Raw genomic sequence first — 70,667 nt, forward strand, 5'->3', positions numbered from 1 at the left:
TTTTACAAGGTTCGGCTAAGCTATACCAGCCTACGTTCTCACCTTAGGCAACACCACCTAAGGATTCTGCTATAACACTCTTTTCCGGGTAGGAGCAACTTTACAATCCCTCCTTCAATAGGCTAGAGTACACATTTCCAAACGATATCTCCACTCTTGGTACAACAATTCAACAACCCTGAATCGTCAAGAAAACAAGAAAATAAGAAAGAATTCTTGTTTACAAGAAATACTCTCAGATAGAGCAGATTAGTACAAATATAGCACAGCTAATCAATACTTTAAAGTAAAAATCAAAGAAGAATGAATTTAAGCTCAAAAAGTATGTCATCGGGATTCTTCCTTTGATTTGAATCAAAACTCAGAAGTTGTGCTCAGAGATCAGTGATCAATGACTAAGTATTTCTTAAAAAATCTCAGCAAGTAGATGTGTGCAAGAGGGCTTTTGAGAGAGTAGGAGCAATATAGATTGAAATTAGATTTTCAATTCTTGGTGTATAATTTGATTTGAGAAACCATGTATTTATAGGCTCAAAAAGTAATAAATTCGTGTTGCTCAAGTTACTTGGAGTGTTTCCTAAATTTTTATAAAGTTTGGGGCACAAACAACTCAATTTGGAAACTTTAAAAACTATTTTAAAAACTAGTTATTACGAAGGTCAGTCGCTTGATCTTCAAATACAGTGTATTTTTCAATTCAAAACAAGGTCAGTCTCCTGAGGTCCCAGGGGTCAATCACCTGGTCCTTCATTGTCTGTCAAAATTTAATTCAGCAAACATGTCAATCACTTGACAAGACATGACTTAGTCGCTTGAACAATTAAAAATATTATTTTTAAAGTTTGTTTCCAAAAACCTGAACCAACTTGCTTTGATGCTTTTAAAGAGTATTTTTCGGGGTTTTCAAAATAAGGTCTCTAAGTTCATAATAAACCCTAATGAGCCTCAAAGCATTCAATTTGATATTCAAATGAAGTACTTAAATAAGACTTCCTAAAGACTTTAAAAACTCTCTAAACTTGAAGTCTTCATGTATTTCTTTATTTTGAGTCCTCTTTGTCTTGAGCTTTAATATTCTTTAAGCTTCCATATATTTTGACCATCTTGGACCTCTTAAGCCTTCTTTTGATCACCTTGTTGTTGAAGTATAAGCTTTTATGGCACTTGTGATCTTGGACTTTTAATTCTTGAATCTTTTGAACTTGTCATACTAGGTTTCCTAAAATATCATCACTTAAACCATAATTTGTTAAATTAACCTTTATTTATCATCAAAACAAGATTCAAAAGTTATGTTAGGCCAACAATATCCCCCTTTTTGATAATGACAAATAAGAAGCAAAGATGAGAGAACCTTGATAAGGCTCCCACTTACAATAAGCATACTTTTAACAATATGAATCAAAATGAGGATTTCAAATATAAGTTCAAAAATCAATATGTCATAGTCAAGTATTAGTGCATTATAGCTCATTTCAGCATACTAGCATTAGGATTATGTCTCAAGTCATTATTTAAAGCATTATCTCATATAGTTGGCATTATAGCTCATCATTGATTTGCTTATTGTGCTTTCTCCCCTATGCTATGAAATATTATCAAAGTTATGTGTTCTTATTGTTGCCATGCTCTCATTTGTGCTCTCTAAGATATCTCTCCCCCCTTTGACATCAATCAAAAAGAGATAAATAGCATAGTCACAAGGATTCTTAGAATAGAACACAACAATAAGCATAGTCATGTAGTGCATCAAGGTGTACAAAAAGTCATGACCATAGGGAGTTACAAGCCAAAAGAAAAACAAAAAAAAAACAACAAAAGTGCAAAGCCAATACATAGATATAATTGCAATACAACACAAAAAGTAACAAATAGATCAATTATCATTTTCATCATCAGCTGCAGCATCTTCTTCAGTACCCTTGTCACTTCCTTCTTTAGATTCTTCATCAGATGTATCATCACTAGGAGGGGCAGAGCTGATATCCATGGGATCAACACTCTAAGAAGAACTAGCCCTGCACTACTCAATGTGAGTAAGGCGCTGGTCAAGTGAGGAGCAAGTAGTCTGGAGTGAAGTTATGTTCTCTTGAAGTGACTGAAGTCCTGAACGCATGTCATTACTAAATGTGGCAAACTCATGGTGGAAGGGTACAAACCAATAAGCAATATCAAATGCAAGCCCTTTTTGCTAATCTGGAAGTGGTGGTACAGCTGCTGGCTTTTGTGGTCGTCATCGTTTCTTTTCATATCTCATTTGCTTCAGGGTTGTAGAATTGAAAAAATCATACCGAGTTCTTTTTATGAATAGTTTGGTAGGAGTAGTGACACTAAGATGTGCAAAAAGGAGGTAGAACATCACCATATGGAAGAGTGACTCAACGAGCTTCTAATTTAGCCCACATCCATTTCAGAATTAAGCTAGACAGATCTAGTTTCTTCCCTTTTAGCAAACACCATAACCGGTAGGGCCGTTGCAACCATTGAGTATTCTGGAGTGGAAATGAGAGCATGTTTCCATGGACTTTGTCACTGGGTTACCACCAGCACTACACAGGTAGAATGTCATCTAGGTAATCGTGGACAGGTTGATTAAATCTGCTTACTTTGTACCGATGAAGGTTACCTACTCTTTGAGTAGGTTAGCAGATTTGTATGTGTAGGAGATAGTCAGAATGGACGGGGTACCATTGTCCATTGTTTCAGATCGAGACCGAAGATTTACTTATCGATTCTAGAAGAACTTGCAGGAAGCATTGGGGACGATGCTTACTTTCTGTACAGCGTTCCACCCCCAAACTGATGGACAGTTAGAGAGGATGATACAGCTCTTGGAGGATATGTTACGAGCTTGTGTATTAGACTTCGGTGGTAGTTGGATTCAGTTTCTACCATTAGTGGAGTTTTCCTATAACAACAGCTTCCAGGCTAGTATCGAGATGGCACCGTTCAAGTCATTGTATGGTTGAAGGTGTTGGTCTCCTCTGTATTGGGATGAGGTCAGTGAACGGCAGATATTGGGGCCCAAACTCGTACAACAGGCTTCTCAGAAGGTTAGGTTGATCAGGAATAGGATTAAATCAGCTCAGAGTCGATAGAAGAGTTACGCAGATGTTCGCCGTCGTGAGTTAGAATTCGAGGTTGGGGGTAAGATATTCCTAAGAATCACTTTGATAAAAGGAGTGATGAGATTCATGAAGAAGGGCAAGCTGACCCCGAGGTATATCGAACCATTTAAGGTACTGGAATGAGTGGGTCCAGTGGCCTATAGGATTGCATTACCCCCAGCACTCTCGAGGATCCATGATGTGTTTCACATATCCATGTTGAGGAGGTATGTGTCGGCCGTCGCATGTGATTAGTTACGAATCTTTAGAGATTGTGGATGCTTTGGCGTATGAGGAGATACCCATTCAGATTCTAGACCGTAAAGTTTAGAAGTTGCGTACCAAGAAGATACTGTTAGTGAAGGTATTGTGACGGAATCACGCGGTTGAGGAGGCTTCTTAGGAGTTAGAGACAGAAATACGCCGGAAACATCCACAATTGTTTTGAGTAGTAGTTTAGTAGCAAGATTGGTATGGGGATGTAAGTATGTATGTAATATCCTGTTATTGTAGTGACGTTGTGTGGTTAGTCTCTGGGAGAGTTTTGTAATATTGTGAGCTCTGAGATAGTGTATGTATGTAACCATGGTATTCCTCCGCCATAAGTGAGGGTATGTATGTATTTAGGATGGGGCTGCTATGTGGGTAGCCGTCGGCTCTTTCTAGAGTCGGGTATGCAGTTGGTATGTAGTTGAGTTGGTAAATGAGAGATTACAAATTTCAAGGACAAAATTTTGGTATGGAAGGGAGGTTGTAAGAACCCGACCCGAGATAAGTGCATTAAATAAATAAGGAAAAGAGAAGGGGAGTTTGAAAGGCAAAAGCTATAGGGCTCGTCGACGAGGAGTCTTTGCTCGTCGACGAAGCCTCTTGTTTAACTCGGTGACGAGATTCAGTAGCTCGTCGACGAGGAGATGCCGAGAGATTTGGGGAAATCTTGAAATCTCAGGCCACTGAGGCGTCAATGAACTTCCTTCTGCGGCTCGTCAATGAAGACGTGTCTTGTCGACGAGGCTAGCTGGGTCAAAGGCTTATAAATATCTTTTTCACTTTCTTAAAGGCTAAAAAAGCTAAAACCTCTCTCTCTCTCTCTCTCTCTCTAGGATTTTAGGCTGTCAGTTGTCGGAATCTACGATCCAATGTTACCACGTGGATCAAGAGGAAAATCTCTACGTTTATAGTGAATTAGAAATTCGTTTCGAGGATTTTCGAGTTTTGACCCAAAATCGAGGTAAGGGTTTGATTTAAGTTTCGTTTTGGTATATATGTAGTAGTAAGAATTGTAATGAGGTATAGTTATTGGATGTTTTGGTTTTAGGAACTCGGTTCATAGTTTTGGAGCCATAGAGTTCGTATTTTGGTATTCGGGAAAAGGTAAGGGGATTCTGTTTATATTAGTTATTTTTGAAATCGGGATCGGTAAACCTGTAGTTTACGATCGTATGTATATTTTGACTACTTATTTGAGAAAATCTATCAAATGAAAAAGCGAAATTTTTGGGTTATAATTTTTTAAAAAATTGGGGGTTTCGGGTATCATCTCTATGTCTGTTGGAAAGACTGTATGTTGTATAAAACTGTAGTATTAAGATGATCGTACTTGTATTTATATTAAACTGTATTTCTCGAATTGAAAACGATATGATTTTTTGTATGCTCAAATAAGTGTGGAATGAAATGTTGTGTGTAAAATGTACTGGGGTTTTGTAAAACAGTTAGGGACAACTAATTACAGTACGCTAATGAGCATAGGGACATGAGTTCCAAAATTGTTCTAGGTTTTGTAAATAAGCTAGGGGCGGCTAATTATCGTACGCTGAATCAGCTAGGGGTAGCTAATTACCGTACGCTGACGCCATGTCTCGGCTAATTACCGTGGGTGAGAGTGTCCGGCTCTATATCTGAGGGTGTGAAATATCGTCTGTTTGTTCCGGCTGGTCACTGATGGGTGTGAGTGGACATCGTACTAGCAATGGTATCGCTGTGAGGCTTCGGTTATCGCAGGGTATCGTGTGCTTGAGTATGACGACACTGACTGTATATTTGGTATCGTATGTACTGGAACTGAATTATGAAAATACTAAAATTGAATCATGTTATGTTTTATGTTGAAATAACACTTGTATGTCACACATTGATATAACCTGCTTTATTCTTTACTAATAGGTGTCTCACCCCGAATATACAAATATTTTTCAGGTCCTTCGGGTAGCCGAAACTAGCATCCTAGCGTCCGGAAGCATGGGTGTTAGTTAGCTACGTTTAGTACCTGTGTAGGTACGGGTTTTGTAACCTAGTTGTCAATATTGGGTTTTTGTAGACACTCGGAGTATGTATTATATTTTGGGATGTATATTTCCAATTATGTATAGACTCTGGTATGGCATGATGTATGTATAGAAAGAACATTTCTGCTGCATATTTGATATGTATGACCATGTATGTAATTGTGTATAGGGTTTACGTGTACCCCACGGGGTTAGACCCTCATTCAGTATAGTATTATGTATGTTTTAAATGATATAAAGACAGGTTAGGTTACTAAAATCACACCTGGGATCCATCTGCGGGTTCAGGGCGTGACAATCCCAATTATAATTTTATTAATAGTTATAGTATTTGTGTATAAACTCATCTGTCACACACTGGTAAAAACTTATCTCGTCTTACTGAGAGGTGTCTCACCCCAAGAATCTTAAACATTTTAGGTAATCTAGGGAGTCATACGGAGGGAGACCCGAGATAGTGGAGGTGTAGCTTCAGGAGTATAGGGAATGTGTTTATTTTGGGCGACTAGGGTTATGTTTGTATAATCCTTGAGATTTCTGATGGATTTTTTGGGGGGTTTGTATGTATATTTTGGAGACTATAATACTCTGGTATTGTATATAAAGTTTAGGTGTGTTATATTGTCCACTACATGGATAGAATGTGAATATGGACAGGAGTATCCCCGGTACCCCACCTTGGGTCTTGGTTGACTTTATTATTATTAATACTATTAGCCTTAGGTTCCCAAATCAATGGAAGTCCTCTAAAGATTTTTCGAATCATTTCATAAGTGGTATATGTTTTTCCTAATGCGTTGAGGGAGTTTATTATGTGAGTGAACCTAGAATACATATTTGTTATAGTTTCATCCAGGTTCATCTTGAAAGCCTCATGCTCGCTTGTAAGCATGTCCATTCTACTATCTCTAACATCAATGGTTCCTTCATAGGTAACTTCTAGTTTGTCCCATATTTCCTTGGCTGATTTGCAAGCCATGACTCTATTAAATTCGTTTATGTCAAGAGCACAATATAATGCATTCATAGCACTTGAATTTACTTGCAGCATCTTATGGTCATTGTCGATCATCTCTTTTTCTTCTTTGGGTATTTCTTTTCCATCTACACGTTTGGTAGGAATTAAGTCACCATGTGTGACAACCTTCCATGCTTTCCAATCCATAGTTTAAAGGTAGATTCTCATCCTTTGTTTCCAAAATGTATAATTTAAACCACAAAATATGGGAAGCCTAATAAAGGATTGACCCTCTCCAAAGGGAGCTACTCCTATGTGCGTCATCTAGATCTTTATATAACTACTTGTTAGGATTTTTTATACCCCGCTCTAATACCAATTGAAAACCAAGGTGTAGTTCCAAGAGGGGGGGGGGTGAATTGGGTTATTAAAATTTCTTTCAAATCTTTTAATGAATTCTTAAACTCTTGATGATTTATGAACAATACAACACAAGCTTAATTCTTTATTCAATCCACAACCACAAAAACTTAAATGAACAAGCAATCCTCAAAACCAATCAACCAAACCCATTGATTTACCAAGCACAAGTGATCAAAAACTTAAACATCCATATAACCAATCAACATCTAAGTAACAAAATACTCAAGCAAATATAATTTTCAGCACTTTGGTAATTTCAGCTTTTGTTAATAGCCTTGTGTGTATGATTCTTTCAAGCCCTATAGTGAATGTAATTTGATTCAATGCAATACACAACTCAAATCCCAAACAAATCAGAATTTAAATAAAATCTTAGTTAATTTGTCTTTGAGTGATAACCGATCAATGTACTCTTTTTGAGGTTTCCATAAAGTATTAATCAACCAACGTACTCTCTTTCGGTTTCCGCAATCCCAAAACCAAATTAAAGTTTAGTTTATTTAATTTCCAAATTACGTAGTATATATGATTAAGAAATTAAATCATCCACGCAGTTTATATGTTTGTTGGAATTTAAAGAGAGTAAGTGAAAGAGAAGGACACCACGATTTTTATAAGGTTCGGCTTATTCCCAGCCTACTTCCTCACCTTTGGCCAATACCACTACAGGATTCTACTATACGAGTTCCTTTTCAGGCGGAACAAAACCGTTACGCACTCCTTTAGTAGGCTAGAGCAACACCTCTCCAAGCGATACCCCACACTTGGGCACTCCTTCAATAGGCTAGAGTAGTCACCTCTCCAAGCGATACCCCACGCTTGGTCAACGATCCAACAATCTAGAATCATTCAAGAACTACAAGAAATACGAAATAAACGCTGCGTACAAGAATACTCTCAAACAGAGAAGATTAGTACAAATTCAACACTATATACTTCAGAATTTAAATATCAAGATAAAATAGAATTGAAGCTCAAGATAAGATATCATCGAAGGTTCTTTCTTAGGATTTGAAAAACTTAGTAGCAAGTAAGAATCATGGCTTTTGATCAACAACAATTCAGTAGAATTCTCCCAGCAAAAATGTGAGCAAGAGTGAGCTTTAGAGAAGATTGAAAGTAAGATGCTTGATTTCTGATTTTTGCTTGGTTATTTGATTCCTTGGGTTAAAGGAGTATTTATAGACCTTTTAGGATGAGTTTCCTTGTTTCCCAAGTTACTTGAAGTGTCCACCAAATTTTTATAACGTTTAGATTTGAAAAACTAATTTTTAGAATTTTTTTGTTAAAATTCAAATTTTAAATTCTCGTAGGGTCAGTCGGCTGAGTCACTTGACTGGGTCAATATTTGTATAAGTCAGTCGGCTGGACAGGCGGCTGACATCATTCTTTCTGTCCGAGAATTTTAAAAATAAATTGTTAGTCGGCTGACTGAACTTAGTTCAATATTGTCAGTTAGCAGGACAGATTAATTAATCGTTGTGATTTGTCATTCGGCTGAGCAAATAAAACTTGTTTAGATAAGTCAGCTGAGCAGTTCATCTTTTCAAAAACTTTCATTTTTTTTTTTAAAGATTTTAAACCCTTGTTATTTGAAAAACTCAATTTTGACTTTTCAAAATCATTTTCCAAAGTTTTCAAAAACTAGTCTCTAAGTATTAATTGTTTCCTAAAGAGCTTCAAAATATTTCATAAGATATTTAAACATGAAGTACTTACATAAAGAATTCATAAGACTTTGACATTCTAAACACTTAAGTCTTCATGCTTGCTTTGGCTCCATCTTGTCTTCAAGCTTTAATATACTTTGAGCTTTCTCTTTAATATTCATGCTCTAATATTCTTCATGTTTTAATAGATCCTCTTGGAATTCATGTGTTAAACTTCATTTGATCATCCTTCTTTGAAATATAAGTTTTCATGAATCCTTCTGAACACTTGGCCTTACTTTCTCATAATTAAGTCTTGAAATGCCATCATTTAACCAAATATGTTAAGTTCCACTTGTTTGTTAGCATCAAAACAGGATGTTAAGACTTGTAAGGCCACTGCAATAATCGAAGGAAGAAATTTGAAAAACACATCCCTAAATGAACTCATAGGATCCATTTTTACGTATGAAATGTCTATAAATGAAAGAAGTGGTAAAACTAAAGCTCAAGAATCAATTGTTTTTAAAACTTCAAACAAAAACTCTAGTGACGAAGATGAAGATGAAATTGATGAAGGTAAAGTAGCCTTTATAACCAAGAAACTTGCAAGAATACTAAGAAGGAAAAATAAATTCAAAAAAAGAATCCAAAACTCAAGTTCAGATGAGGAAGAAACTAAGAAGAAAGAAACAAAGAAAGAATTACCTACATGCTATAATTGCAAAAAGGTTGGACACCTAAAACCGGATTGTCCACTGTTCATGAAGGATTCTAAAAAGAAAAAGAAAAAGGCAATGAAGGCCACTACATGGGACAATCTAAGTACTAGTAATTCAGAGAATGAATCAAGTGACCAAAAGGTTGCTTATACTTGTTATATGGCACAAGATAATAATGATGAAGAACAAAGTTCTTCATCCAAATCGGTTAATGAATATAGTAGTGATTCTTCTAATGAATCCAATTATGAGAGCATGTCATCTTATGAAGAGTTACAAAATGAATTATTCAAAGTTCATAAGATCCTAGTCAAAGTAACTAAACAATATATTTCATTGAAAAATAAGAAAGAAGATACAATAAAGGAGTTGGAATCCCTTAAACTTGCTGAAAGAGAGAAGATTTGAAAATCAAGAGATTAGAAAGTAAGAATGAAAAAATGATGAAAGAAATAGAAGATCTAAGATTACAAACCTTTATGGAAATTGAAAAAGATATATATATTTCTGAATTAGAAATTAAAAGCAATAACTTGTCTCAAGAAATAATGAAATCACAAGTGAATGTTGATGGCAAGAAAGATATAGAGATAAATGATCTCAAAAGTCAAATTAAAGATAAAGAAAAGATCATTTACAATTTTACTAAAGGAAAAGAAAATTTTGACAAAATGATTGGCTCACAAAGAATGTCATTAAACAAAGAAGGCATAGGATTCAATGGAATTGAAAATAAAAGGAAAAAGAATCTTTACATGAGATATTTTACAAAAGCATCTAAAGATTACGCTAACACTTCTTCAAATACTTACGCTCACACTATATGCTTCCTATGTAAGAAGAAGGGACATATAAAATTTGAATGTCCATTAAAGAGAAAGGGTGTAAAAACTAAACAAATATGGAAAGTAAAAGAAACATCTCTTATTAAACCATCGGGTACCTAAGAAAGTATGGGTACTTAGATAAAAAGCCTTGTTCAAATCAAGAGAAAATCTCAAAGAAGAGATTAAGAGTTTATTGAAACAAATAAAAATAAAAATAACATTGTTGGCCAAAATCATAGGATGATTCATACAAGCCTTAAATTAAAAAGTATTAAGATATATGAAGCTTGGAAACTCATGAAATCAAAGAAGCAAATTGAGCTTATTGCAAGATATTTTGAATAAAGAAATACCTAAGCTTATTGCATGAATTTTTAATTAAGAAAAGATATTGAGCAATATTGTAGTACAATGCACATGATAATAATATGTTCCATGCTTACATATTATGCTAATATGCTAAATACTTACATACTGATATCTTGATAGTGCAAAAGACATGGTCATGACCTAACTTATATTGATGATTTATGGCTCATTATATGTTGAAAATTTGAGCATGAAGTTATTTAGCATGATTTAGAAGCATGAATTTTGATATGATTTGATATATGAGTATGAAATTAATTCTTGACTATGCATGCTAATGATGGATCACATAGATAAATTGAAAAATTGGCATCTAAATAATTTAGTATCCATGAGCACTGCATAATGTGACATTAGCATTAGTATCTATAAAGTATATTGGTTTCCATGAATATATTTTAATTGGTATTTGAGCATGACAGCATAATTATATCCATGAGCATGTTATGATGATAATGATATGATATTAGTATTTGATATTAGTATCCATGAGCACATACATAATATATTTGAAGTATGGGATGATAAACTTAAAAACATAATTGGTATCAAATCTGAATGTATTAAATTCAAGGGGAGTGAAATGACTTATTGCTTGTATTAATTTGTTTCCCTATTTTTCAATTGGTATCATGAATTAATGAAATTTTCAATTGGTATCATGAATTATGAATGACAAATATGACTTTTGAAGTATATTTAGCTAATATGAATTGTGTGCAACATATGTTTATTTGTAAATTTAAAAATATTACAATACATATGTAATATGAATTACAAATAAGAAATATGCATGACTATTAAAGAAGTTTTTGAGCAAATTTTGAGCTAATATGAACCTTCACTAAGATTTATACTTTTCCTTATGCTTGCTCATAACCCTAGTAATTATATGTTTTTCTTGTTTATCTTACACTTTTTGATTGATGTCAAAAGGTAGAAAAGTTTTGGACAAAAATTGAGCATGAAGCGTGATATTAAAAATTGAACATGATATATATATCAAAAGGGGTAGAAGTATTTGATATTGAATGATATTGATATTGAATGATGTAATTTTAATATATGAGCATGATATGTAAAAATAACTTATAATTTTTGAAATTGACCTTGATATTGCAAATATTCTTAAGATGATGCTTATTGTAAGGAGGAGTCTTTTTAAGGCTCACTCAAATTTTTACTCCTTGTTTGTCAACATCGAAAAAGGGGGAGATTGTTGGCATTACAAGGCTTAACATCCTCTTTTGACACTAACAAATAAGTGAAACTTTACATATTTGGTTAAGTGATGACATTTCATAACTCAACTATGAGAAAGTAAGGTCAAGTGTTCAGAAAGATTCATGAAAGCTTATATTTCAAAGAAGAATGATCAAATGAAACTTAAGGCATGAATTCCAAGAGGATCTATTAAAGCTTGAAGAATATGAGAGCATGGATATTAAAGAGAAAACTCAAAGTATATTAAAGCTTGAAGACAAGATAGAGTCAAAGCAAGCATGAAGACTTGAGTGTTTAGAATGTCAAAGTCTTATGAAGTCTTTATGTAAGTACTTCATGTTTAAATATCTTATGAAATATTTTGAAGCTCTTTAGGATGCAATTAAGACTTAGAGACCAGTTTTTGGAAACTCTGGAAAATGATTTTAAAAACTCAAAATTTTGTTTTTCAAATAACAAGGGTTTAAAATCTTAAAAAGAGAAAAAATGAAAGTTTTTGAAAAGATGAAATGCTCAGCCGACTTACCTAAATAAGCTTTATTTGCTTAGCCGACTGACAAATCACAACGATTAATTAATCTGTCCAACCGACTGACAATATTGAACTAAGTTCAGTTAGACGACTAACAATTTATTTCTAAAATTCTCGGATAGACAGAATGGTGTCAACCGCCTGTCCAGCCGACTAACCTATACAAATACTGACTTAGTCAAGTGACTTAGCCGACTGACCCTAAGGGAATTTAAATATTGAACTTTAATGTAAAAATTCTAAAAATTAGTTTTTCAAATCTAAACGTTATAAAAATTTGGTGAACACTCCAAGTAACTTGGGAAACAAGGAAACTCATCCTAAAAGGTCTATAAATACTCATTTAACCCAAGGAATCAAATAATCAAGCAAAAATCAGCAATCAAGCATCCTACTTTCAATCTTCTCTAAAGCTCACTCTTGCTCACATTCTTGTCGGGAGAATTCTACTGAATTGCTATTGATCAAAAGCCACGGTTCTAGCTTGCTACTAAGTTTTTCAAGTCCTAAGAAAGAACCTCTTGTAAGAACTCGATTCTTGATAATGGTTTTTTTAAAAATATTTACAGAGACGGGCATTTTGGTAAAAGAGCAGGCCTCGTCGACGAAGTGATTTTCCTTCTTATTGATGAAATTCAGAGACTCGTCGATGAGGAGAAGCTGAGGAGTTTCGAAAACCGGGAATATCAGGATTCATCGAGAAGACTATAGGGCCTCGTCGACGAGGGCACCATTTCGTCGACGAGTTTGCCTAGGTCAAAGGGCCTATAAATAGAATATTCTTTACTTCTCAACTAAGAAATTTCAAATATCTCTCTCCCTCTCTCTCTAGAACTCTCCCTACTCTCTCTCTCTCTCTCTCTCTCTCTCTCTCTAGATTTCTTCGCGGTTCGTCGCTGGAATCATGAATCTGAAGTTACCACGAGGATCGTGGAAGGATTCTCTACAAGTTCTACAGATTGGAATCCCGTTTCAGAGATTTTCAGGTTTTGGCGAAAAATCGAGGTAAGGCTTGGTTTTCAATTCTGATCCGGTAGTTTTGTAGGAAACTATGTTATGAGTATATTCTGTACTGTGATTTTGTAGGTTTTGGAACTCGGTTCGCTATTTAGGGACCTTGGAGTTCGGGATTGGCTATTCGAGGAAAAGGTAAGGAGAACTATGTTTATATTGGTTATTTTTGAAATCGGACTCGGTGAAACTGTGGGTCACAGTCTTGTGTGTGTTTTAACTACTCATTTGGGGGGATCTAATGGGGAAAATTATGAGTTTTTCATTATTATAGTTTTGGGGAAAAGGGGGCGATGAGTTGCATCCCTGGTTTTGTTGAAAACCAAGCGTATATGTTAATTTATACTGTGTTATTGGGATGGTCGTGCCTTGACTTGTTTAAACTGTATTTGTTTGGAAAATCATGATTTAGATTACCAAATAGGTGTGGTTTGTTTGGTTATATAAGTATGCATGTGTGTTTGATATGTTGAAATGCTAGTAGGAATGCGGTTTCAAAATTGTTCTAAGTACTGAGAGTGTCCGACTCTATATCCGAGGGCGTGTGTTATAGCCTGCAACGTAGGCAAGAGTGTTCGGCTCTATATCCAAGGGCGTGAGCCTATTTCGGCAGATCAAGCCGAAGGGTGTGGATCCACTAGTTAGCACCAGTACGATGCCATGGGAGTCAGGGACTAACCATGTGTTGGTGGCGCCGTGCTTCGCGAGTTGGCTACGGGCCAACGCTAGATTGTCGCGGACCGGCTTCGGGTCGAAGGGTGTGACGACACCGAGATTGCTGATCATGTGTGTGTGTGCATGTATGCACTGTGTAAACTAGTACTGGATTGCATTTAACTGCGTGTATGTTACATCATGATAACACTCAAATGCAACACATCGATATAACATATGTTCTTCCTTACTGAGAGGTGTCTCACCCCTACTGTACGTACATTTTTGCAAGTCCTTCGAGTAACCGAAACTAACGTCCTGGTGTAGGGAGCGTAGTGGCTGGTGTAATGCGATTAGCGCTTGGGTAAGTGTTAGGACTGTATTTTGGTGGGTTTCCATTTTGAGATGTATTTGGGCACCCGTTTTTACATTTTGATAGAGCCATGTTCTGCTCTTATTTAGACTCTAGTATGGTACTCCTTTCCCCAAAAAGACTCACCCTACTGACATGGCAACATTGTAACCCCTCTACCTACGAGCCTGATCTGCTCGCCCAACTGGATCACCTGAAAAATGTCAATTTATTTGGGATGAGATGACGCTCAGTAAAACGAAATATGTTATTACTAGTGTGTGGCAAGTGAGCTACATGCTTGTAAAATCTGATTTAGGAAAATACCATAAATAACACAACTGAATAAAACCTATATACCTGCTGCAAAATAAATCATACTTAGGTTACTTAACATAAACTGATTTTTCTGAATATTTTATTCATAATACTGTTAATATCTATAGGTATTGTAACGCCCCAACCTAGGTTTGTCAGGGAGCACTACATCTCTCCTCCTCCACCTGGACCACACAGCAGAGGGCGGGCCTTATCGGACTAATGACTGGCCCCACAGATCAACACGTGTCATTTTCAGTGTGTTTTGTCCTCACTCACACACTTCCTGAGAAAATTTCCTAGGTGGTCACCCATCCCAATATTGCTCCAAGGCAAGCACACTTAACTATGGAGTTTTTATGGGAAAGCTCCCAAAAAGAAAGGTGCACCTTGTTAATATGGGTAGTAACATCTAATATTTTTAAGCCTTTTCATCCATGGGGTATCACAGGTATGACTATTTTTTGAAATTCAGATCATACACATATATAATAACTGATAAAATTCCCTGGATTGATAACTGAAAGTCATGATTTAACCCCTTATGACAGGGTTGTGTGACTCGAAGGCAAGACCTAACCTGGCTGGCCGACCAGGGTAAGTCAACTAAACTCCGACAGTCAGATCAGCCCCCTCAACCCATATCTGATGGGGAGTCTGTCCACAACATAGGCACGATTGACTTCTGAATACCACATACTATCTGAGTAGTGGTTGCACTCTGAACTGAATATAGCTACGGTACCATGCTCTGCTGGCTGAATATGGTCCATCGAGGTCTGATACTATATATAAATAACTGATATTTCTAAAATACTGCTTTCATCATGATTTTGTAACAACTGAAATAACCATAACATTATATAAACTGATCTGAATAAACTATAATAACTGAATATCTAAGGTATCTGGACAACTGAATAACTGAAATATCTACTGTGATAACTGAATGTTATGGTTCTAAAATTGGTATATCATAATATTCTGAGAATGCTGTAAAATACAGGTTTTTGTATGTTTACTGTAAATCATGGTTTTCTGAAAACTGTATAAATTCTGTGTTGATCTAATATTAAACTCATGTCACACAACTAAATATCCATGTTATCGGGTTATGAAAACTATATTTATGATCTGAATAATAATTTGATGAAAACATATAATTTGTACTGTAATCATAATAAGGTTTCCTAACATAGCATATTTCTCTTACCTGATTCCTACTAAAATCCCCTACTTTGATGGGTCCAACAACCGTAGGGTTCCCTACTCAACACCCTAAAAACAACATTTGTCAGAAAAAAATATCACTATTTCTTCAAATACTGCACTTTCTACAACTGCTAGAAAGCCAAATATTAAATAAAAGGCCTTACCCTGAATTTGGGATGAAATTCAACTCTCTCCCACCAACGATCCGCTCCGGCAGACTTGGAGAGAACTTTCCCAGGAGCTTCGTGGTAGCCTCAGATAGTCGATCCGACGAATAATGGAGCCAGAATCGAAGAGAGAAGAGGGAGGAACCGTAGAGGAGAGCGAGAGAGAGAGAGAGAGAGAGAGAGAGAGAGAGAGAGAGAGAGAGAGAGAGAGAGATAGGGGAATTTTTGCTGATTTTCTATCTAAAAATCCAAGTTTTAGGCTATTTATACTATGGGCTTTGTTGACGAGCCACGTCACCTCGTCGACGAGGTCAAGAAGGCTTCTCATCAATGAACTCTCCCCCTTGTCGACGAAATTCAGATTTGTCAAAAATATCCTCTCAGTATTTTCTCGTCGATGAAGCGTACCCTCGTCGACAAGCCTAAAACACCACGTCGCCTTTTTATTGTTTCCATTTTTCCTCTCTCTTAATTATTTAAATACAATTATTCTTCGGGTCATTATATTCTCCCCTCCTTATAAAATTTTGTCTTCGAAATTTACTATTCATATAACTCATCATCCCTTAAAGGCTAAACGGTCTACTTATTTTATTACTTACCCTCACTTATAGCGAAGGAATACCTTGGTTACATTCCAAGTTCTGGGAGATTACATAAGTAAAATAAAATTTCCCCCAAAACTAAAATAATACTTGCTAACTAAATTATTACATGTACCTGCAAAAGAAACATTATACAATCACTTACATTTTCTTGATCAAGATTGAATCTCTTGGAATAACCGCGGGTATTTTTGTCTAATCTGTTCCTTGAGCTCCCAAGAAGCCTCTTCTACTGCATGATTCTTCCGTAGAATCTTTACCAGAGGAATCTTCTTGTTACACAATTCTTGTTCCCTTCTATCCAATATCTGTACTAGTACCTCCTCATATACTAGTGAATCACTGAGCTCTAATTCACCATAACTGATAATATGAGAAGGGTCTAGGATGTATTTCCTCAACATAGAGACGTGGAATATGTTGTGCATCCTAGATAGCACAGGTGGTAAAGCTAACCTGTAGGTAACCAGTCCCACTTTTTGTAAAATCTCAAACGGACCGATGAAACTAGGGTTAAGTTTACCCTTCCTTCCAAATCTCATAATCCCTTTTAACGGGGCTATCTTCAAAAATACCTGATCACCAATATCAAATTCCAAATTCCTACGGCAATTATCGGCATAACTTTTCTGTCGGCTCTAAGCTGCACTGATTCTATCTCTCATGAGCCGAACTTTATCGTATGCCTGCTGCACAAGCTCTAGTCCCACAACTCGCCGCTCACCCATCTCATTCCAATATAAAAGAGAACGACATCTCCTACCGTATAAAGCCTCAAATAGTGTCATGTCAATGCTGGCTTGATAATTGTTATTATATGCGAACTCTACCAGCAGCATGAACTGAGTCCAACTACCCCCAAAGTCCAGTACGCACGCTCGAAGCATAACTTCTAGTATCTGTATCGTCCTCTCAATCTGCCCATCTGACTGAGGATGGAATGCCATGCTAAAAGACAACTGAGACCCTAGAGCCTCCTACAAACTCCTCCAGAAACGTGACATGAAACGTGGGTCTCAATCTGACACTATGGATATAGGTACTCCATGAGAACGAACTATCTAGTGAGCATAAATCTCTGCTAAACGGCTAAGAGAATAGCTGATCTTGATAGGGAGGAAATGGGATGTAAAGACCCGAAAAATTAAAATAATTAATATAATTTTTAAAATAAATAAATAAATAAAATAATAAATGAACAGATAAAATGAATAGTATGGAAAAAAAATAAAAATAAAAATATATATGAAATAAAATGAAATTAGACTAATTATTAATTAGTTAATTAATTGAATATTATTTGATTGAATTAATTAAACGTTATTTAAATAAATTAATTAAGTAATTTATATGATGGGTATATATATATATATATATATATATAAGGATATGGTATATCTATATATATACATGGTTAAAGTAATAAGTATATATATATAAAATATAAAATAATATAAAGATGGAATTAAGTGAATTGGATTTCAATTTGAAATCCAATTCAATGTCAGATTCATTCCCCCCCCCCCTCTCTGCAATTGCTTCTGATGCTTCTGCTTCTTGCGCGCAGCCCGCTCACCTCTATCTCCGTCTCTCTCTCTCTCTCTCTCTCTCTCTCTCTCTCTCTCTCTCTCTCTCTCTCTCTCTTTCTCTCAATTACTCGACAATTTTGCGATGGATCAGGAAACGGAAGGTGCCATTGGAATCCTGGTTCCGCTGCCAACAGTTCTACTGGAGCAGATTTTTCATGGGAATGGCTTAGGCACTGCTCCTGGGGAAATGTAATTTTTTTTCCATTTTCTTAATTTTTCTGTTAATATGTGGTTAAATCGACGAACAAACACTACCACGGGGTCCTAGTCATCGTCATCGTCATTTTGGCATATGTTATTTTCCAATTGGAGTTTTCTAGGCCTTACTCCAAATCGAGAGTGGGATTTGAGAATTTAGCTAAATTTAAGGGTATTATTATTTATTTAAGAATTATGACCCTAAGAAATATTTAAATAATATTTTATTCAGGAATAATTTATTGGAATTAGGAATTTAATTCGGGTGAGCGCTGCAGGTATTTTTTGAAGTCCCTGTTGGCATAGTTCAAGAAACCAGGTAAGGGAAAAAATATATATTAAATCAGAATTTTTATGAATTTAATGGAAAAATAAATTGTGTTATATGTACGTGTATATGTTTCAGTATGGGTAAAATGCCAACTGTTTAAATTATATTTCCTTCGAGTTTAGGGTTGTTTATTAGATATGTATATGCGAAAATGAACTGATGAAAGTGAGAAATATTTTCAGGATAATTAAGTAAGAAATGAAAGGAATTTTCAGTATATAAACATTAAATGTTGGTTAGCTTATTTTACAGGCAGTATATGAATTTTATTGCTAAATTGTGGCATAAGAATCTGTGCAAATATATGTTAAATGTATGAGATGTAGGCTAAGTAAGTAAAACAATGAGAATAAAATATGATATGGACAATATTGCCTGTGTATGTTAAATACAACCATGTACATGTGAGACAACTGAAAGATAGCCATTTTAGTAGATCTAGCACACTTCTGTGTAGACTAACTGATGATAGTTAAAATGAGCTGTGTTAGTAGATCTAGCACGTTTCTACGTAGACTAACTGATGATGGCTAAAGACCAGCTGTAGTACGAAGTAATGAAATGAAATGTTATGCAATGAAATGATGATGAAAAGGCAATGAAATGAAATGACAAAGGTAAATGATGTAAATGGGAAGAGTCACTTAAAGTGAAACGAATGCAAAGTTAAGTTATGAATAGAAATAAATGTGCATGAATGTATAATGACAGAAAAGAATGATGTATTATGATATTAGGAGTATGTATGTATGTAGAACATGTTACGATTGGGCGAGGTGTACCTTTCGCCTGAGAGCTTGCTGAGTAAGGCGAGTGCACTAGTAGTTACAGATGTGGCAGTAGACGCATAACGTACTAGGGCAGAGGGAACCTACTTGTATGGGCAGGTAGATTTCCCTATCCTTAGGACCTTTGCGGGTAAGCTATTGTTGAACAGTGTGAGTACGAGATTAATTTATCACTCGAGGGCTTACTGAGTAAGGTGAGTGCCCTGGTATGCTTTAACTGCGACCTTTGGGTTGTCAAAAATATCAGAGCATAGGGATACTACTTGTATGGGCGGGTAATCACCCCTATCCTCGGGTAATCTCATGGGTTAAACATTTGCATGTGTTTGATTAGGTTTAGGGAATGATTTCAGAAATTATGTTAACGATTTTCAAATGTTAAATAATATGTCATATATAAACTCATGTTGGCCACACACTGTTTTAATATATGGTTTCTTCCCTTACTGAGATGTGTCTCACCCGAATATGAATGTATTTTTTTTTTCAGAGATTTCCTCGAGATCGAGCTTTGAGAGCTCGAAGTTTTTATAGCATTATTGGAGAATATAAAAAGTAAAGGGTATATTTCTATGTTAATTTTGGGATGTACAAAATTTATGTTTTATGTCTTTATGTTTTAAGACTATTGAATAAGGAATGATTGTGAAAATACTAATTTGTTTTGGGAGTTATGTAGATTAATGGAAATGCAGGTGTTGGATGATTTATTATGGATTATAGTTAGAATTGGTAAACTATGGTATATTTATATGGAAATTATGATTATGTTTTCCGCTGCATATGTTATGGATCATGATTTATTAGGGATATGATCAGGTATAACGAACCGGGCCCGAGTTTAGGGGTTCGGGGCGTTTCATGGGCGGTCTTAGTCAACCAATCTACAATCACCCGAATTGCATTCTGGTCATGTAATGCCGACGGCGGACCTGAAACAAAATCCATGGATATATGATCCTACTTCCACTCTGGGATAAATAGCGGTTGCAACTGACCCGCCGGTCTTTAATGCTTAGCTTTTACCTATTGCCATGTCAGACACTGCGCTACATACTCGGTGATCTCTTTCTTCATACCACTCCACCAGTAGAACTCTTCCAAATCCTTGTACATTTTCCTACTGCCAAGATGAACTATGTATAAAGATCTATGAACCTCTTCTAGAATTATTCTTCTAATGCAATCATCCGCAGGTACTCATAGTCTAGTGCGAAATCTAAGAGTTTCGTCATCAGAAATGTTGAATTTCTCTCCTTGACCATCCTGTATTCTAGCTATTACTTCCGCTAATTCTGGATCATCCCCTTGAGCAACTTTAATCCTTTTATATAATGTAGGCTGTACAACCAAGCTGGCAATAAATGCATGTGGGTCATCTTCCACTAACTCCACACCAAGCCTTTCCAAGTCCATCTAAATCGGGTGCTGAATTACTACTGTTAACTGTGTTGTATCATCTGATTTACGGCTCAACACATCAACCACCACATTTGCTTTACCTGAGTGGTAACTGATGGTACAGTCGTAATCTTTGATGAGTTCTAGTCATCTCCTTTGCTGCATATTCAACTCTTTTTATGTAAAGAAATACTTTAGACTCTTGTGATCAAAAAATATTTCACATCTCTCACCATATAAGTAATGTCTCCAGATCTTCAGTGTATGCACTACTGCAACCAACTCTAGATTGTGCGTAGGGTAGTTCTTTTTATATTTTTTTAACTGTTTGGAAGCATACGTTACCACCTTACTATGCTGCATCAGGACACAACTGAGTCCTTTCAAAGATGCGTCACTGTAAATCACATAACCATCACCTCCTGATGCAATCGTCAGTATCGGTGCAGTGACGAGCCGCTGCTTTAATTCCTGAAAACTCTGTTTGCATTCTTCATCCCACAAAAATCTGACATTCTTTCTAGTCAAACGTGTGAGAGGTCCTGATAAGGCTGAAAACCCCTCAATGAATCGACGATAATGACCCACTAGTTCCAAGAAATTTCTGACTTCTTGCACGTTCCTCAGCCTTTCCCAATTCACTACCGCGTCAATCTTGTTGGGATCCATTGAAATACTATCTCCTGAATTCACATGGCCCAAAAACACAACTTTATCAAGCCAGAACTCACACTTACTAAACTTGGCTTAAAAGCTTTCTCTCTCTGAGTGTCTGCAGTACCTATCTCAAATGCACCTCATGATCCTCAAAACTCCTCAAGTAGACTAGTATGTCATTAATAAAAACCACTACAAACTAATCTAGATATTGATGAAATACTCTATTCATCAAGTCCATGAACACAGCTGGGGCATTCGTCAAACCAAATAGCATAACAAGAAATTCATAGTGCCCATACCTAGTCCTAAAAGCTATCTTTGCGACGTCCTCTGTTTTTACCCTCACTTGATGATAACCTATTCTGAGTTCGATCTTGGAGTACACCTATGTACCCTGGAGCTGATCAAATAAATCGTTTATATGGGGTAGAGGATATCTATTCTTAATAGTGACCTTGTTTATCTCCCTGTAATCAATACACATCCTCATAGACCCGTCATTTTTCTTTACGAATAACACTAGAGCTCCCCACGGTGATACACTGGGTCGTATAAATCCCCTATTTAGCAAGTCTTGTAATTGATCCTTCAATTCTCCTAATTCAATTGGAGCCATTCGGTAAGGAATCTTAGAGATCGGTGTCGTCCCTAGAGGTAAATCTATAGCAAAATCCACTTCGCGTTCGGGAGGCAACCTAGTAGCTCTTCTAGAAAAAAACATTTGGAAATTATCGTAGTACTGGTGTACTGTCAAGCTTCAATTCATTTTTTGATATTTCCTTTACAAAAGCCACCAACCCCTGACCTCCATCCAGAAGCAATATGCTTGCATGCATGGCTGACACTAGCTGTGACGGAGCACGTACTCGTGAACCAATAAACCTGAATTCCCGTTCACCAGGGGGTCTGAAAAATACTTCTTTCTGATGGCAATCAATACTGGCGTGATTAACTGCTAACCAATTCATACCCAGTATTACATCAACCCCACACATCTCTAGCACAATCAGGTCAGTTGGTAGCACTCTCCTCTAAATTTCTATTGGAAAACCTCTGAGTACTCATTGACACCTCATCATTGACCCTGATAGTGTAGCTACTGACAATTCTAATGATTGAGTCTCACTTTTATATAATTTGACATAGGATGTAGAGAAAAAGGAATGAGAAGCACCTGAATAAAATAAAACAACAATTACATATGATAAAATAATAAAAATACCCGTCACCACATCCGCGGCCGTCTCAGCATCACTCAGCGTCAAAGCGTAAACCCTTGTCAGGGCTACATTCCTCTGCTAGCCTCCACGAGGCGCTTGATATCCTCCTCGATAAGGCTTGGGAGCTGGAACTTGATCTAGCGGAGCTGGGCATGCACGCGCCATATGACCGGGTCTCCAACAACGGTAGCAAACATCTCTCCCTACCCGGCATTCCCCAGATAATGTCTCCCGCATATCTGACATACTGAGAAAGTCTGCACACCCTGATTCTCTTGAGGTCCTGTCGTCTACCTCTGATCTCCCCTATCAAAGCCTCCCCTCCATGGGCCTCTGCTGGAGCCAGCCTGACAACCCCGAGGCGCAAGCCTCTTCCTCTAACTCTGGGCTGCTATACCTCTCTATATACCACTCTCGATAATCGCAGCTCTATCTACAACCTCTGTAAATTTCTGAGACCTAAAACCAATTACCTACTCAAACAAGTTCTGCCTCAAATTCTCTTCAAACTTTCTTGCCTTCTTCTCTTCATCTGGTGCTAAGTATGGGGCAAAACACGAAAACTCAATAAATTGAGATGCGTACTGAGATACGATCATCTGCCCCTACACTAAGTGCATAAACTTTGCTGCCTTCGCGCTCCGAACGATTGCGGGGAAATAACCTCTTTGCCACTTATCTTCCTTCAAAGAAGCCCAATGTTACAAACCTTACGTCCATAAAGGGTGGCACCATATTAGGGTCTTTGATGGTTATTATGTTGAGGATGAGGGGTCGGTTGTTTAAGGTGGAGCCACCAATGGATACCATGGTGTCTAGAGTTAGGAGAATGGGAGGTGTGGCATGTGAGAATAAGTGGTTGGCTAGGGTTTTGGAGGTTTCAAGGTAAAATGGGGAAGGGAAAGAGAAAGAATATTTTGGGTATTGGGATAGTATAAGACACTACGAGATACAACTATATTTTTTGAAACATTATATAATATATAATTATATAGTTTTTTGTATATATTTTGCAATATATCGGTGGAATTTAGGAATCGTGGTCATCTGGAATGGTTGAACTAAAACTAAATCAATACAAAGAATAAAAAAAAATTATGAACTAAAATTGAATCGAAAAAATGATTACCTGATTTTTTGGTTCTGTTTGGCTTGGGTTTGCAATTTGGTTTGGTGAGATTTTTTTCATTTTTCGTTTTTTTTTTTGCCCACCCTTAGTCCTAGTGGAATCTCCAATTTCGTTGATGTTGAAATCTACTAATCACCTGAATTTTTTGATGATATTTATGAAAATAAGAGGGTCAAGAGTGTTTATAGATGTCCTAGTAACATTTGTTGGATTTTTCAATGCTTAATTTTGGGATACTGGGGATGGTGAAGAAGGCCTAAATTATCTGCCTTCCAAAGGTGAAACCACCCCCTTTTATGCTTGCTTCTTTCATGAGAGGTCATGTGGTTTGTTTGGGTTAGCGAAGTTATAGCAATGTGTTATTCCTTTACACTTTTTATCAATCATGATAAAGTTGCGCCTAATTAGGCTTTAGTTACACTATCACACTTTTGTATTGCAAGGAACAACTTACGTTGAGAAGATCAAGCCATAGGGATGATCTGTTTGAATATTTTGTCATGCCGCATGAATCAAGGCCTTATGACATCCTTAGATTAAGGTTGACGACAATAATTTGATTAGCCACCCCTCTCCCAAGAAAATTCTTTTGGGCATATGGTTAGTGCATGAATAGCCTAACCTTCTCCCTCCTCAAGTTTTTCTTAATCACATGATTAGAACTTACTTAGTATGAGCTCTCCCCTCCTATTCATATGGTTAACACATGTCTGTTCTCGCGTGCTCCCATACTAGGGAGGCTCAAAACCTTCATCCAATAGTATCTATTAGGATTTTTTTTTTTCATTACCAATTTTTAAGATAAGCAACCAAATTGAATGTTTTACCTTTTCAAAATAAGTAAATAAATAAATAAATAAATAAATTTTTATACTTTTAGGAGAAAATATTAGATGAATCGAACATAATCTTAAGAAGTGTAATTGTCAATTATTTATTGGATTCTCAAGGGATCTAAAAGGGTTTTTTTCACTCTAATTTTAATTTTTTTAGTTTTAAATTTTAACATCTTTTAAGTTTTTAATTTCTTTATCTCAATTTTGATAAATTTTCGTCGGGATAGGAAATAATTCTATATTTATCAAAAAAAAAATTTGTATACTAGAAGCTCACATTAGGTCTAGATTATATACTAAGAGATAGCTATGTTTCTTTCTCCTTCCAAAATTTGAGCTTGTTATGGCACGTCAACTTCAAACCATTCAGCATTACAATCTATTTTTTATAAATATTTTTCTTGCACAAAATTGGTTCATTGTATATGCATATAATTTTCCACATTATATATAAGTTTATATAAAGAGACTTAGGAAAAAGAGGCAAAAACCGGCTTTAGCTCAGTTGGCAGAGCGGAGGACTGTAGTTGTTAAATGCTGTCATCCTTAGGTCGCTGGTTCGAATCCGGCAAGCCGGAATTTTGATTCATATTTTTTATGGGTTTGTAGTCCGGCGAGTCCTTACATTCGCACAACGCCGTCGTTTCAATTTCTTATTGCAGGCTTCAGTAGGGTTCACGATTTCTCCGACTCTAAAATCTACAAAACCCCCTACCGTCACATTGCCAAATCCCCAAAACCCTAGTAAGTCCATTGTTCAATATCAACCCCCACGCGATCTCTCTCTCTCTCTCTCTCTCTCTCTCTCTCTCTGTGAAGAAGATGAGACAGCCAAGACGTTCTCTCTCTGTCTACTGGTTTTGTTTTGATTTGATTTTGTTGTTCTTTGTATTTGTTCTTGTTTTCTGTGTTGTTTCTATTTTTTTTTTTTTTTTTTGTGTGTTTAATTTATACAATGCCAAGCTATTAATTCTTTCTCTCTCCTCTTTGGGTTTTTGTTTTTGTTTTTTTTCCCGGTTTTTGTTTTGACTTTGGGTCGTGGTGCTTCTAGAGGAGGTTTCGGAGGTAGAAACAAACAATGGAATTGGAGGCAGGGTAAGAGGCGCAGGGAGAGGTCACTCTGGTGGTGTACGAGGAAGAGGACGCGGTAATGGCGGCGGTGGCCGTGGCGGGGCTGGGATGGGAGGAGGAAACAAGGTGCTCGTCCTACCGGTCGTCACGAAGTTGTTTTCTACGCTAAGGGCAAAGGGGATGCTATTCTTACCAAGTGCTTGGTCCCCGGGGAATCCGTCTACAATGAGAAAGCGAGTCTCCGTTCAGGTTTTTCCTCTCTCTCTCTCTCTCTGTTATAATGGCACTGGCTGGTGGAAAACTCCATCTGCAGTTCCTTTTGTTTTCTTTTCATTATGATGTTATCACGCATGAAGTGCTGTGTTAGATCCGCTTTCATTGTGGTTGAAGAATTTTAGGGTTTTACAAAGTGGCTATTTTATAGTAATACTTCCTGCTGTGAAATTTACGTTGGGAGTTTATTATTTATATGGTATTGTTTACTTACTGAAATTGCTCTCTCTTAAATTTTCTGGGTATTATGTTTGTTGGAAAATTCCATTTAAGACAAAACTGTTGCCTCAAACTTGCATTTATCTCTACGAATGTTCCGTTCTTGTTCGTCTTTTTGTGTTAGCTGAGTAAAAAAGTTCTTATGTCTCTGCGCATCATATCAATTTTGTTAAAAATGTTCACTGAAAAATTCGTGGTCAAAACAGATGCTAAAGTCTAAATTTCGTATCCTGGATGAAGCTTACCAAAAGCTCATTGTGTCTCTTGGCTTTTAATCTATTTGCTTCTCTATTTTAATTTTGTATAAGGGAAAAAATTCTATTGGCTAATGTTTTGTGCTGACTCAATATTTCTTTTTCCTACCTTGTCGATCATAGATTCATTATGTCAGATGGTCTGAAAAAACTTTATTTGGTGCTAATTGTAAGACAATTTGGCTTGAAAAATTAGTTATTATGATTCCCTTTTGGAATTCAAATGAAAATAACACTACTTATGCCAAATCAATATTTGAAGTCCAATAATTTTTAACATCTTGATAGGCAATGTATTTGGTCAGCAGGCTAGATAAGTGGTTCAATTCTTTTCCCATCCTTGCAGATGGAAGTTGCAGCATTTCCGTTATTTCAAATAGATCATGATTATCCTTTTTTTAATTGTTGCTATTCATCACATTTTTCTGGGTTTTGATCTTAAATGCAGTATAAAAAAAAAATTAAAAATATTCTTTTGCTTTTGGCCTTTTTGTCAGGATGAGGATGGAACCAAAGCTGAATACAGAGTTTGGAACCCCTACCGGTCAAAGTTGGGGGCTGCCATAGAAGGGGTTCTCAATGACATCTGGATTGTGAGTTTTCCTTTTGTTATTGTTGTTTCTTTTTATTTTTATTTTTATATTTTTGAAAACTTGCCGAATTATGTTTGAATTTATTTATTTTCATCCTTCCCATTCTTTTTCCCTAAAAAGGAAAAACAATTCAGTCATTTAGCTTTCTTCTTTCAAACTGTCCTGTAATTCAATGTTCATTTTCCTCATGCCACTCTTGATAGACTGGAATTGTATATGTGGTGGAATTTTCTCATAGAAGTGGTAGGGACTTGGTCAACATGGCAAAAAAGAGAACAAATGTCATACCCATCATTGAAGATGCTCGGCATCCAGCCAAGTGTCGGTTGCTTGTTCGCATGGTAGATGTCATATTTTCTGATGTTGCTCAAAGTGTTTGTTTTTTGTTTGTCCTCAAACTTTGAAAGGAGTTGTGTTGAGATTTTATCTGGGTTAAATGCAACTTCATCTTCAAGTGTCTTTTTTTTTTTGAGTCGCACACAGTGGCCCATAAATTTCAAGTTTAATGACCAAGCATATGATGAATTTCTCGGATTCCCCTTCAAGACATTGTGGATGATGCAAACCCGAGATTCTGATGCAAATATGTCATTGTGGGTATCTGATGAATTTTTTTAAAAAGAAAAATTTTCAGGTTATATTTAAAAGTTATTCAATCTTATTTCTCATTTAATTTATGTCAAACTATGTGATTTTGTTATTTAGTTGAGGTGTGCTTGTCAAGTGAAGCCTCCCGCTTTGAAAGAGCAATGAGTGTTGAGACTGTCTGGATTTGGTCCATTTTCATAGATACTTGTTTTTTTTCGCTTTTTTCTTTTTTCTTTTTTTCTATTAAAAAAAAAATCACACGCCGATACATAAATTTCAATTTTTGTGACCAAGCACATGATGAGTTTCTCGGATTCCCCTTCAAGACATTGTGGGTGATGCAAACCCGAGATTCTGATGCAAATATGTCACCATGAATTTCTGATGAAGTTTTTTATTATTGAAAAATTGTTTTTTGTTATTTTTTAAGAAGCACTTCCAGTCTTATTTCTCATTTAGTTCGTCTCAAGTTTTGTGAGTTTTTTTACTGGGTATGAAGGCTTAAAGGCGTGCAAGTGTGTCTCTCAACTGAGCCCCACATCAATTTGCACTTGCAACAATGTATCTCTTACTGGATTTGGTGGTGGTCATTATTTCATTATTAAGAACTGAATATATTTTTTATTTGTCTTTGAAAAAAAATATTTTACATTCAAAATCTTATTTTGCTTTTGTTCCATAGTTTGACATTTTCTATGTTGTAATTTTGTGTTACATTAGCTTATCCTGGGTTTTTAGGTTCTTAGTTAGGCAGGTATTATTGCTTTACTCGTTTTTAGGGAAAAAAAAATTGAGGGTTTGTTACCTTAACTCTCTATGGAATTGAAGAAATTATGGAAATATGGTTTCTCATATTTTGGTCTTTAGCCAAGGTTTCCACGGTGATGGATTGGCATTGAGACTGGAAAGTATGTGTAGTTTAGGCCTTATATGTAATTCCAAGGCTCATGTAACCATTATATCTACAAATAAAAAAAAATCTTGAATGAGGAAAAAGTAAATTCCTGAGAAGTTTCTGCCTTCTGTTTTCCTTTTTTGCTGGTCACGCTCACTCTACACTCCCCTAAATGTTTGTGGTGCGGGTATTTATAATTTTTCCAGTTATTAAAAGCTGATGGGAATGTTAGCATGCTTTCATTTGTAGATGCTTAAAATTCTATTTGTGTTGGCACTCAATTTCTATTGTTGGGTTTTTGGGGCATGGAACTCAAGTGTGAGTCATGTATGCAAAGTCAATATCAAGAAGCCTATAGGTTTTATCTTTAAAACTTTAGCCCCAAGCCATTGGCCTCAAGACTTTTAGGTTATCCTTGTGTGCCCTTTTTACAATGCTGTTTAGTATTCATTACTGTACTGAAGGTTTGTAATTTTCCTGGTGGTCAAAAACATTTGCTTCCATCACATTTTGCTTCTCCAGATTTCATCCTGGTCTTTCTTATGATGTTAATTCTAGTTGTCATGCTTTTTCAATTTGAGCTGCATTCATAAACTTTGCATTTCTGAGGAAAGTACTGGTTGGTTTCCTCTGCCAGCGGAAGTGATGTGGGTATTTAAGTTTTGGCCTATTTTGAAATTTAGGCTGGAATAAGTTGTTCTATTGAAGTAGAATGGTTGGGCTTTCATCTCCTATAAATTCGCCATCCATTTTTCAAAAAAGTATTTGATTATTTTAAAATATTAACTTAACAATGTCTTTTTAACTCTTTAAAAACACATGAAATTTAAATGAGTGATACTTTATGCCTAAAAAGAGTATTACAGACTGAAGTTGAAATGCAAAATTACCGTAAGCTCTATCAAAATGGTGATGTAAAAACTATATATATATATATATATTTGTTTGTTTTACCTTATAAGATTCGTAAAAATGCACATGACAATCCAAGCAAACATTTTAGATAAATTTTTACACCAGTGTTTGTGGATGCTATATGAAAAGATAATCATATTTTTAATATGAATACTTATTATGTACCAAATTAAATTCATGCTCCAGAAATTTTGATCATCATAAATGAAAATTTAGTACATTATAATCTGATTAATCAAATAAATGAGGGTAATATGGTTTTTAGAAATGCAACTATGATGTTATATTATTATAATGCAATAGTTATATTATTTGTTATTACAAAATTACAATAATGTCTAATATTTATATCCAACTAATAAAAAGGCGATAAAACCAAGATTCTTATAGAATTAATATTGTGAAAAATGAATGCACAACAAAATAACATGATCTTACAACGTAGCAACCAACAATGAAATATACAGAAAACACAATCACACAAATTATAATGCAAGCAATAATAAGAAAAAAGTTATGTGGCTTGACAATGCCTACATCTACGAGACCAATTAATAATGTAATTTTTACTATCTTATGTCCAAAGACTCTTTGTTACATAGTAAAACGTATATATAAGTTTCTCGAAAGCTTTCCCTCCAAAATCTAACCTGTCCAATTTCCTAATTCAAAATTTGAAAACAAATGCTAAGTGACCAAGCTAAACCATCGATGGTTTGCAGATATACCAGCAACGATTTAATACTGAGAGCAAACAATCGATGTAATAGGTTCAGAACCGTAGACTGTTTTTCTGAATCTGGATCAAATCGTCGACAATTTCCTCTTGTGAGTTAGCATTCTTGTTTTCTTCATGTTTTCTCTTTATACATGTCTTTCACTCAACATATGAGTCACACATTACAACATGCCCCACTTTAGGACAATAGGTTGGGATCACCTCTCGTCTAGTAACCGGAAACATTCAGCAAGTCCAAGGAGTACTTGAACTTTTTGGCGATAACAGGCTTTGTCAAGATATATGTTGCGTTCTCAGAAGTGTGAACTTTCTCAAGCATAAGTTCACTTGAAGAAACCAACTCTCGGATCCTATGGAACCTCACATCTATAAGTTTGGTTTTTGCATGATACACTTGATTCTTCGCCAAATAGATGACACTCTGATTGTCACAACGTAGCTCAACTCCACCTTAACTGGTTGCCCAGCTCCTTAACTAAACTAATAAGCCACAATGCTTCCTTGGCAGCTTCGGCGACTACCATATACTCTGACTCAATTATTGATAATGTCACTAGAGATTGTACCATGGACCTCCAACAAATAGGTCCTCTCACAATGGTAAACACATTCCCTCTTGTAGAACTCTTGTCATTTAGATTCCCTGCATAATATGTGTCAACATACCCCACAACTAACCGATTATTGTGTTGCTTGTTGAACATGATGTCATAGTGAAATATCTCGTAAGTATCTGAAAATCCATTTAATGGTATCCTAATGTTGTCTACCTAGATTTGAAAGAAACTTACCACACTAATAGCTTGTGTGCCTTATACATACCATAGCATATATTAAACACCCTAGTGTATTAGCATAGGGGACCTTTGACATATCATGAATATCATCATTCGTCATTGGGCTTTGAGTAATAGACAATTTAAAGTGATTCGCTAACGGTGTACTTACTGGTTTTGCATCAGCCATGCTAAACCTCCAACACCTTCTCTACATAACCGTCCTGAGATAACCACAATCTCCTTACAGTTCTGTCCCTGCAAATTTCCATCCCAATAATTTTCTTAGCTGCACCAAGATCTTTCATATCAAACTCTTTATTCAATTAAATTTTCAACTGATTTACTTCAATCATATGCTTCGCAAAAATTAGCATATCATCAACATAATGCAATAGAAAAATGAGAGAACCATAATCAAGATTCTTTACATACACGCAGCAATCATACTCACACCTTATGTAGCCTATCAGGATCATAGTGAAGTCAAAACGTTTGTACCATTGCTTCGGAGACCGTTTCAACTCGTAAAATGACTTCTTCAATTTACAAACCAAATGCTCCTATTCGGGTTGAATGAACCCTTCTGGATGTACCATATAAATTTGCCCCTCCAAATCACCATAGAGAAATGTTGTTTTTACATCCATTTGCTCTAATTGCATATCATAATATGCCACCAATCTCAACACTACGCAGATGGAAGTGTGTTTGACTACAGGGGAGAAGATTTCATCATAATCAACCCCTTTATTTTGTTAGTATCATTTTGCTACTAATCGTGCCTTGAACTTCTCTCATTCCTTTTTTGATTTCGCTTCCTTCTTCCTAGACACCTACTTGCAACCTATCGCCCTCTTCCCTTCTAGAAGTTTCACCAAATCCCACATATGGTTCTTATGCAATGACTCCATTTCCTCCACTATGACACACATTCATCTACTTTTCTCCTGACTATGCACCGCCTTTTAAAAAGTAGTTGGATCCTTACAACTGGTAATAAGAGCATAAGATACAAGATCATCAAAACCATACCTGGGCGGTGGCCTGATAGTACATTTGGATCTGCATATAGTAATAGTGTGATCCTGCTAATTTTCTGAACTAGAACTCCCTGCATTCTGAATACTATCATCACTGCCCTGAGTCTCTAACTCCACCTGCACAACATGCTCATCTCTGTTCCAGCTTTCTGACTCCTGTTTCACTTCATCTTCTTCCTGAGTACGCTTCACCATTGCTTTCTCATCGAAAACCACGTCTTTACTAATCACCACTTTGTTTATCATCGAATCCCATAGCTTGAACCCTTTCATACCTTTCTAATACTCCTGAAAAATGCAGTGTCTAGACTTTGCATCAAACTTTGATCTCTCCTCACTAGAAATGTGCACATAGGCTGGACAACTGAATATCCTCAAACCGGAGTAGTCTACCGCATTACCTGTTCATATCTCCTCTGCAACTTTCCTCTCTAGTGGTGCCCTTTAAGATCTTTTTATTAAGAAACATGACATACTAACTACCTCGACCCAAAAATTCTTCGCTAGCCCTACATTTAACACTAGACATCGAGTTCTCTTAGTCAAAGTTCGGTTCATCCTTTTTTTCACACTATTTTTTTATGGTGTCTAACGAACTGTGAAATGTCTTCTTATGCCATGTTGTTCATAGAACTCCATGAACCTCGAATTCGCTTACTTGGTCCCATTATCTAACCTGAGGCATTTAATTCTCCTCCTAGTCTGGTTTTCTATAATTTAAACCTGACAAACATCTCTAACTTGTGCAGCATAAAGTACACCTAAACCTTCTGTAAGTAATTGTAATAACCCCAAAAATGGTTATACAAGATTAGTGGAGTGATTTCCAAAAAAAAAAAAAAAAAAAATTAATTTAATTTAATTTAATTTTTAAAAAATAATAATAATTAAAATTTTATTTTATTTTTAATTTTATTAATTAAATATATTATTATTATTATTATTATACATGTAAAGGTAAAGCTTCCTAAAGCAAAGTTTCAGGAAGCATTTGAAGAAATTTTCAGAAAGAGTCCAGTGCCCCCCCTTTGTAACTCTTCGTCTCTCCTCCGTTTCTCTCTCCCACTCTCTTCAATTTCTCGACTGATTTTCGCCCGATCGAAAATTAGAAAATACCGCTGCTCTATTCTCCGCCACCGATATTTCTACTGAAACGGATTTGTCATAGAAGCAGCGTAGACATATCTCATGGGGTAAGCTCAACTCTCACTTTTACCTCAATTTCTTGAAAATCTTAAGTCTAATTGACGATCGGACATCACCATAAGAATCTAGGGATGATTCTCTACAAGTCTAGTGAAGCGGATTTCTCGTAGGGTCGTCGTAGGCATAACCCCAAATTTAAGCTAAGGGGGTTATTGAGGGGCTAATTATTATTTAATTATTGTAGATTTGAAAATGTTAAATATTGGATATTCTAAGGTTGAATTAGGGTTATTGAATTCAGGATTCAAGTAAGCATCACAGGTGTACTTTCGAGACCCTGCGGGCATAGTTCACGAAACCGAGGTAAGTTGATTATTTTGGAGTTTAATAATTTATTTGGGTTATTGGGAGCCTAGGAAATGTTTAATGGAAATTATGTTGGAATTCTGTTAAATGTTCTGGGGAAATGGAAATTATAGGTCTTTGTGTTGGAAATGCCACGGGCTCAGGATTAAACTGTGTGGGCATCTCAGTCAGACAAGTAAGGATAAGTTATAGCAGGTATTTTTATGAAATACTAGTTGAAATATATGTGAAATGAATTATAGTACTTTCCCTGAAACTATTATTATGATGATATGAATAATAGATGAGAAATTGTGTGGCATATGATTTTATGAAAATTATGAAATGTATTGTGTAAAATGTGATTTGAAATGGGAAATCTGAGAAAATGATATGATGATGAATATCCCTGAGAAAATGAAATGAAATGTGGAAATGTTATGCGATTTTCTGGAAAATATTGAAAAAGGATAAATGTATATACGGAAATGATTTTATGGGAACAGTGGAAATAAGAAACACTGATATATGTGTATATTGAGAAATGTAGAATATGAGAAATATGGAAATGATTTTCTATGAAATGGGAAAAAAAATTGAAATACTGATATGTGCATACTGGAAATGATGAAATATATGAAATGTGATATATTCTCATATTTGCTTATATATTATTATGAGATGAATTGTGAAATTGAAATGTTGAGAATGAAACAGTAGAAAATGAGAAATCTACTGGGAATATTGTTTTATGAATATTGAATGGAAATACTGGACATGTGAATTTTGATATATGAATATGTAAGTATTGCAACATGAAATTCCGCAATATGAATAATGAAATATGGGAATTGATTTGTGAATGATGAAGTATGAATACTGGAAATGAAATGTGAATATTGAAAATGAAATGTAAATATTGGAATTGTGAACATTGCAGCGTAACAACTGCAATGAATATATGTATTGATATGGAAAACGTTGATATGAGAAAAGTGAAATAGCGGAAATGAAAACCCTGATGGATGGATATGTAAACCCCGACAATGGGTTATGATATCAAGCACGGTACCAATGCTAGCGGTTGCAAAGGGCAACCACACGGACTCGTGGAGCGTGTGGCGTGGTAGTGCGAATGGGACAAAGTAGAGTTGTTTATTGCCCTTTGGATTTCAGACCAGGGTATGTGGCAGGCCATTTGTTACTACATACAGGTATATGGTATTATTTGATCTAACCGAGTCAGCCAACCGCGGTTAGATCCAACTTTCGGGCCGTCTAACCTTGACCATGGGGGGAAGCATGACATGAAGAAAAATCCTCAGGGCAACCATGGGTTACAGACATGACATGTTATGGTTACAGAGGATACCCATGGGCTAGATAGTAGATTGGAAATTACCATGAGTTACATACACGATATGGAAAGGTTACTGATGATACTCATAGGCGAATAAATGAGAAAAGAATGATATAATGGAAATAAACTGAGATGAAAGAAAGATGAAAAAAATAAATGAAACTGGGAAATGGGATATAAAGTTTATAACAGTTGTGTTTTATATTTATATAGTTATTTGCACATATCAAATATCATATCAGATGAATAATGTTTGACTGAATATAGTGTGTGTGTGTGTGTGTGCGCGCGTGCGTGCGCGCACTGTCAATAACTTATTCCGTCTTACTGAGATGTGTCTCACCCAAGTATTAAATATTTTAGAAAATCGAGATCGAGTTGGTGATAGAACTCCCAGATAGAGTGGAGCAAGGACCCTGATATATAAAGGGAGTGTTTGATTTAGGCATGGATGTTTCCCTTAGAGTTTTGTTATTTTGGGGTGTTTGTTAATGTATGTATTTTTGGATGGATTATACTCTAGTATGTATATTCGCTGTGGCGTATGTATATATTGTCTTCCGTTGATATGTATTTGAAATATAATGAGATCGGTATACCGATGCCCAATGCGGGTTAAGTGATATATATGATATCAGGGTGTTAACGTGTCCGATAAGTATGATGTAAAAAAAAAAAAGGTATGAAAAATCATGGCGTCATAGTTTGGTATTAGAGCTTAGGTTGGTTAGGTTCTGTAAACTCTAGTAAGCAGCGGAATACAATACCAAAGTATAGGAATGGATTTTAAGGAAATATGAAGAAGATAGAATGAGAAATGAGTAGGAGATTGTTAGAGGATGAGGTTGGGAATTCTATCTTATAACCTAGAAATAGGAGTTCTGTGATTGTTTTTGTGATTTTCCTGGGGTGACGATTTTAGGAAAACCATGGACACTATCACTGGTTCTTGTTTCTGAGTGGTAGGATTGAATCTTAAATGAGATTTGATGATGATGAGATAGATGATTTTAGAAGGATGACATATGAGTTATAGATTGATGTATATATTTATTATGAGAATGGTGATAGAATTCTGAGACCGGTTGTTTTCTTTTCAAGATGGACCCTGAGGGTAGTGACACAAATAGTGGGGGTGTTGGAGCAGGACCTTCCAGTATGGGGGGCAGAGATTCTGATGCAGTATTGCACAGCATCACCCAGCAGGTGATGACTGAGATGGCTCGAAGCTCTGGGGAGTATAGCTGCACGATTGAACAATTTACGCGGATGAGACCCCCGTCATTTTTTGGAGTGGACCCTCTAGCAGCCGAGAACTGGATCTAGGACATTGAGGATATGTTGGCAGTGCTTCCATGTACAGATGAACAGAAAGTATTGTTTGCAACTTTTAAATTGACTAGGGAAGCAAAGCGTTGGTGGAGATCAGCAAGGTTGATTGAGGAACAGAGACCAGACCCTATACCGGTGACGTGGAGTTGATTTAGGGATTTGTTCTTCGATCGATACTTCCCCGCCATTGTCAGGAGAGCGAAGACAGCAGAGTTCCTGCACTTGACACAAGGGTAGATGACGGTGCAGTAGTACATAGCCTGGTTTATTGAGCTGTCTCGATTTGCCCTACATCTAGAACAGGACGAGGAAAAGAAGGCGAGGAAATTTGAGGAAGGCTTGAGGTAGAATTTGTTTGAGCAGGTTATCGGCTTCCAGGCTCAGACATTTGCAGAGGTGGTAAACAGAGCTGCAATGATCGAGAGTGGCATGCAAAGAGGTGCTGCAGCGTTGAGTTAGGGGAAGAGGCCGATACCTTCAGAATTTCAGGTCGAGTCCAGTAGAGGGCCTTGGAGGAGATATGACAGTAGAGGGGGACGGAGACCAGGAAGAGGAGATCGAGCAAGACAGGGCAGACAGATACCCCCTCCTTGCCCCACATGTTACAGAAGACATTTGGGAGAGTGTCGGCTCAGGGAGACATTCAGTTATCGGTGCTATCAGACAGGGCATATGGCGAGAGACTGTCAAGCACCGCCTGCGACAACATCTGCTTCGAGACTATATAGAGGAAGTCACCAGGCACCTCGTGGTAGATAGTAGAGGAATGTTGCTCAGACACGAGTATATGCATTAACACCCGGAGATGCGAAGGCAGCTAGAGACGTCGTGACAGGTACTGTCTCAATATTTTCATTTAAAGCTACTATATTGTTTGATTCAGGAGCAACCCACTCTTTTATTGTCCGGGAATTTGTGAAATTGTGTGGGTTTGAAACTCAGCAGTTGGGAGTTAGTTTATCAGTAGCTACGCCGATAGGGGCGGTAGGAATTTGTGAGAGAGAAATTCAGAATTACCCCGTGATAATTCAAGGGAGGTATCTGTCAACTGATCTGATAATCTTGGAGATGCATGGATTTGAAGTAATTCTAGGAATGGACTGGCTGACTACTCACTATGCCAGCATCAATTGTCATCAGAGGGAAGTGGTGTTTAGACCTCCCGAGGAGCAGGAATATAGATTTATGGGATCATGTGTGCGTGCTCCACCATAGTTGCTATTTGCCATCCAGGCGAGGAGGTTACTTATGAGTGATTGCCAAAGATATGTGGCCTACATAAAGGAGTTTCCAAAAGAAAAATTGAAACAGGCTGACATTTCAGTGGTTAGAGAATTTTCAGAAGTTTTTCCAAAAGAGTTACCTGGTTTACCGCCAGATCAGAAGATAGAATTTGCAATTTGTCTATTTCCAGGGACGACACCAATATCTAGAGCGCCTTACAGGATGACTCTAGCTGAATTGAAGGAGTTAAAGGTTCAGTTGCAGAAACTGTTAGATAAATGATTTATTAGGCCTAATGTGTCGCCTTGGGGAGCACCGGTGTTATTCATAAATAAAAAGGATGAGATCATGAGGATGTGTATTGATTACCGAGAGATAAATAAAGTGACGATAAAGAATAAGTATCCTTTTCCCAAAATCGATGGTTTATTTGACCAGCTCTAAGGGACTCAAGTTTATTCTAAAATTGACCTCCGGTTAGGTTAGTACCAGATAAAAGTTATAGCGGAGGATGTGTCGAAGGCAACTTTTAGGACCAGATATGGGCACTGCGAGTTTCTCGTGTTTTTGTTTGGTTTGACTAATGCCCCGATAATATTTATGGATATGATGAATCGGGTGTTCCATCAGTATTTGGATCAGTTTGTGGTGATTTTTATAGATGATATACTAATCTATTCGAGGAGCTTTGAGGAACACGATCATCATTTGAGACTGGTGTTGCATATATTGAAGGAAAGAAAGTTGTACACAGAATTAGTTAAGCTTATAGAGAAAGTACGAGATGGTCAAGAGGCAGATTTCAGTATTTCCGATGACAGAGTGTTGAGGTTCCGTGCCAGATTGTGTACCTGCCGATCTTGAGATTAAGAAGGTTATTCTGGAAGAAGCGCATAGATCTCTATATACTGTTCATCCGGGTAGTACTAAGTTGTACAGGGATCTTCAGGAATCATTCTGGTGGAGTGGCATGAAGAGGGAGATAGCCGAGTTTGTAAGGCAATGTTTGACGTGCCAGTAGGTAAAGACTGAGCACCAGAGACCGGTAGGACAGTTGCAACCACTTTCTATTCCCGTGTGGAAGTGAGATCATATATCGATGAATTTTGTCACAGGGTTACCGTCGGCACAGCAAAGACAGGACGTCATCTGGGTGCTTATTGATAGACTGACGAAGACTGCCCACTTTCTTCCCATCCGAGTTAACTACTCCATGGACAGATTGACAGAGTTGTATGTTCGAAAGATAATTAGACTTCACGGCGTTCCTGTGTCCATAGTATAAGATCGAGACCCATGGTTCACATCCCGTTTTTGGAGGAGTTTACAAGGAGCCATGGGTTCTCAGTTATCCTTCAGCACGACGTTTCATCCTCAATTAGATTGGCAGACAAAGAGGGTGATACAGATTTTAGAGGACATGTTGCGAGCATGTGTGCTGGACTTCGGAGGTAGGTGGGTACAATATATGCCACTGATTGGGTTTGCTTACAATAACAGCTTTCAGGCCAGCATCGGGACGACACCATATAAGGCATTGTATGGCAAAAGGTGCCGATCCGCGTTATATTGGGATGATATGGGAGAGAGACAGTTATTGGGGCTAGAGCTGATTCAACAGACTTAGGATAAAGTTAGACTCATTAGAGACAGAATCAGTACGCAGAGCCGGCAGAAGAGTTATGTTGATACTCGCCGGCGAGAATTAGAGTTTGACACAAGGGATCATGTATTCCTAAAGGTGACACCATTGAAGGGGATTAAGAGATTTGGGAGGAAGGGTAAGTTGAGCCCTAAGTATATTAGACCATTTTAGATTCTTGAGCGAGTGGGTCCAGTTGCCTACAAGCTGGCTTTACTACCTGCTTTATCTAGAATACATGATGTATTTCACGTTTCGATGTTGAGGAAATACATCCTGAACCTCTCCCATTCAATTAGTTATGAAGTATTGGAGTTTGGTGATACCTTGACTTATGAGGAAGTGCTAGTGCAGATTCTTGACTGGAAGGAATAGAAGTTACGCATAAAGAAGATTCTACTGGTAAAAGTTTTATGGTGCAATCATGTCGTTAAGGAGGCATCCTGAGAATTAGAGGACCAGATGCACCAGAGATACCCATATTTATTCAATAGTTCAGAGTTGAGCCAATCAAAATAAGAGTGAATAATAACGTTGTATTTTGATTTGTATAGTGTAACGTAGGATAGATAGAGTTTTTAGTTTTGGGATGTGGATGACTTTGGGAGAATTTTGGATAGTTGTAATCTCCCAAGACCCTCCTTTGTAACCATGATATTCCTCTACCATAAGTGAGGATAATTAATAAAATTGAGGTGATGTATAACAAATTTCGAGAACAAAATTTTTATAAGGATGAGAGAATGTAATAACCCCAAAAATTGTTATATAAGATTAGTGAAGTGATTTCCAAAATAATAATAATAAAAATAATAAATTAATTAAATTAAATTTTAAAAAAGAAAAAAGAAAAAATAATAATAATTAATTTTTATTTTTATTTTTAATTTTATTAATTATATAAATTATTAGGTAAAGCTTCCTGAAGCAAAGCTTTAGGAAGCATCTGAAGAAATTTTCAGAGAGAGTCTAGCAACCCCCCTCTATAACTCTTCGTCTCTCCTTCGTTTCTCTCTCCTACTCTCTTCAATTTTTTGGTTGATTTTCGTCCGATCGAAAATCATAAAATACTGCTAGACTCCATTCTCTGCCACCGACATTTCTACCAGAGTAGATTTGTCATAGGAGCAGCGTAGACATATCTCTTGGGTTAAGCTTAATTCTCACTTTTACCTCAATTTCTCATAAATCTTTAGCCCAATTGATGATCGGACACCATCACGAAAATCTTAGGGATGATTCTCTACAAGTTTAGTGGAGCAGATTTCTCGTGGAGTTGTCGTAGGCATAACTCCAAAATTAGGCTAAGGGGATTTTTGAGGAGCTAATTATTATTTAATTATTGTAGATTTGAAAATGTTAAAAATTGGGCATTCTAAAGTTGAATTAGGGTTATTGAATTCAAGGTTCGGGTAAGCGCCGCAAGTGTAATTTCGGGATCTTGCGGGCATAGTTCAGGAAACCGAGGTAAGTTGATTATTTTGGAGTTTAACAATTTATTTGGGTTATTGAGAACCTAGGAAATGTTTTATGGAAATTATGTTGGAATTTTGTTGAATGTTCTGGGGAAATGGAAATTGTACGTTTTTGTGCTGGGAATGCCATAGGCTCAGGATTGAACCGTGTGGGCATCTCAGTAAGACAGGTAAGGGGAATAAGTTCTAGCAGATATTTTTATGAAATACTGGTTGAAATATATGTGAAATGAATTATAATATTTTCCCTGAAACTATTATTATGATGATAAGAATAATAGATGAGAAATTGTGTGGCATATGATTTTATAAAAATTATTAAATGTATTGTATAAAATATGATTTGAAATGGGAAATCTGGGAAAATGATATGATGATGAATATCCCTGAGGAAATGAAATGAAATGTGGAAATGTTATACGATTTTCTAGAAAATATTGAAAAGGGATAAATGTATATACGAAAATGATTTTATGGGAACAGTGGAAATAAGAAACACTGATATATGTGTATATTGAGAAATGTAGAATATGGGAAATATGGAAATGATTTTCTATGAAATGGGGAAAAAAATGAAATACTGATATGTGCATACTGGAAATGATGAAATATATGAAATGTGATATATTCTCATATTTGCTTATATATTATTATGAGATGAATTATGAAATTGAAATGCTGAGAATGAAACAGTAGAAAATGAGAAATCTACTGGGTATTGTTTTATGAATATTGAATGGAAATATTGGACATGTGAATTTTGATATATAAATATGGAAGTATTGCAACGTGAAATTCTGCAATATGAATAATAAAATATGGGAATTGATTTGTGAATGATGAAGTGTGAAAATGAAATGTGAATATTGGAAATGAAATGTGAATACTGAAATTGTGAACATTGCAGCGTAACAACTACAATGAATATATGTATTGATATAGGAAACGTTAATATGAGAAAAGTAAAATAGTGGAAATGAAAACCCTGATGGATGGATATGTAAACCTAGCGATGGGTTATGATATCAAGCATGGTATTGATGCTAGCAGTTGAAAAGGGCAACCACACGGACTCGTGGAGCGTGTGGCGTGGCAGTGCGAATGGGCCAGAGTAGAGTTGTTTATTGCCCCCTGGATTTCGGACCAGGGTATGTGGCAGGCCATTTGTTACTACAGACAGGTATATGATATTATTAGATCCAATCGGGTCGGCCAACCGTTGTTAGATCCAGCCTTTGTGTTGACCTTATGAGTCATTCCCAGTCTTGATAATGACAAAAACTCTTTGTATTTGATGACTTTCAAGTTTGTGTGTAGGTTCTTATTGGCAAGTTCTTATTTGATAGCACGTGAAAGCTTGAAGTCTGAAGACCCTGAAGATTTGTTGATGTTATAATTTATATTTTCATTCAATTCGGGTCTGTAATAGTAAATAGGAAAAAGGTCTGTAATATTTAATGCATATCATGCATGTAGGAACTATAAGCTCAAAGACTTTAGAACGACTCTAGGTCCCTACACATCACTTCAAAATCAAATGACCTTAGACAAGGTCAACCGACGCTGAATTTTTTCGGTGTCTTGAAAAAGACCTAGAATGACCCTAGGATCCACATGCATGCTTAAATATATATGCTTATATGGATAAGGTGATTGCATAAGGAAATTGAACTGAAATGCCAAATTTTTTCGATGTCCTCAAAAAGACCTAGAATGACCCTAGGATCCACATGCATGCTTAAATATATATGCTTATATGGATAGGGAAATTGAATAAGGAAATTGAACCGAAATGTCAGATTTTTTCGGTGTCCTCAAAAAGACCTAGAATGACCCTAGGATCCACATGCATGCTTAAATATATATACTTATATGGATAGGGTGATTGCATAAGGAAATTGAACCGAAATGCATTAAAAATGCATGTTCGATCGACCGTACTTGCACAGTATAAATTCGTCGGTCGACCGAACCGATCACCAGGTCAACAGTTTGACCATGGCTCGGTCGACCGAACAAGATGACTTCAATTAAGCTGGTCGATCGAACTTCCCCTGGTCAACACTTTGACCTTTCGGTCGACCGACCAGGAAAGTACGTCAACGCCCTAGTCGATCAAACTTCATAGTTCAAAATCATCTGGTCGATCGAACCGCGCAGAAATGAAAAATCGCCTTTGGGAACCTAGTTTGGTCGACCAAACTTTCAGTTCAAATTTGGCCTGGTCGACCGAACTTTGTCACTTGATCAACCAAACCTCACCTTCGGTCAACTGGTGCTCTTGGGTTGGATATTATTTTTACCGCAATTGAATTTTTTAAATAGGATTAATTATGGTTAAATGTTTTAAAACTTTTCTAATAATACCCCGAAGGTCCCAAACAGTTATATTTTTTACCTTATCTATAAATATGGGTTCATTTGTGAAGATTAAGATGAGATTAGCCAAATCATTAGCAAAAATCATCTCTATCTCAAAATCTCATCTTGCCGAAAATACTCTCAAATATTCATTCCCTTGATACATTTTGATATTGTGAGATTTTATTGATTGTTCTTGTGATTATTAGATACTACTAATACTCCCACTATTCTTGTTTGATTGTGTGATTCATTTTTAGGGAGTTTAGTTAGGTTTATCTCACAGATTTCAATATTATAAATCTTGTGTTGGGATAAACTAACAAGTTTAGGGATCTTTGCATTGTCATTGTAAGGTTCCCTTAGTTTTGATTTTGTTGTGTAAAAACATTTTCTACAAACTATAATATTTTTCAAACTACTTTTGACTTCATTACATTAAAGGAAAATATTTTACAAGTTCAGATTTGAATATCTCATTGTGCATTGTCATTGAGAAAATTATTTTGGAGATATTCTAAATTTCTATTAGTTTGAATCTTTGAAACCCTAAACTAAGATTGAGAGTTTATCATTGCTTAGTTTCAAAGATTAGCTTGTATAAACACTTATGTGTTTGACTTGAGATAATCACTATACTAAGTATTGATTGCACACATAGAGCACCAAACTTATAGTTCATACATCATTGAGGTGCATTAATTATATTGTGCGTATTGTAGTACATACCTACTTAGTTGAGAAGTATATTTTCGTGTACGCAAAAATTTTTATTTCACATTTGTTGTATTTCAAGCACGAGCCTGAAGAGGGAGACTAGCCCTGTTGAATAGTCTCGGACTGGCTTAAACCCGGTTAGGAAAGGTAGGTGCGTCATCCTGGTAAGGCGTGTTGGTTGAGGTCAACCCCTTGAATTGACCTAATTGTAATCGGTGCCGCTCCACCCATTAAGTAAGCATTAGTGGAATCCTCGGGCTTGCGAGTTAGAGGCGGGGACGTAGGCACTAGGCACAGTTGAACCCCGATAACATACTTGGTGTTGATTTTATTTTTCGCAATTTACTTTCTGCACCTGTATGTTTATGTTTATCATTTAAATATTTGATTGGGATTGTGAATACATAAAAAGACCCTAGGTTTGTGAAATACTGTTTTCCGTATTAGTTGAACTTAGGGGATTAATTTTTAAATACCCAATTCAGTCCCCTCTTGGGAATACACCAAGGCTAACACTTCGGGCCGCCTAACCTTGACCATGGGGGGAAGCATGACATGAAGAAAAATCCTCAGGACAGCCATAGGTTACAAACATGGCATGTTATGGATATAGAGGATACCCATAGGCTAGATAGCAAACTAGAAATGACCATGAGTTATAGACACAATATGGAAAGGTTACTGAGGATACTCATGGGTCGAATAAATGAGAAAATAATGATATAATGGAAATAAACTGAGATGAAAGAAAGATGAGAAAAATAAATGAAACTAGGAAATGAGATATAAAGTTTATAACAGTTGTGTTTTGTATTTATATAGCTATTTGCACATATCCGATATCATATCAGATGAATAATTTTTTGACTGAATATATATATTGATGTAATCGCACTCATATTGCCACACACTGTCAATAACTTATTTCGTCTTACTGAGATGTGTCTCACCCAAGTATTAAATATTTCAGGAAACCAAGATCCAGTTGGTGATAGAGCTCCCAGATAGAGTGGAGTAAGGATCCTAATATACAGGGTGAGTGTTTGATCTAGGGATGGATGTTTCCCCTAAAGTTTTGTTATTTTGAGGTGTTTTTTGATGTATGCATTTTTGGATGGATTATACTCTGGTATGTATATTCGCTGTGGCGTATGTATATATTTTCTTCTGCTAATAAGTATTTGAAATATAATGGGATCAGTATACCGATGTCCAATGCGGGTCAGGTGATATATATGGTATCAAGGTGTTGACGTGTCCGATAAGTATGATGTAAAAAAAAAAGTATGAAAAATCGGGACGTCACAGTAATCATCAATGAAACTTACAAAGTACATATGTCCACCCTGTGATGCTACTCTCACCAGCCCCCAAACATCCGAATGAATGTAGTCAAGAATACATTCCGTCTTGTGAGTGGCTGTTTTGAACTGCACCTTGTTAGCCTTAGTGGTTACATAATTATATTTAATGTGTTTTGATGATATTAACCTATTTGTAGTTCCAAGTGTAACATATCTTTGCAGATTAAATTAAGTACAAGTACAAGTGACAACTACATGAAGGTACTAGATCAGAAGCAAAGATTGGACCGAGTAGACATTTGAGTAGGAAAGATCAAGATGGACACTCACTCGAAAGAACTCAAGCACATCCAATAAATTCATAGTGTAATAGGGCGTGTTTGAGGTAGGAATTATTGTAACTCTTACAATATTGTTTCATGCATTATCATTAAGCAAGAGTTGAGCAAATTACATGTGCATACTGGTTCGTAAGAGTACATAGGATATCACCGAGTCATAAATTCAGTACTCATGAGTTTTCAAAGTCAAAACAAGAGTTTTATAAAATAAAATAAAAAAATCCTTTACTCAAATGTATTTTATATGGGACAAATTTTAAATCATATTAGTGTTATAATCTTTTAAAGACTTGGTCCTAGTTGGGTTTAAAATCTCATTTATGCACAACGCAAATTCCTCTCTCAAATTTCTTGAACTCCCTTCTTGTGCATGATTTACATTTTACATATGATGATATAATTGCTTGTATCCTGCAAAGTTTATTATTTTGTAGAGGAAAGCCTAAATACGCAAAAGAGCCTATTCACCCCCCTTTGGACTCGACTCTAGGGCCAACACACCTTATTCTATTTTCCAAGAACATAATACTTGCAGAAATTCAACTTGCATGTTTTAATACCCTTCAAAAGATTCCTTTTATGAAGTTTTTTCATTCCATGCTCACCCATAAGCCCTAACCGCATATGCCACAAAATAGTGTCATCTAATTCAGAATCTACGGTTTCAGCTCCACTTACAACTATAGTGCCTAACAATGCATAGATATTTCCCGCTAACTTCTGCACTTTCATCACCATTAAAACACCTTTACATACCTTCATAACCCCACTTTCGGACTTGTAATTAAATCCGTTACAATCCAAAGTGTTCAATGAAATCAAATTCTTCTATAGATTCGTATGTGCCTTACATCACATAATATGTTCTTAAAACACCATCAAACATTTTTATTTTAACATTTCATTTTCCAATTATTTTGCATACAACATCATTTCTCATTAGAACAGAACCAGAATTAACTGACCTGTAAGTGCTGAACTATTCTTTATTTGATGTAATGTGATAAGAGCACACCAAATCTAGGATCTAAGAATTCCAATCCCGATGAAACAGAAAACATATCACCATCACTACTTTATGAGTTTCCTTCTTCTGCTACATTTGATGATTTTAAAGAGCCCTCTTGATTTCAGTATTCCCCTTTTTCCTTTCTGGACACTCCGTTTTCATGTGCCCCTTTTTCCCGCACCTAAAACACCGAATATCCTTCGTTTTCTTGGACTGTGACCTAGACTTATTACTACTCGATCCATTCTAGAACTTGCTTCTCCTACGTTCCTGGTTACCCTTTACCACAAGCCCTTCACTATGTGAAATTTCATCATTGGTCTTCTTTCTTTGATAAAAACCCAGCAGTGCGCTTGTCAGGGTTTCTTTGCCCCATGTTAGAGTGGTAACCAAATTTTCATACTTGTGAGACGCAGGTAGGGAATTCAATAGCATCAACGCCTTGTATTCCTCCTTGAACTTCATATCAACCCGCATAAAATCACTTACAATTTGATTGAATGCATTGATGTGTTGGTTCAAATATGAACCTTCTGCCATCTTAAGCCAATAAAACTTCTACTTAAGATATAATTTGTTCGTTAGAGACTTAGACATATACCAGTTTTCAAGTTTTTTTCCAATTAGCCGCAAGAGATTCCTCATCCATGAAGTGATACAACACTTCATCAGTCAAACAAAGTCAAATAGTCGACACAACCTTTGATTCCAATTCATTCTAACTTGTTTCATCCATGCTTTCCGGTTGTACTCCGTATAAAGCTTTCACCATACCTTGTTGTACTAACAGATCTTTAACCCTTCTCTGCCATATTATAATGAAAGCAATAACAATGACACAAAGAATTACGTGGTTCGGTAATGCCTACATTCACGGGAGTAATTGATAATGTAATTTTCACTATCTTGTGTCCAAAGACTCTTTGTTACATTGTACACATGTTCCTATAAGTTTCTCGGAGTCTTTTCCTCCAAAACCCAACCTGTCCAACGTCCCAATTCAAAATTTGAAAACAAACCCTGAGTAACTAAGCCAAACCATCGATAATTTGCAGACATACTGTCGACGGTTTAATATCGAGAGCAAACAGTCGATGTAACAGGTTTATAATCGTCGACTGTTTCTCTGAATTTGGACCAAACCCTGAGTAATAGGTTCTTAAAATTCTTGAAATCTCAGGAGATGTCCTTGGAAAATTTTGAAATCTCAAGGAAAGTGGTTTTTTTGCTAAACCTCCAGGGAAGTCGAAGTCTTTTGCATTTTTTCAAAAAAAACTAACCCATCTATTTTCTTTACACCAATGAGCAATTTTAGATATTAAATATAATGAAAATTTAACAGCATTACCAAGTAGGCTCATTTTAAGCTCAATTAATAATTTAAACTCATTTAATAAATGAATTGAACATGAACAAAGATTAGCACAATTTATTTTATTAATGAGCTCAACTTGAATTCAATTTTAAAGCTCGTTTATTAAAAGAGTCAAGTCAAAAAGATTTTTCTTAATATATAACAATTATTTGGAATAATTATTATTTGTCTTAAATTTAAGGGAAAAGTTCAACAACTTCCTCTTGAATTATTTAAATATATACACCTCTTGATTTTTTTTTTTAAAACGATCAAAAAGATCTTTGAGATTTACTAAAGAGAACTTTACATTAGACACATTAGTCAACCGTTAAGTTCATATGATAAATTTTACCTTAAATAAAATGATGTTTTCATTTTTTTTTTTCATTCAATTGTGATAAAAATCAAAATTAGCAAAATGACGCTAATTTAGAACATAACACATGTTTATAGTGTTGTAATTATCTGTGTATTTTTTTGATTTATTAGTAATTATTAATTTTGATGTATTTTAAAGATTTTAAAATTATAACAAAATTATCTTGTCAAATGTCATGTCTATGTTAACTAATCGACCTATAAGAATCACCAATCAACTATAGAACTGGACAATTGATTTGTTTATTAATTCAAATTTTAATGTATCCTATCAACTAATTTTTTAATTTAATTTATCAATTTGACAAATTTATTTAATTATTTAACAAAATAATTCATAATTGAATAAAAAAAATAAAAATATTATTTTATATTATATTGGAAGAGTCGAATACAATATAATACAAAATTATATTAAAATTTACCTAAATAAATTTAAGTATAAAATTTGAAATCTATAATTACACAACATAATTTTTAATACTATAAAAGAGATTCATCCTTTGGTGTCATTTTTCAAAAAAATGACAAATTTATCTTTATAACTATCGATGCTTATTCCAAAATACTCCTAATTATTTACATCTATACCAAAATATTCTTATAGTTTTATTCAATTTATCCTTATAATTACTAATGATTATTCCAAAATACTTCTTTAATTATTTACAACTATTTCAAAATGTCATTATAGTTTTATCAAATTTACCCTTATAATGACTCTTAATTATTCTAAAATATTCCTATAACTAATTATAATTATTTTAAAATGTTTGTATCCTATTTAATTTTTTAATAATTTTTTAAAACGTTAAAAAAAAAAAAAAATAGTGAATCGTGGAACACAGAGTGTATGCCCATCGCTAAGAAGTCATAAGACTGGTTGGCCGCCATTCGCCATAGTCGTTGCTCCACTCTCTCGTCTCTTAATTTGTTCTTTCCTCGCTCTCCCTTCTCTCTGCTCGTCCCCGCTGCAGCAGGTTCACTCCTTAATCTCTTTCAGCCTTTTAATTGAAGCCGAAAAAGATAAGTGAAATACAATTTGAGCTGAAAATCAAGGGGTTTCTTGTTGTGTATCACTCAGATTTTACAGGAGCTTTGCTACTGTCACAGTGTCGCGAGCTTCGTTTACCGGTTGCTCCGCGACGAACCCTAGCTGGCTAGCTACAATATACAGTGACAATTCTGCCTCCGGCACTGGCTATACTTTTGACGAGGTCTGTGTCTCCCTTTCTCTCCCTTCTAGGGCTTCGAGTTGGGATATGCGGGGGAAAAGAGGCCAGTGTGCTCCAGGCTAATAAACAAAGAAAAAAGAAAACCATGTGTATCTTGATGCTCTTAGGTTATGGGGAACCGGTGATTCGAATATGAGATTGTATGCCTTAAGTGTGTGCTGCTGTGTAGAAAAATGATTCAGAAGATTGATTTCTTCGGTTATTTTTAAAATTCGATGTGTTATATTTATTTCATTTTAGTCTTTCACGTTATGGTACTTTGAATATCGAAAATAGAATTGCTTTTGTTCTTAGTTATACTATTATTTTAATCTTTTTTTTTTGTTCTGCTTACGGTCTTAACCAAAATGATTATATTGGATTACACATATGTGGCAGCTTTGTGCACCAGGCTGCTCTTATTTATTGGCTTTGAAGGCTGCACCCCCGAGGTGTGGGTGGTGTTGGAAAAATAAAGTTGAAAACAGGATGTAAAAAAATAAATTTGAGAAAACTTATTGGTTGAGGCATCTTAGGGAAGAACTATTTATTTATATATTCACTTGTTTTTTCTTTTCTGATTTTCATGGATGGTGCACTATATACTACTGCAGTTTTTTCCTAACACATTTAAAATTGAGATGTCCAGCGAAACATTTTTTAAAAGTTGGCAACCGATAATTTGTTTTGAGAAGATTTTGTAATTTGCAAATTAATTAGTTGTTTATTATTATTATTATTTGGTTTATTGTATGCTTTAATTTGGTCGTGTTGATTGAATTGGGTGTATTGTTCTTTTTTATTTTTCATAGCCGCACAAACACATGCTTACCCATGTAGATATGCTTGATTGAGTATTGATTTTTTTCATTATGTGTTCATATAGGAGTTGTAGATTATCTGGCTTTCTAATTTCTTGAATTTCTTTGCTAGATTAGATTCTCGAATGTTATTTGGAGGAATTTGACATGCCTTAGCAATTTTACAGTATCAATAATGTTGAATTACATTTTAGATGTGTACAATCATTTTCCTTTTAATCCTCCATTTTGCTTTATCATAGAAAAAGAAGAGAATTGAAACCTTCAATATTTGATTTTATTGTTGGCAATCTAAAAAGAAAAAGGAAAAAACACTGATGCTTTGGTCTTGACTCTTGAGACTAATATAGTGGATTTCCCACTGTATTAGAGGGTTACAACAATGGGAACTGGATCTCTAATTCGGATGAGACAAAATTGACTAGTGGTTATATTTTTACTCTAGGAGGGCTTGTTGTGCCTCAGAAATCATCTAGACAACCTGTTATAGCTTGATCCACCTTGGAGTTTTGAGTTTATTATCTTAAAGATGGCAGAAGTTGAAATTAAGTGGCTTAGAATTTCTTAGTAGATAACGCTTTATGGATGAGACCAGTTCCATCGGTGTCTATGTGCTTTGGTTGCTAGGCTCCAATTGCTCATGCTAAGAATGAAGTATATAATGGGAAAAACAAACATATACAACTAAGACATGATGTAGTAAAGCAACTGCTAAGTTAGGGGGTAATATCCATAAATTTTGTGAGGTTAGAGATAAATTTAGAAGATCCTTTGACTAAACCACTTGGTAGAAAGCTAGTGTTTGACTCATCGATGGGAATGAGGCTTATATGCCTATAATCGAAGATCAAAGGTGATGGTAACCCAACCTGTGTGATTGTCCTACGAAGTAGGCTCACATGGATAATAACAAGTCATTGGTTGATCTAGTATACACCATCATTGAATCTACATATGCCAATTCCTATGGTGAGGATGGTGTAAGACTACAATATGTGAGGTTGAGTTGTTGCTCTTAATGAATTCCATAGTCCTTGTGTGTGGTGTGCTTAATTGCAAGATTGTTAGAGCACTCATGAAATCTAGGTGAAGCGCATGGCCTATTTGTGCCAGTCTACATTGAATAGTTAAAATTAAGATTGTAATGTGGATTGTAAGTTTGTTTGACTTACAATAGGAATTATGGTTCATAAAGACTCAGTGTCTCACGATACTTTTGTAGGGTCACAACTTATCTTCCTAAGTTTGGTTTGTAGCCCAAAAGGCACCAGATATGATACATTACATTGTAGTTGGTTAACTTAGATATTATTTAGTCTTTTGAAATAGAAGAAGATTGTTTGTATTTTGTGTAAAAGATATTTTAAAAGTCTTTATTTCTTCTCTCTGATTAATGGTTATTTGAAGAATTCAATTTTTTTTAACCGTTATAAAAACGGTTATGACTGATCGTGACCGTTGTTACTAAATGTTTTATGACCATTGTTGTTGACCGTTTTGTGACCATTTTATGATATATATATATATATATATCTTGAGGCTAGATATGTTTTGAGAATGTGATTGTTACTATTTTCTTCTTCTTTCTTGCAAATTCGTTCCACTTTGAAAGTTCTTTTGTTATTAAATCAATCGTGGTTTCTTTTCTTATGATCAATTTTATTTATCTGGGTTAACCAAACCGTGCTGTTCAAGTCCCCTAATTGGTGAGTGCTCCGTATTTTATTTACGAGTCTTTTGCACCATATTGAAGGGGCACAATTTTCCCTAGGGGCAATGCTGCGCGCATCTCAACTGATGAGTTTACTCAATTTTATTTTTTGCGTCTTATTTTCATTTTCATTTTTCCAACAAATCGAAACTCACATAAAAAGGGTGCTACTTCTCCCTTCCTTGGCCTAGGGTTGAAAAATACGCAAGTGTCATGGTTGAACTGCAGAATCGATGGAGTGAAACTGGAATAGAATAAAAACTTAAATGAAGAATATGAAGAAATCAAGTGATAAATTCAATTTTATTATGCGTAATTCCATTCCATTCCTATGTATCAAACATTTAGTATGACTATTAGTGTATACATATTTTTCTTATTTTGTGTTAATATGGTTGGTCCATCTTCTTAAAAGAAAAGGGTGTCCTTGGGAAATAAGGCTCCCTCCTGCTTTGTGAGGGTAGGGGCGGGTTGTCACGATTGATTCTTCTTCTTCTTCTTTTTCTTCTTCTTCTTCTTCTTCTTCTTCTTCTCTCTCTCTCTCTCTGTGTTTATTTTTTGGATTGGTGATCCCAACTATTAAGGGCGTGATAGTATGATCTTATCTGCTGTGTCCACTTCCCCTCTGTTGATACTCATTGTAGTTTTCCTTCAAATTTGAGAGTTTAAAACTAGCATTTAGTTTAAAACTTTAAATAATCCATCTTTTGGCTAATTAGGATGCTTATTGAAACAATATATTTTAAAATTACATCCTTATGTATTAATATGATTATTTTTGTAGCAGATGGCCAGATGGGACGAGATCCTGTCCCTTCCTGTGCAGAATCCTCCTACCTTGGAGTTCTCTGCAGGTGATCTTCTGTGGTCTAAGGTTGAAGGTTGGCGTGACAATATAGATAGAGTTGCTTTAATACCATTTGCTAGAGTGGATGATTTTGTACGGGGTGAATCTTCAAATAAAGACTGCCCAACAAGATTTCACGTAGAAGCCAGAAGGCGGCGGCCTCCAGAGATGGCATACAAGCCAAAAGTTGATGGCATTCTTGAATATATATTGTAAGTCTACATTTGTTCCTTCTGCACTTCCTTCATTCTGGTCTCACATTCTGTATCTGATGATGTTGAAATTGTAGATATTGGTGTTCCTTTGGTCCTGATGATCACAGGAAGGGTGGCATTGTACGACCCAGTAGGAGTACTTATGTCCCAAAGAAGAAGTCTGCTGGTCGGCCAAATACAAAGAGAGGTTGCACCTGCCACTTTATTGTGAAACGCTTGATTGCTGAGCCAACAGTAGCGCTGATCATATATAATCAAGACAAGCATGTGGACAAGAAAGGACTACCATGTCATGGCCCCCAGGACAAGAAGGCTGCTGGTACTCGTGCTATGTTTGCCCCATATATTTCAGAGGATCTCCGCCTCCGCGTCTTGTCTCTTCTGTATGTTGGGGTCTCAGTGGAAACCATAATGCAGCGGCACAAGGAGTCAGTGGATAGACAAGGGGGACCATGTAACCGTGATGACCTTTTAACTCATAGGTATGTCCGGAGACAGGAGAGGAGCATCCGCCGTTCTACTTATAAACTGGATGCAGATGATGCAGTTAGTATTAGTTTGTGGGTTGAAAACCACCAGAGTCATGTCTTCTTTTTTGAAGATTTTTCCAATTCTGACCCATTCGTTTTGGGTATTCAAACGGAATGGCAATTGCAACAAATGATTCGGTTCGGAAATCGCAGTCTTTTAGCTTCAGATTCAAGGTTTGGCACAAACAAATTGAAGGTTTGTTTGTTTATTTATTTGTTTGTTTGTCTTTAAATAATTATAATAATCTACTCCCTTTTCCATAAAAAGTCTTACCTTTTTGTTACTTTTTCAATGCCAGTTTTCTGAGTTATGCAGATACATTAGATGATTGGAAACTAACTGAGTGTTTTTTTTTTCTTGCAATTTAGTATCCTGTTCACAGCCTCCTTGTGTTCAACTCAGACAATAAGGCTATCCCAGTTGCTTGGATAATATCACCGAGATTTGCAAGTGGGGATGTGTATAAGTGGATGATGGCACTTTATAAGAGAGTGCACACAAAAGATCCTACGTGGAAGTTGGCTGGGTTCATAGTGGATGATCCTTCAGTTGATATCCTTGCCATCAGGTCGGATTCTAGTCTTTAATGTAATCTAAATATAAATACTACCAAGACGCCCTCTTGGTTTAAAAGGATATTCCCTGGCTCATTGTCTACTAGGGTGGTAATGGAGACATGACTTCTTAATTATTTGATTAATCTATCTATTATTAATTGTATTTTTTTTAAAAAAAAAATGAATTTTCTGTACTATTTTTTTTTTTTTTTCGGTTTATAGCATATTTTTGGTGTTTGGAACATTGGATTAGCATTTTTAACTTCAAAAAGTTTGTCAGGGTTTGTTGTCTGCAAGCATAATATAATTGAAACCCAACCCAAGTAAACCAGTGACAAATATTGGCTGGATTTGCTAGACTCATGCATGAGTAACACAAAACATATCGACTCCCATGGTACTTGCAATGATCTTCCTAGCCCGCTCTGCACTGGGCATCATAAGATTTTCTAGTAGATCCACCACTTCTTGTACCCTTATTGTCTGAACCTGCTTTAATTATGTCATTCTAACCTGCAGAAGAATTCACTGCTTTGCATTGCTCATGTAAAAATTGGCATAAAAATGGCATAGGATCAAGTTGAAGGGCAGGCAGTTGATTTGGGGTCAAGAGGTCGTCTTGGACAGTTTGGATCTATGAGCGTGCAGGCCACTTTTTTCTAGTGGATCAGTAGTTCTTTGTAGACTGAGGGGCTAATTAATCTATTTATTTTTATTTTAATGAAAATACTTGCATGAATTGGAGTGGTATATTTTTCTCTGGGCCCATTTTGCTGTGGGATAGAACCATGGTTTTAAATAAAGGCTGTGACTGTTACGTAACGGTTTTTTGGGTTACCGATACTGTTACACACCACGAAATCGGTGAGAAGAAAAATCACAGCCATAGCGACCTTTACGGACTGCAGCCGTTACGTAAAGGCCACTACGGCCGTTACGTTACCGCTATAGGACTGTTACACAAAAAAATTTAATTTACTTTTTACTTTTTCTTCTCACTTTTTCCCTCTCTTTCATAAATCATTCTCAATATACCATGTGGCAAGAGGAGGAAAAGATTATAATGAGGATGACAATGATACAAAATTTATTATTTCTTTAAATACTCACAATAGATGCATTAATTAACAATTTGAAAATACTAGGAAAATATTTTATTTTTATAATATTAGTAATGTGATATTTATGTTCTATATTTTTCAACTTCAACCATCTTTCTTTTCTAACTATTTTATATTTGTATTATTTGTATGTCTTATGTGTCTAATAGATTAATAAAGTGTATAATGTATTTTGTTCTATTAATTAATTTAGCACACATAAGAGTTTATCATAGATAAGAACAATAAAAAGTATAAATACACACGCACGTAATTTTTCTATCAATGGTTGTTTAAAACAAACATAAACTTGTTGCCCTTACCAAATAATTTAGTTACTCGAAGTAACTAAAACTCTTTCTAAAAAGGGCTAAAAGCTTAAAACATGCAAGTACGCTATTATGCACAAGGTTGTGCGTGCTTCAAAAAAATTCACGGCTGTTACACCCGCTTCCCATTATGTAACATCCGCTACTCCCGCTTCCCGTTACAGTTACGTTACGCTACCCGCAACCGCGATTTAAAACCATGGATAGAACAGTCTTTTTGGCCTTGTTTTTCGGGCCAATTCTTTACGGTTTTTAGCAATTTGCCACTTCCTGATCTTGTTAGGGAGTGGAAGGCAGTGCTTGTGTAATTATTTGTGGTTGTATTTCATTTTCTTCTTGGGATGATTTCTTGTTCTTCCTTCATTGTCCATTTTGGTTCATTGTATAATTCTTCTCTCTTATCAAAAGAATCTTTCTCTGCATTTACCCAGGGATGTTTTTCAATGCTCTGTGTTGATATGCTTTTGGCGGGTCCGCCATGCCTGGCATAAAAATTTGGTTAAGAAATGCTCTGAAACTCAGATGCGTGTTGAGATTTCGAAACGGCTTGGACAGGCAGTACATGCCATCTGCAGGGGACATGAAACAGTCGATCTGTTTGAGGATTTCATGGAAGACTTTATTGATGGCTCAGACTTCATGGATTACTTTAAGGCAATTTGGTATCCTAGAATAGGTTAGATATTGGCTTATTTAATTGCAGAATACACACATACACAGACACACACACACACACACACATTTAATTGTGCAATGTTTGTGTCTTTTATCCCAACTTATCAACATTTAATATCAAACCAATGATTGACACCATTAAATTGGTTAGCCAATTCCTGAACAGCATGATATCCAATATATCAATTAGGATGACTATGTCATGTCATCTGTTTGTAGCCCCTAACCACTTTATAATGGTGCAATGGTTTTGGTGAGATTAATTAGATGATCAGTTTAATTGTATGAGATGAAAGACAAAAATCTTGCTTAAGTGATTTGGGCCTTTTGATTTTTTATGGAGTATCTTTCCCTTTTTCTTAGGAAAATAAAAATAAAATTGAAATCTTGATTATGACTCAGGAATGTGGACCACTGCACTGAAAACACTTCCTCTTGCCAGCCAGGAGACGTGTGCAGCAATGGAATTTTACCATAATCAACTGAAGCTCAGGTTGCTAAATGAAAAGGACCCTAATGTTTATCAACGTGCTGATTGGTTGGTGGATAAGTTGGGTACAAAAGTGCATTCCTTCTTCTGGCTTGATGAGTATTCGGACAAAGATGGTTTTGCAAGATACTGGAAAGATGAGTGGGTTAGTGGTTTAACATCTTGGCGCAAAGCATTGAAAATCCCAGACTCAGATGTTGTCTTTGAAGGCGGGTGTGCAAAAGTTATAAATAAGGGTGATCAAGATAGAGCTCATGTTGTAAGGAACCCTGGTTCGGAGTTCTCTATTTGTGATTGTAGTTGGGCACAAATGGGCAACCTATGTGAGCATGTTTTCAAAGTTATTATAATCTGTCGCTTGAAGGGGTCTGCTTTGCCATCTACCAGCCTACTGCAGTACAACAAGGCTTTAAATAATATGCTTAGCTGCCCACCCCATGATTCTTTGATACGTGATCATGCTGTTTCTTTGGCTGTTTCTGTACAAATGCTGCTAAATGCATTAGTTGGTCCAGATAGCAGCCAGACTATTGTGGATCTTGGTCAGCAACAAGTTGGTCTAAATTCTGCTAATCAAGATAGAAGTTTGGTGAATGAGAACTGCCATACAATTGAGAAAATGTCATCTGATAATAATAATGGCCAAAGGGTTGGATGCAACCGTCCAGGTGATCTTGGAGGTGATTTGCGTAGTGAGTTGATTGGTGGGGCAGTTAGTAGCAATGGCATTTGTGGTGAGAGTGCCAAGGAAGAAATTCCTCGTGCAGAGATGGATATTGATCCATCATCCCTCTGCACCTCTACCCCTGGATTATTTTCAGTTAATGGGGTTTTGTCTAGTGATGGATTCTTTGAGAATGAAGAGAGGGTTTGCATTAATGCAGGCCTAGATGCAAGTGAGAATCTTCTTTCCAAAGACAGTGCCTTGCCGAATCAGAATGGGTTTGAAGATAGCTTGGATAAATGTCAGGAGAGTGTGATGGATGTTGAGCTGCCGTCCATTGATATCCCTGTGTCAGGAATGGAGTTTCTGGAGCAGCGCACAGTGTGCCCTCATCAGAACACTATTTGCAGCAATGATGCTGCAGAGACAGCATTACAATCTAAAACATTAGATGCCGATCCCCCATCCAACAAGGCATCCCTTTCTGTATCCATGCCCACTGAATTACATACAGATGATGCAGTTGAAGCTTCAGGCATCATGGAAGGGAATGAAACAATAGAAATGAAAGAGAATGCAAGCCCAAGTAGGATTCTGTCTTCTGCTGATAAGACTTTCCCATTAGAAGGGGTCCAAGGAAGCAGGACACATGATTCTAATCTTGGTCATGACACTCAGGATGCTGTCGATGAGCTGGGCACGCAGCCAATCTTACTGGAAACTTGCCCACCCAAGTCGAGTTTCAAGGAGCTACAGACAGAGACTCCTGTTGAGCCTGGAGGTTGTGAAACCAGTTCTTCTGAGAAGCAGTCTGTGGCTAAATCTTTTGGAAGTAGATGTGAGGATAAAAATGGTGATTGTCATGAGAAGGAGATTGGGCAGTTAGAAGGTGACAATTGTGCTACAGTTGCTAAGGAAACTGTTTCAGGGGAATCTGCCCATGCCTCTCCCGAAAGGACAGTCTCATAGAGTGTGAATTCTTGCAAGCACTGCAGTTAGTTGGGGCCAGGTCTGCTCTTCTCTCATGTACATACTTTTTAGATGGAGAAAAAATCACATCCTCCGGGAGGCCCAAGCTGGTTCTCCCCTTCCAACTTGCTAACCAATAGAATTGTTCCATTTGGATGATGTGGGTCCCATTTGGAAACAAAAAGGCCAGATAATGTACATTATTTTGGCCCACTCAAACCGCAGCTGCTGTTTTCACTTTTTGTTTTCAAATGCCTGCCCAGTATTTTGAATCTCAAATTTGATCACTTTATTTTTCAATTGCAGGAGAAATCAATTCCTCTTGGCTTCACTTCTCAAGTTGCAGTGTCACTGCTGCAACTCCTGGGATCTCAAGGCGCTTCTTTGCACAATGCCACTGCTTATGGCGCTTCTCCATACGGCATCACAGCTTATGACACCTGCTTCTCTGGCAAGCTGCTGCCGGCTGCTTCTCCGGAAAAGGTCTCTCTCTCTCTCTCTCTCTCTCTCTGCTTTGTGGCGGTGCTCAACTCTCATCCCTAATGTGTCATGTGTACAAAGTGTTTGCTAAAATGGCCAATGAGGGACTTCATTCTAGAAATGCATTTTTCGTTTTAAATGGTAAAAAGGAAAATAAAAGCAGAATGATCATATATCCACCAAATGCCCTCAAAACTCATTAAAATTTTTATTCAAATGACTTATTTGTGAATGGACTTTGGGTTGTTTGTTGATTTCTGGTTTATTTTGTAGATTATGGAACATATTATGTGGTTTAAAGTGGCAGTTTTTGTATGGTTATTTGCATTTTCTGGCAGCAGAGGTAACTGATGGTGTTCTTATATTTGAATGCTTCTGATTTTCAGCTGTGTCTCGGCAACTGCTTTTATGCTATTTCTTTGAATCGAAGGCAACTAAAAAATTTCTAATGTTTGGGTTTCATTTAAATACAAAACAGCCCCACTGAACTGATTTCTCTATGGTTAACTGCTGAACTGATTTCTCTCCCAAAATAGTGGTTAATTGAATGACTTTTCTTTTAACAGGTTATGCTTTTAGGATGATTAGAGATTTAAGTAATAGTGTTAGGGGAAACTTATTTGTTGCATTGGATTTGAAGCAAGTTCCCTAGTCTTTTGATAGCATTTAAAGCAGTCTATTTGGTTTGTTCATCACCTGCTTAATGGAAGAAGTCATATTAGGATGTCAGTTGATTACTAATTTCATATTTGTCTTGGTGATGATATGGTGATGTCAGTATGCCTCTTCTGTTTCCAATTTCTATATAAAACACCACAAACTGTATCAATTTTCATGGGAATTTTTTTCCCAATTTTTTATTTTTTTGGTTGGGCAAATTTTCATGGAACTGTTAACATCCCTTTCATTCTCTAATATAGTTTGAAATAATTTACTTGGACCATTACCTTGAAGAGGCACCCTTGCCCAGCCACTAATGTGTCTCACTGCAAATATCATTTTATTATACTTGCCAGGTTTCTAGTGAATTTGAGGAATTTGAATTGATCACTAAAGTCTCTCACTGCAAATGTCATTTTATTATATTTGTAGCTGTTACATATAGACTCTAGTGCTGTTCAGGCTTTGAAGGACCTGCATCAGGGTTACAAATCACGCGACATTCGGGTGTGAAGTCCCCTCTGATGCAGTCCAAAATTCAAATTTATTTTGAGTTGTTCAAATTGTTATCTGGTTGTTCTGTGTTTTTTTTTAAATGTAGATTGTCATTTCCGATCCAAACCGAGAAGTTTTGCTCACCCTATCAAGATCTGGTGCAGTAGATCTTACAGTTAAGGAGTGGTACTTTGTGAGTGTCCATGATGCAGTTCAAGTCTGCTTGCAGCATGTCCAAAGCTGAAATGAAATGTCTAGGACATCCCATAACTTTCTATTCCAAAGACTGCTGAAACAGAGAGCAGAGAACTTGTCTGTCCAAGGTTGAACTGGATTTGGGCAACTGGGCAAGAGAATACCCCCAATCTCCAGGGATGGTGACCCACAACTGGAGCCATTGTTGTTTCGGAAGTCCAAAAATCTGTTGGCATCTTTAGCACATACACATTGATGCCATTTTTTAGCTAGGCAGTGGCAATAATTATTTTTGACTCCCATTTTTGATGAGGATCTGGTTTTGATTCTTTTCTTGTTCGTTCCTCTTTGTAAAATGTAGCATAATTCAACAATGTAGTGTATCTATTTTCATTGTATTCTAATAGCAGCTTGTTCATGCCTTAACAAATGCACTCACCTTACATGTAATTATCTGAGAGTGGCATGATTTAATTTTTCCCCCATTGTAAAACTCTGCTCATTGTTCACCTTTGTTTTTGTTTTGCTATTTGTTGAGTTTGTACTCCGGGTCTAATGAATGTACATACCAGATTTTTCATACGGAATGAATGCCTTCAGCTTCTAATGACTGACTCACAACACAAGAACCTGTAGCAGCAAAAAAAAAAAAAGGGGGGGGGGGAGGGGGGGAGAGGGATCCTGCTTAGTAGTTTACCTTAGCATGTTTTGATATAATTGTATTGAGGGTTGAAATAATATATGTGAAAATGAGGTAAACCATTTGTGCTAAGAATGAAATATGTTCCCGAGGGGCATATAAGTGATTAGAGTTTATGATTTTTGGAGGTTCTGAGTTCAACACATTTTATTAGAGGTAGGAAAGAAAGAAAAGTGTCATCTGTCACGTAGTCCACACTAGTATAGATTTAAACAGTAAACAAATGCATTCAGTTTGTGATAAAGTATGGATTTATAAACAAAAACCATCACAAGTATTTAGTTCATGATCCTGCAAAAAAACAATAATAAGTTTTAATCAAAAGTACAACCTCCAACTATGACCATCGAAATTACTAAAAAAAATAATCAATAACAAGTTAAAAATATTAAAAAATTAGAACCACCAACAAATCAACTTGCAACCCATAACTCGTAATTGATGATGATGTGAGGAATTATCTTTAAAGCCCTAACTACTGAACCAGTTGTCATATCCGAGTTTGGATATCGAAATGAACTTCTCAACACAAAATTATATTATTATTTAGCAAACTTTCTTATATTTAACAAGTGAATGGAAACAATTCTTCATAAAATTTCTAACTTAAAATGTGCAGTAAGTAAAGAGTTGTTAGTAGTATGTGGTTGTGATGTAAGCGACAAAAACCTACCAAGATTGATTAGTGAGATGTTGTAAGGGTGTTAGGTTTGTACAAAAAATTAAAAGAAAAAAAATTTAAGGAGTATACCACCTTAATTGTTTAATAGAACATGTATAATAATTAAACTCAACACACACTTATACACTTGATTATGGTCCACAAATAGACTACCTGAGGAAAGGGTAGATTGCCTAGACTAAGGGGTGAAGATTCGTCATAATATCTCACCATTTTTATTCATATTAGTCTTATCCTTTCATATCCCAAATTTCTTATTTAATGCAAATGCAACATATGAGTGATAAGCATCTAGTTTATTGGGGAAAAAAAAACCATCCCAACATTAAACTCAAAGTTTTTTGAGAAAATTCGTACGATGTTATCAATATTGACATTCTCTACAATTAAGAAAATAACAATACGATCACTAATAAAATACAACATATAGTTATGTATCCATAAATTAAGCACAATATTCAAATTGTGCAAGAAAGAGATGAATTTAATGGTGACTGATCCATAGGCCACAAAAAGCAAATTATTTGTAGATGGAAGCACATGCGCTGCGCATAAGATGTTGTACATTGCTAATCTTTAATTTAAAAGTATAATCTCGAAGCTTAGAGGGAAATGTGGATTTGTGCAGTGCTATATGTTGCATTTAGTTAAAAAGCTAAGTGAGAAATTGAGTTTTAAATTAAGTGGTGGGAAAAGTTTATAGTTAGTATCAGAGTTATTGAATTCTTGCAGACCTTAACAAGGTTTTGAGCCAACCAAAGTCAATTTTGTAATATAGACACTCTTGCATATAACAAGACTAAGGGTGAGTTTGACTCTCCTTTTTTTTTGCCTCAACTTCTCTTTTTTAAAGAGTAAAAGTTGGTCAAACAAGTTTAGCAAACAACTTTTTCTAGCTTTTAAAAGTTAATATTTAGTTTTTTTTTATGAGCTTTTAAAAGTTACAGATTTTGAAACTTTTAAAAGTTAAGAGTTATCTTTTCTCCACTAAATTATTCAATTTCATCGTTGTCCTTAATTTTTTTTTCCAAATATTATAAAACTATCAATATTTCAATTATATTTCCTAAAATACATCTCTATTTTAGTGATTTCAAATACTTTTAGGCACCTTACAACCTTTTTACCAAATTCAAAGTTAGCTTTTTCTTTTCAACATCTCTTTTTTTTTTTGTTCACAAGGGGACCAAACATTTTTAAAATAATATCAAAGCTCCTCTTCATTAGCTCCTTTTAAAAAGCCAGCAGGATGCTAGAGGGAGGAGCCTAAAATAAGGAAAATGACAAATAAATGAATTTTATTTTAATATCTCCATCTTTCAATGCTAATTAGACCATTAAATGGAGGTTGTTCATTACACATATGTGTCCTATTGATATGGCTAAGGTTACTTTTTTACTGTTTCTCATTGTTCGAAAAATTGTGCATGGTTTAGATGTTAAGGATGACACCACTAAGTTTTAATAATTTTTAGACGCATTGCAACTCAATTATAATTATGAAAAGTTCAAGTTTATAATTATTATTGAGAAAGTTATTATCCTAAGAAGGTCTAGAAATACTATTAACACCATTTTCATGCAAAATTGGAGTGTTGTGTGTGTGTGTATGTGTGAAGATGCAAAAAAAAAAAAAAAAAGCATCTTAATTATAATCATTAGATCAGAGTAAAAAATAAACAATAATAAATATTGTAGCATTGTTTTCCCAACTGTCTAAATATTCCATGGATTCACTATATTATTTTGATGCATCAAAAGAATATTAAATATGTATAGATAAATTAAATAATAAGCAATTTTGAGAAGTCACCATTGAATTACAATAGTATTTTTTTTGTTCATTACAATAATATTTAAAATTGTATTAAAAAATTCTCGTGTGTATATTGTTTTCTAACTTAAAAATTAAATTTCAAAGTGTGAAGTTAAAACAAGTGCAAAAATATGAAGCAAAAGAGGGGGAGAGATAAACAAATGGTAGAAAGAATCGGGTTAAAATTTTATACTTTAGGTCATATGAGACAGGAAATAGACTATCTCCCGTTGTATAGCTTAGGTCCCAATCTTCCAATCAAAAAATAAAAATTAATATTTTAAATTTTTTTCAAAGTAATATTTACACCCAAAAAAGACAATCCATCCATCTGCTACCCCATTCCTTAGTCGACCTCCTCTTAAGGTTAGAATTCAAAACATTTTTAACATGAAAGTCTCAATTCTATTTATACATTTATATATTTTATTGTTCATTTACTTATGAATTCCTTAAATTCAACTTCTTTATAAACTTTTTGTCCCTTTCTCACCGGATTACAAGTTCAAATGCTATTAGTAACTACAAGAATTTTTATTCAACTTGACTTGTCCAATTAAGCCAAGTCCGATAATTTGGATTTGGTTAAGTTGATCATGATTCGTATTTATAAGATTTTAAATTACGACCTATAAATCAAACTGGTAAACATGAATGGTTGTGATCGAATCAAGTTGCACTGCTTGGTCCAATTTTGGTTTGGAAACCTCATCGAACCATATAATTAAAGAACGCTCAAAAAAATTTCCAAAATTAGAGTTTCTAAAATTGACCTAAATTTTTAGGACAAGTAATGTTGTTTTCATTATTTTGTTCTACCTCCATTTATAATTAGACATGGTCCAAATTTGATGACCTTAATTGAATTTATATATCTACTTGCTTTAATACATTTTATACTTGTGATACTAGATTTTCTAGTAAGTGTATCAATTTTTAGGGCCTCTGTGGCTGATGAGTCGTGCTCATCTGTTGGGCTGTTTTGGCCTTACGAGTCGTGCTCGTTAGTTTGGCTTCTATGCCTGATGAGTCGTGCTCATCTACTGGGCTATTTTGGCCTTACGAGTCGTGTTCTTTAGTTTGGCCTCTGTGCCTGATGAGTCATGCTCATCTGCTGGGTTGTATTTGGCCTTACGAGTCGTGCTCTTCAGTTTGGCCTCTATGCCTAATGAGTCGTGCTCATCTGTTGGGCTGTATTTGGCCTTACGAGTCGTGCTCGGCAGTATGGCCTCTGCTACAGGTGAGTCATACTTAGTGGGCCGTGCTCATTTAGTAGGTATTTCATCTACTCATTTTTCCAAGGCGTCGTCACATCCTTCTTATCCTACGAAAGATTGATAAATGCATGTTTTAAATGCGTCATACCTTGGGAAGTGGGTTGGATGAAACGTTCTCATTTATGGTCACCGATCTGACGTTGTGTCCGAGGTGATGTGGTCTTTTCAAGGCACCGTTTGTCCTTGGGAAGTTGCGACTGTGCATATGTCAGAGATCTTCTGTGGGTTCAGGGATTCTCTGTATCCTTTTTCTCCCTCGAAACGCAATCCTTTTTTGCAGATGAGAATTTTTTATATTCCCGCCTCAGGGATTCATGTCATCCTTTCTTTATAAAGGCCAGAAGACTCCTTCATTCTGCACTCATCTTCATTCCAAAGGACTCCTTCATTCTCTTCTCTTCTTCAATCCACGGGGTCCCCCATTTGTCGTTGGGTACGCTCTCCCTCTCTACTGCATGTTTGTTTTGTTGTTCTTCATGTTCTTCACTGTTCTTACTTTCACTTTGTATGTTTGATCTTTTCTTGTAAGACAACTTTGCTGTTTGTGAGTGGAATTTTTCTGTTTTGATCTACTTTGGCATATTTTCCTCTTTGTTTTTGCTGAGTGCTTGCCCATTTGATCCATTGATAAAGGTATTGTTTCATTCACGCTTTTTTTTCCCAATGGAGTCTTCTTCACAGCCTTTGAGGGTTCCTACTACAGTGAGGAACGCTCGTTGTGACCTCACTGCCTCCGATTTGCAGAATGTTCGTTATTTTTTTACTATACCACAGAATATTACTGTTAGGTTACCCTCTGTTTCAGAGTCAGCCCTTGATCCAAGCTTCGAGGAGCTCTGCCTCTATACAGATTACTTAGACTTGGGTCTCAGGCTCCCTTTTCCCCCCTTTGTCTTTAATGTATTACATTTTTTACCGAATAGCACCTTCCCAACTTGTTCCAAACTCCTATCTCTCACTCACCTATTTTGCTGTCCTTCTGCTCTACCTGGGCCACCAACCTACAATTCCTCTCTTTAGGAGTTGTTTCCAGATGCGAACGCATTCTGTAGAGAATGAGTTATACTATTTCAACTCTCTACCAGGTTATAAAATTTTTTCGCTGGGCAGTTCTTCCGTACATAACTCGAAGTCTCGGTACTTCTTTGCCTCGGGGGAGTTGAACTACAAGGGCTCTTTCGTCTAGTCTTCTCCTCTTGATGGTAATGTTGTCTATCCCTCATCCACCTTTTTTTGCAGGGCTACCAGTAGGTTATCCGCCGATTCACCTTTTTTCCTTTCATCCCCTTTCCTTTGTAGTTCGGATGCGCCACCTTCTTCCAAGGCTTTCCCCCGAAGAGCAGGCCATCCTGAAAAAGCTGCGAGCCCTTGGAGAGCAGGGTATTATCCCTCATGAGGAGCTGCTCTAAGAGCGTGTCCTCGTGCAGTGGGGGATCAGCCTCGTTTCCTCAAGTCTTTCCTCGCCTCTGATTTCTATATATGTGTTCAGATATCATCTCTATTGTTGGTGTTTTTACTTCTTTTCTCTCTATCCTTACAGATATGGACTTCACCAAATATGAATCTATCATAGGGGAAGCCAGGAAGTAAAGGGTGAGTAGGAGTAGGAAGAAGAGAAGGGAGATCGAGGGGGAAACCTCCCAAAGGGATGCACCCGCTATAGGTGATTCTGGTGCCCTTATTGATGAGATCAATGTTGTTCCTCCTCCAATCCCCCAAACCCATAATGAAGTGATATTTCACGAGCCGACCCGTTCTGCCTCTGCTCTCCGTCGGGCCGTACACGCTGAAGATTTTGTGCAGGTCCAGTGCACTCTTCCTAACGCTCTTTTAGCGAAGATCCGCCACACCTCATACCAGGTATATATTCTTCAACTGGCTTTATTCTTCTCCCATTATACATAGTTTTGTTAACTGTTCTGTATTTTGTATTCTTCCTTAGCTGGCGATGATGGCTTTAGCCTAGGAGGAGAAGGTTGTCGAGATGTACCGACAAACCTTGGATGCCAGGGAGAAGTACGTTGTTGCTCAAAACGAACTACGTGAGGCCGAGGTCCGTGAGCGGGCTCTGCAAGCTGAGGTTGAGCGCCTTCATAGGGAGGAGTTACCTGCCAGAGAAGCTGCCGCTGCTGCTACTGCCTCCCGAACTACAGTAAAGGAGTACACGGACTCCAACCAATTCGTCATTGATACCTCCAAAGCTTACCGAGTGTGATTCAGGAGGTGCCGGGATCAAGTCAAAACCAAACACCCTGAGCTTCCGCTGGACGGTGTGAGCTCACACGGTTATGGCAATAAGAGTCCTGAATCAGTGCAAGATCTGGACGAGGATGAGGAAGGGGAGGAGGAGGAAGCTGAAGAGGGGAGTAAAGCAAACTAGTCTGTAGGAACTGAACTTGTAATATAAATTTTTCAAACTTTATTGACGTAGTACAACTATTGTAATTGGTACTTTTGTTATTGCACTGTAAGAAGCACTTTTTAAGAATAGTATTTTTTTAACATATCTAAGTTCCATGTGTTCTTAATCTCTTTCCCCCCTACACCTTCCAACTTGTATGTCCCTGGCTTTATCTCGGTTGTGACTTTGTATGGACCCTCCCAGTTTGGCTTTAACTTGTGCGATCCTGATTCCGATGGGTTGTTCCGTGACTTCCTTAGGACTAAGTCTCCCGGCTAGAAATTTCGTATTTTGACGCGATTGTTGTAGTACTTAGCTACCTTCTGTTGGTAGGCTGCAACTTTTAAACTCGTCTGATCTTGTCTCTCTTCCAGTAGGTCTATTTCTGATCTGAGCTCTTCGTTGTTGGTCTGCTCATTAAAGTATTGCCTTCGCTAGGAGGGTATCCCTACCTCTGCTGGGATGAGCGCTTCTGCGCCAAAGACAAGCATAAAAGGGGTTTCCTCTGTTGCCGCTCTCTTGGTGGTGTGGTATGCCCATATGAGTGAAGGGAGTTCCTCTGCCCATCTACCTTGCATAGATTCGAGTCGTGTCCTCAATCCGTGCAGTATCGTCCAGTTCATGTTCTCTACCTGTCAATTGCACTAGGGGTGCGCCACTGACGCGAAGACGAGCTTAATAGATAGGTCCGAACATAACTTTTTGAAGCATTTGTTGTCAAAATGCCTCCCGTGGTCTGTAACTATTGCCCAAGGGATTCCGAAGCGGCAAACCATTGATGTCCACACAAAGTGCGTAATGTTCCGCTCTGTTATGGTGGCTAGAGGTTTGACCTCTACCCACTTAGTGAAATAATCTATTGCTACCAACAAAAACTTTTTTTGACCAGTCACCTGCGGTAAAGGTCCTAGGATGTCTATGCCCCACTGTGCGAAGGGGCAGGGACTGGTTAGAGGGGAGAGTAGACTAGAGGGTATGTGTGGTACTGCTGCACATCTTTGACATCTGTCGCATCGTTCGACGAGCTTGACCGCATCTTTCTTCATTGTGGGCCAGTAAAATCCCTGCCGCATGGCCTTGTGGGCTAGGGCCCTACTGGCAAGGTGGTTTCCGCACACTCCTTCGTGGATTTTCCTTAGTATGTATTTCCCTTCCTCATTGTTTAGACAACGAAGGTAGGGTAGTGTTAGGGATCGCCTGTACAGCTCCCGACCTATCAACGTATATCTTGCTACTTTCCTTCTCACTTTTAGAGCTTCCTTATTGTCCTCTGGTAGGGATCCGTCCTAAAGGTATAGGAATAAAGATGCCCTCCAATCGTCCTTACTGATTTCGGACTCCATTAAGTTAATTATGTCCTTCTCATTTGGGGGTTTCCCTATCCGCTCTAGATAAATAGCGTCTTTCTATTCCGAACCGGTTGTTGAGGCCAATTTCGCGAGTGCATCGACCTTTTTGTTCTCTGCCCTTGGTACATGTTCTATATCGAACTGAACGAATGCTTTCACGTATTCTTGGGACTTAACAAGATATTTCTTCATTCTTTGATCCCTAGCCTCAAATTCTCCTTTCAGCTAATCTACCACTAGTTGGGAATCACTCAATACCTTGATCTGTGCCACCCCTAATACTTCTGTCAAGCGTAGGCCCGCTAACAAAGCTTCATACTCCGCATCGTTTTTGGTTGCTGTGAACTCCAGCTTTAGTGCGAAAAGAGTTTTACTGCCATCCAGGGCTGAAAGGATGAATCCAGCTCCCCCTCCAGCAGCGTTAGACGACCCATCAATATGTAATGTCCATATATCTGACTTAGTGGATGACTCAGGGAGCCATTCTGCTGTAAAATCAGCGAATACCTAGGCCTTGACAGCGGGCCTTGGTTGATACTGTATGTCGAACTCACTTAATTCGATTGACCACTTCGTCATCCTTCTCGAACTCTACGGCTGCTGCAGAATTTGTCTCATTGGTAGGTTTGTTAACACAATTACCTTGTGGGCCTGAAAGTAGGACCTCAATTTTCGTGCTGCACAGATGATGGGGAAGGCGGCTTTTTTCGTCGTGCAATAGTTATTTTCGGCTTCACTCAGCACCTTGCTAGTGTAATATTTGGGCTACTACTTCTTGCCTTCTTCTTGGACCAGGACCAAGCTGACGGCATTTTTCGTGGATGCTGTATATAGGTAGAGGTCTTCCCCATTCTTTGCCTTCGTCAAAAGGGGAGGGGATCCGAGGTATTGCTTGAGCTGTTCAAAGGCTTTGTCCTGCTCCTCCCCCTATTCGAATCCTCCGTTCTTCCATAGTGCTATGAAGAAAGGTAAGCCTTTGTCCCCTGAGCAAGAGACAAACCTGCTGAGGGAAGCTATCCTCCCTGTTAAAACTTGGATCTCCTTTTTTGTCCGTGGAGCTTCCATTTCCAGCAACGCTCTTATTTTATCCGAATTTACTTCTATACCTCTATAAGTCACAATAAAGTCCAGGAACTTTCCTGCAGAAACACCAAATACACACTTCGATGGGTTCAGTTTCATGTGGTACCGGCGAAGGAGTCCGAATGTTTCCCTCAAGTCTTTACACTGTTGCTCTGCTTCTAAGCTTTTTACTAACATATCGTCCACGTACACCTCCATTGTTTTTCCGAGCTGATCTTTAAAGATCTTGTTCACGAATCTCTGATATGTGGCTCCTGCATTTTTTAGCCCGAAGGACATTATCCGATGACAATACAAGCCCCTTTCGGTGATGAAAGAAGTTTTTTCTTCATCAGCTCAACGCATAGGGATTTGGTTGTATCCCGAGTAGGCATCCATGAAACTGAGGAGCTCGTGCCCCGAGGTCGAGTCCACTAGCTTGTCGATTCGGGGAAGAGGGAAGCTGTCCTTTTGGCACGCCTTATTCAGGTCAGTGAAGTTTATGCAAGGGCGTCATTTTCCGTTCGACTTCCTTACTAGAACCACGTTGCTCAGCCACTCCGGGTAGTCTACCTCCCTGATGAAGTTGGCTTGCATCAGCTTCGTCACTTCCTCATCGATTATTTTAATCCGCTCCATCGTGAAGCTCCTTTTTTTCTGTTTTACAAGTCGGTGGTTGGGGTCGACCTGCAGCCTGTGCTCTATGATTGCAGGGTCGATGCCGAGCATGTCTGTGGCCGCCCAGGCGAACAAATCAGCGAATTCGTCCAACAGTTCGCTCAGGTCCGCTTTCAAGGTGTCGGGCAGGTGACTTTCGATCTGTATACTTCTTTCCTAGTGGCCCTTCAGGGGTATATGCCTGATATCTTCATCTACTATACTGATTTGGGGATACTCTCCCCTTACTTCTAGATCTTCCACCATTAGAAATTCTCTAGCCTCCATCTTCCCTTTCATTACATAGCAACTCTAAGCAACGGTTTGATCTCCCTTGGCAAATCCTATCCCTTATGGTGTAAGGAATTTGATTTTGAGGTGGTATGTTGACGTTACAGCCTGAACTGTGTTAAGGAAAGGGTGCCCCAAGATGACATTGTACACCGAAGGTCGGTCGACCACCATGAACTCTATCAGCGTCGTAACCTGCTGCGGGGTCGTCCTTATTGTCACCGGTAATGTGATTGTACTCAAAGGGTGAATAATGTCTTCCCTGAATCCTTCTAAGGGGGTCGAGACCGGCTTGAGTCGTTCCTTTCCGATCTTCATTTTGACCAGGACCGACCAGAACATGATGTTAGTCGAGCTCCCATTGTCTATCAATATGCGTCTGACCATGTAATTGGCCACAAGTAATGAGAGTACCAGTGCGTCATCATGTGGCTGCTGCACCCCTTCTTCGTCTCCGCTGTTAAAGGTTATGATGTCATCTTTTTTGTTTTGTTTACTACTAGTTTCCCTCTTCTCCATCGATAGCACCTATTTAGCATATCTTTTGCGGGC

General features: G+C 36.8%; 2 protein-coding genes and 3 non-coding genes across 9 annotated transcripts; all 5 read left to right on the forward strand.

The window, feature by feature from the left end:
• Positions 1-25,060: 25,060 nt before the first annotated feature.
• Positions 25,061-25,148, forward strand: TRNAY-GUA (transfer RNA tyrosine (anticodon GUA)). The gene is given in 2 exon segments: positions 25,061-25,097; positions 25,113-25,148. It is a non-coding gene; the product is annotated as a tRNA-Tyr (tRNA).
• Positions 25,149-25,291: 143 nt separating this feature from the next.
• Positions 25,292-33,445, forward strand: LOC131166867 (rRNA 2'-O-methyltransferase fibrillarin 2-like). Of its 2 annotated transcripts, XM_058125478.1 has the most exons (4): positions 25,292-25,408; positions 25,622-25,890; positions 26,885-26,980; positions 33,384-33,445. In XM_058125478.1, the coding sequence occupies exons 1-4, from the start codon at positions 25,393-25,395 to the stop codon at positions 33,429-33,431; spliced, it is 429 nt and encodes a 142-aa protein (XP_057981461.1). In that variant the 5' UTR covers positions 25,292-25,392; the 3' UTR covers positions 33,432-33,445. The 2 variants fall into 2 exon arrangements, 1 of the variants encoding a protein (XP_057981461.1); XR_009139888.1 differs by lacking the exon at positions 33,384-33,445 and having other exon boundaries at positions 25,311-25,427; positions 26,885-27,076.
• LOC131167180 (small nucleolar RNA snoR60) lies at positions 27,492-27,562 on the forward strand. Its single transcript, XR_009140038.1, has one exon. It is a non-coding gene; the product is annotated as a small nucleolar RNA snoR60 (small nucleolar RNA).
• LOC131167181 (small nucleolar RNA snoR60) lies at positions 27,860-27,930 on the forward strand. The gene has a single exon (XR_009140039.1). It is a non-coding gene; the product is annotated as a small nucleolar RNA snoR60 (small nucleolar RNA).
• A 15,312-nt stretch (positions 33,446-48,757) lies between the features above and the next one.
• LOC131166868 (uncharacterized) lies at positions 48,758-60,487 on the forward strand. 4 transcript variants are annotated; one of them, XR_009139890.1, is made up of 9 exons: positions 48,758-48,907; positions 49,012-49,144; positions 52,461-52,732; positions 52,810-53,461; positions 53,635-53,834; positions 55,684-55,928; positions 56,330-58,090; positions 58,357-58,533; positions 59,792-60,487. XR_009139890.1 is itself a non-coding variant. In XM_058125479.1 (7 exons), the coding sequence occupies exons 2-6, from the start codon at positions 52,461-52,463 to the stop codon at positions 58,048-58,050; spliced, it is 3,090 nt and encodes a 1,029-aa protein (XP_057981462.1). In that variant the 5' UTR covers positions 48,772-48,907; the 3' UTR covers positions 58,051-58,090; positions 58,357-60,487. The 4 variants fall into 4 exon arrangements, 1 of the variants encoding a protein (XP_057981462.1); XR_009139891.1 differs by having other exon boundaries at positions 48,760-48,907; positions 52,843-53,461; XR_009139889.1 differs by lacking the exon at positions 49,012-49,144 and having other exon boundaries at positions 48,790-48,907.
• The last annotated feature ends 10,180 nt before the right edge of the window (positions 60,488-70,667 follow it).

Source organism: Malania oleifera, chromosome 10, assembly GCF_029873635.1.
Source record: "Malania oleifera isolate guangnan ecotype guangnan chromosome 10, ASM2987363v1, whole genome shotgun sequence".
In the NCBI taxonomy this organism is placed as follows: domain Eukaryota; kingdom Viridiplantae; phylum Streptophyta; class Magnoliopsida; order Santalales; family Ximeniaceae; genus Malania; species Malania oleifera.

Bases quoted from the DNA above. Each gene is read 5' to 3' on its own strand.
- LOC131166867 (XM_058125478.1), top strand. The intron at 25,891-26,884 runs GTTTTTCCTCTC...CCTTTTTGTCAG, and splicing joins GAAAGCGAGTCTCCGTTCAG to GATGAGGATGGAACCAAAGC. The intron at 26,981-33,383 runs GTGAGTTTTCCT...TATTGAATTCAG, and splicing joins TTCTCAATGACATCTGGATT to GATTCAAGTAAGCATCACAG.
- LOC131166868 (XM_058125479.1), top strand. From the start codon at position 52,461: ATGGCCAGATGGGACGAGATCCTGTCCCTTCCTGTGCAGAATCCTCCT. The intron at 52,733-52,809 runs GTAAGTCTACAT...TTGAAATTGTAG, and splicing joins GGCATTCTTGAATATATATT to ATATTGGTGTTCCTTTGGTC. The intron at 53,835-55,683 runs GTCGGATTCTAG...GCATTTACCCAG, and splicing joins GTTGATATCCTTGCCATCAG to GGATGTTTTTCAATGCTCTG.